Raw genomic sequence first — 72,089 nt, 5'->3', positions numbered from 1 at the left:
ATGGGAAACACGAGAATCACAAACTTTTGTAAGCATAAATAAATGAAGCCGGATTAACCCTAAGACTTATTCCTTTTCATCTCCTTGATATGGGAAAATATTGTAAAAACCATTATTAATTTCCTCTGAAGATCCTTCATATTATCTTTTTTTAGATGGCGTGACTGTTAATTCTGCGGTCCAAGACCATGATATCTCTTCAGCTGATTGTCTATTAACCTGTCTTGGTCATTGGATAAATTATGAAGATATATACATATATAGCTCACTAGATATATATATATATATATATATCATAGATGGGTTTGGATAGCTAATTAATTTCAGACCTTTTTATCTTCAATCAAGAGCAAGAACAAATTTGTGTCTCCTTTCGCAACACGTATATGTACATAAGAAGAGGTTTTGGGTGCACATGACATAGACATATATATACTGATGGATGTGTATGTATATATATATATATCTATATGCGTACCTTGATGACAAAGGAGCATAAAACAGTGTCCTCCATGCTACTGATATTGAGGTGAAGAATCTCGAAGGAAAGCTTCTCGAGTACAGTGATTATCTTCACAACTTGGCCAGGGATCCTCCTCGATATAACTTTCAGCACCACGTTTGGACCTGAGATCTTTGCTTCCACATCTGCAAGAGGAGAGTTGCAGGACGCTCCTATTTCCTTAAAACTTTCATGTCCAAAACACCTTTGATCAAGCTGAGGATGATGAACTACTGGTGCCCTAGGGCTCACGCTTTTCATCCTTTGTTTCTTGGACTCCAAAGCTTGTAAAACGTGGTGCAATTCCTTAATAAATTCTATTACTCCCCCAATTATCGATGCTTGGTCTCCCTAATTAAATAATCATCAAATTATCGAACCGATTACGACATATTTACATAGAACAAATAAAGCAATAAAGAGTAGCATATTCATATGTATATGCATATGTCTTTTTGTGCGTGTATATTAGAAGGTAGAGATATTATTCAATTTTCCATCAAATTCCAACGAAAGAACATTTGGGTGAAAATTACAAATCAATCCAGAGGGAAACTGAATCAGGGAAGACTGATTAATCCAGCAGGAAAAATCAAATTAAGCTGCCAAAAAACTAATCTACAGCAATAGCAAGTTAGGGTCAATATAGGAAGTTCGGAAGATAAAAACATATTACACCAGCCAGAAACCCAAGAAAAGCATAGGTATGAAGCAAAACACATGGCTATATGTATATACATATATATATACCCTTTTGATGTAGAAACATGGGGTTAAAGAGCGTAAGACTCTGAGATGCTCATTCATTTGCCTTCTTCTATTTCTCTCCACGGCTATGTGAGACATGTTTGGCAGTCTGTAACACCTTCTTTAGCTGGGTTCTTTTCTCCTTTCCTGGAATTACTTATAAAATAACACCGACTATATATATATAGATAGATGGATAGATATATCGTGCAGTATTTATAAAGGCCACAAGAAGAGGAGAGAAGAGAGAAAGGATTAAGAGAAGAGCACTGTACTTGGGGTTGGCAATAAATGCGATGTGTTGCAGTCCCGTGAGGTTGCTTACGATTTTCACTGACTCTATATGTATATGTATATTTACGTCTCACGTTTATTACCTTGGGACAATTACATGCTCCGCGTGACTTAAAAGAAAAAAAAAAGAGAGACAGGAGTAATTTTGGCTTTCATGGTTTCTTTTATCTTTTGCACGCATACATATTTTCTCCATATATACTCTCATTCCGTAGAAATGTCATGAGGAATATTCCCATGTGAATGCATGCACATCACCATGGTTTTCAGTGCATAGATCAGTTGATATTATGTATCAATAATCACTTATAATAGCATGGCACTTAACGGATAAGAAGTGTTCTACGTGTGTGTGTGTGTGTGCGTGTACAGCTTTTTCCTTTAATCTATTAATAACTAATTAATGATATAAAATAAACCAAGTTTCTACAACTTCATTGTAATTAGTTTTTTATACTATTATGATCAATTTAATGTGGTTAAAAAAAATCAATTAAAATTTAGCTAAATGTAGTTGGTACTTTTACCCGAATCTATAAAGCTATAAATTCGAATTCCGAATTAGTACATTCCTTTAAAAAATTAAGTGGTTTTCATCATGAGGGAGCTAGGGTGACTATGTTTGCTCACAACACCAGAGGTTCGAGGTTGAAACATTTTTCAAAGGGCATGTCCTCGAGAAGTCTCTCTTCCCACACTATTTACAAGGCTTGAATACTAAACCATCTTCACCTAACAAACATCTCCCTTTGCAAAATTATTTCTCAATCAAGGAGATGTAGTAAGTTGTTTGTGAGTGTGATGGTAATAAGGCACTAGATTTGAATGGTTTTAACATTAAGTTTATATTTATGAGAAAATAGATTCGTTTTGAATTCATGGTATTTTTGAGTGTTTGAAAACATAGATAAATTTATGAAGTCGATATATTCTGTCTTTTATTTTCTGTATCTTTAAATGTAGCAAATAATTTTTTCATCCCTAATTGTAGAAACAGTCAAATATAAAAAAAAAAAAAAAATTAGATCCATAAAGTTAGTAGGATGCATTTATAAAATTCTAGTTGAGGTTTTGACAATGAGACTTATGGGGACAACCATTGATATATTGTATATTGAACAAATAATAGTTGATTAAGATTCTAAAAAGAGGAAATAAAAACCTAGTTTTCAAGGAGAATTTGAAAAAACATACAATTTCTTTCATCCAGTCGCATATTATAGACATCATGCTGCAGAAAATAAAATTCAAAATTGTAATACCTTAACTTCGACAATACAAACTTTTATTTAATTGACATTTGAAAAAAATTAAAACTAAATTATTATTATTATTATTATTACAACCATTGTTTGATCCAAACTCATTTTCCTTCCAAGTTTTTTGAAAGTTAAAACCTTAAATTCAACAAACAATATGTTAGCTTTTTTTCGCAAATAATCATTGCCAGTGCTTTGAATTCATTAAGAGCGGGGTTATTCTTGTTGCTTATTACATGACATTTTCTCATTTTTTCTAAAAATAAAATTTAATATCTATATATGTATACGTATATACACACATCGTAAAATACAAGTTCTTTTTTAGTTGACTACAAGAAATCTTAACCAGTTATATAATTTAATTCTAATTATATATCCCAATTTAAATATATATATATATATATAATAAAACAATAGAATTAAATAATAATATCTATAGTAGTTATTTATTTAAATTTTTTTAAACATAAATTTTTACTTGACTATAAATATATACATGTTTTTAGTTTATCACAAAATTTAAAATTATGTATTATATAATATAAACTCTAGATTATCTATTTTTTCTCACTCCTTATTTATCATGCCTATTTTCTACCAAAAAAATAAGATATAATAATTCTTTTATATTTTTATTAGAAATTTCTTTACTTTCATAAAACTTTTGTTCGCATAAAATGATATTGATATTATTTTCTATATTAATCATATATATAAAATTATATTATGCGTGCAGCATAGACTTGAAAATCTAGTTAAAATTTTGAAACTATTTTATTATTTTTTCTACACAAATTTTCCATTATTCTTTTTAAATTATTATCAAAAAAAGAGAAAACAGAAAAACAGAATTTCAATGGCTCAAATACTCTTCATCTTTCCTACAAACCCATTATCTTTTCTTTAAGCTCGTTCTTCTCTTTCCTCACAACCCCCTGCAAAGGAGAATCGGCCTGTTCAGTATATTATAACAGTCTCGACCAACAAACAATAAGACCATATATGATGACAAAGACATTCCCTACCCATTTATCAGTTTTATACATATGTATATATTATAAATGTTATACACACTGGACAAAAAAATAACAAGAGAGAAAAACGCATGTCTACTAATTTGCATACGAAAAACTACTGAAAACAAGTAAGAAGTAATTTATCCTATATGATATATATCATAAGAGTCTAAGACAACATTAAGAGGAAGATTCAAAAAGAATTCAACTTGGCATATGATTAATTCTCCCCTACGTTATTCTAACCTGACCTTCTTAACCAATCACTAAATCTTACTACTCTATCCTCCCTGTTTCCTGCATTGTGACAGTAAGTTATAAAGGATAGGCTTCACTTATGGCTGACAGTTTTCGGATGCAAATTAGAGAAGCTTTTGGGAGTTTATATGTGGGCTAGAAGAACATGTCCCATGCAATTATGCATTACGCATAGAAACTGAAATGTTGTCCGAGTAGCTTTGAAATTCCATAGGGGCGGCCACAATACCGACATATAAGCAATATATATATATATGGTGGCCATTCCTCAAATTATTCAGTTTTGCAGCATGCGCCTATTGTTGTCAACAGCTTAAAGATCGAAACCATCACATGTTTGTGCAGAATTAGGACTTCAGCAGTTAAAGTGTCAAAATTGCAGCACCCAAATGCACATGATACACAAAAAGTTTGAGACATAACAGTAAAGACTTACCTTTAAGAGATCTTTCAAACTCCTGCAATTGCAGAGTGAAGCCAAAATTAGGAGCTGCCACTGGTCGTTTCCTCTTCACATGTTCTAGTGCTTGTGATAAGCTCATACCATACTCCTTCATCAAATATGCAACAACTATGGTCACACTGCAAAGCATTGATGAGAAATTATTTTACTTCAAACTTTCCACCACTTTATCAAACAAAAGAGGTCACAGATCACTTCCCAAAGCACACAAATGAGTTCTCTTTTATGCCAGAACTTTTATTTGTCGTGATATGAACCACTAGAATCTAAAAAATAATTCAGAGAGCAAGACATGTTATGTTGCTGAAATATAAAATTGGTAATTTATATAGACACTACTCCTTGTCCACTTAATTCTCTAAAAATTTCTTTTAGATAAAATTGGTAATTTATATAGACACTAATCCGAGTGTTCATCACAACAATGTTCTTACAGAACTCACATTCTACCATGATATAATTCTTCCTATGTTGTTTTGCAGACAGCTGCAAGACAATGGAACACATTGCTCTAATTTCATTGTACTAGCAATACAGTAAAAAATTCTGCCAACTTCATAATTTCAAGAACAGTAGTATTGCCCAACCATAAAGGAGAAGAAAAGGCAGAACTGGTACTGAAATCTCCATTCAGAATAGAATAAACTTCTCTTTCCATTCAAAAAAGGTACCCAATTTTAGGGAAATAAATGACTAATCAAAGATCTGTTGTATCATAAAGTTTAGAAATAGAATTGTAAAGATTGAACAAGACAATGGGGAAATCTCATGCCTTCAAGCATGGGTTTGAATTTCCCCAATTAAATTAGCCAAAATCCTTTTGCAGTATCTTCACCTAGAACCTACCATCTTTTGCAGTATCCTTTTGCAGTATCTCCAAAATCCATTTGGGGCAGAAGGGATTTGAAACATTGGACCAGAATAAGTTGAAATTTATAATTGAGAATATAAACCAATTAAAATCTTTCTAATATTCATCCATCTTTCAGTTACATATAAATATGCGAAACGAGTCCAACAGATCAAAGTAACTTCAGACATTGAATAATTTTCATATGATTCAATATGAACACATGGTCTCTAGGACGCAATTGGATTAGGAAACAAAAAACATCACCTTCTTGATCTTCCAACCATGCAATGAACAAGCACCCCACCACCCTCACTTTTGGCTTTATCCATGAAATTGAAGCACTCATCAAAGTACTGTCTCAAGTTTGTGTCTTCTTTGTCCATGACTACCTCAATTAGCATAAAAAACCAAAATATTATCACTTATACTTCAAAATAGTAAGATACTTACAAACATCAATGCTTGTGTACAATAGAATGCATGTTGGTTGAAAGAATAGGAAAATAAGAGGTAGGTGAAGAAATTATAATACTATAATTTCAGCAAGATCTAAAGAGTATTCAATTTAATAACAACGGATAAAACTGCATTGAACATTTAGCAGGATTTAACATGGATGGACGGCTTGAGCATAGAACAGAGACATGCATTTATGCAAGAATTGTTTTCGTTTTAAGCTGAAGATGTGGATGACCCAGTTAAAAAAGGACTTTATAGTGCACATCATCATAAAGATAAAAGTTATTGTTTCTCCAAACAGAAAATAAAAAATAAAAACAAAGCTGCTTAGACACATGAATATGCAAAGAACAGAAGGTAACAAGCCTGAATAACAGATAAAAATTTAACATAATGCTACTCACAATAAGAGAAAAACCTGTAGGGATATGTAGGTTCAGATGAAAACACATCCTACCTGGAATAATTTTGTATAAGAACTCATTTGGAAAAGCAGGTTGCAACGCATTAGCAACAGTTAAGATATGATTGATTTTTGAACTTTTAAGTGCAACCTTGTTTCTTGCTGCTCCAATAGAACCAAGAAAAAGACCCTAAGAATTGGAAAGGAGAACAAGCAAAAACCTTAGCAGGAAAAAATCAAGCACTTAACAAAGGCATAAACACAAACTTACCTTGTTCAACTAGAACCAAAATCTGATTACCTCTTCAATTTGGCAAGGAATATTGTCGTCTCGAAGGCTTCGCGTAACATTTATAACTCGCAAAAGTGCAGCCACTTTGTTCTTATAGGAATCCTCAAACTGTGCCATTGACAGATGGGAGAAATTCGGCCACTATCCTATTCTGTTTCCTCTTAAAACCAGGTAAAATATTGCAACAAAATGCCTGTTTCTCCTACAAGACGCAATTTCATTTTTAAACATCAAATGAAAGATCAGGCTCAGAAAATGCACCAATACCAACTACAACGTATCTGAATTAAGATTTCAACAACTTACCCAAAATCATATTGCACTCATATCATATCAAACAACTTACACAAATCATTTAGCTAACGAGTTTCAAAGAATTAGCTGACTTATGAGGGAGATTGATTGAAATGACTCAATAGCACCATCTAACAACAAGAATTGAAGTGCTACAATAAGGTCAATTGAGTATTAATTCAAACACGTTTGAGCCGATAGCATAGGATTTATCTCCAATAAAATCATCAAAGACAGGATTCTCTGTTCCCATAGTGCTTTAATGATCATTTATAAACAAACTTGAAAGTTAGAAATGAACACTGTCATCACACGTGAAAGATTAATCCATCCAAGGATCTTTTTCTTCTATTCTTCTTAGATCTTCTCAACAAGTGATCTCCAGGAAATATGAAACAAAATCATGGAAGCAAATACATGATTAGCATATGATCAAAACCCAAATCGACTCTACGAAGCAACGATCTGGTAATTCAGAAATAGCGGATTAACGCCACCAGAAGAGAACTTCTTGGATATTCGCAAGAATCCTATTAATTCTGCTAATTTCAAACGTGAATATGACAAAAGAAAAACTATAAAGGAGAAAGAAACAAAGATAAAAAGAAGAAGAAGAATAAAAGCTCACCCAGTCGACAACGAAGCGTAGAATTTGAAAGTTCGGACGCGAGAAAATACCAAGAAAATGAAACTGGCTTTTGGATCAGATGATGATTGAAATTTTTGAGTGCCGAAAGTTATTTGTCGCGGGAATAAGAGCCCTCCCCGGTTCGACCGGTCCACTATGGCTGGACCTTTCTTGGGGGAAAAAATCTAAAAAGGTCAAAGATTAAGCGGTAGAATATTTTTTCTTTTATGACTGAAAAATTGTAGGTTGAATTTTTATCTTATTGTGATTATCCTAATTAAGAAATTGTATTTATCACCGTAAATGTCCAAAACTTAAATGAAATAAAATATTGAGTTAATGAAACAATAGCAGAAGCAACTGAAAATTTAGAATTTACATTCTTTACACAGTAAATTAGGATGTCTAATAAGATTACATGAATATTCCTTTAAAAAAATTAAAATCATAGAAATAGAAATATAACTAAAATCATATATGATTAACTTCCGCATGGCAACTCTGATGGGATGCGGGAGGTAAATTTTAGTCGCTAACCTTCTTGGTATTCAAGATCCGAATATTAGTTTTTCTGATCTGAAATTGTTAAATAAAGTAAATAAACTATACTACTCTAATAAGAATATCAACACTTAACAACTGATACGGAAAATAAAAAGTTGATAAAAAAATCATAAAACAACCAATAAAATCATTTTATTTTTTAAGTAAATTCATTTAATTAAAAAAATACATAAATTTTATATTCACCTTTTAAGTTCTCAAACTCGACTTGTGAAGACAATAGTTTAGATAACAATTCATTATATATTTCAAGGAATAATAATCGTCAACTTTACCTTTTTACTTATCTATCAATACTTTTGGGGATCCATATGGATTCTCCCTACACATGAACCCAATATCCAACTTATTTATTAATCATTCGTTCTCATACCTCTTCCGGTAATAGGCGCCAAATATACCAGCGCCTCAATACTCCATTCAGTATGAGGGTGAATAAATATTTTCCAACTCCTTTCGGTATGGGACTTTCTATTCCCGTTCGACTAAGATAATATTCACGGAAGGATTTGTCCTATATATCGGGTCCATACACCATTTTTCATGATACCAAGTAACCTTTTTTGCATACATGTTTACATCATCCACCATCCACCAATCACACACAACTAACTCATTCCATATTCACAGAGCAATAGAACGATAATTACACAAACAATATAAATAAATATATTAATAGCTAAGGGAGATATGATTAAAGCATTTATTGCAAACCAATCAATAGATAGAGATAAAAACGATTGAGTAAACTAATGAACAAGAAAGTAATTAAAAATAATAAATTAAAATGCACGAGTAACGGTAAGTAAGCAAAGTAGTATAGCCATAAATAAGCAACATAGATAAGTTAGGACAATTATACACTAATAAATTATCGGCTCTACTGGTGACCTGCATTTAATTAATCAAAAATTTCTAATATTTACAAATTATATTGTTATTATTTATTAAACTTTAATTAACCGTAACGAGAGAAAATGGTGAAAGATTCTTACTCTGGGTCGGTGTTCGAAATATCGCTTTTTTCTACTGCACTTCCCAACAGTTCTCAGATTTCTTGCGTTTTTTTTTACAAAAACCAAAAATACACATCACGTATTCTGAAATACCCTAAAAATGCGAAAATAAGGGTTTTAAAATATTTTCAGTCGGTTTAGGGTTCTAGCATGGCGCCAACTCCGCCGTCCACGATGGTGCCTCCTCTTAATCTGATCGATTTCGGCTAACTTTGTGCGAAAACCTACAAAATTCAAGGTTAGGGAGCCTATGTTGACTGGAAAATGGGAAAACCAAAGCTTATCGGTCGGGGGGCAGTTGGGGGAAGGGAGGAAAACGGGAGTTTTCCGATACAGTGGCTCCGTCGTTCCTCTCTCGCAGCCAGGAATTTTCTTCGATTGTCCTACACCATAAATGTGTTAGGAATTCAAGGGTTGAAAGATTGAAGGGAACGAAAAAAATAGGATTGGGCTCATCGGAGCAGTTTTTAGGTCGCAGTCGCAATGGCTCGGTCGAGCTCCGTTCTCGATTTTTGACTTTTCTTTTGGCTTTTTGGCACCGATATGGGTGTAGGAAGGCTTAAAATAATTTTGAAACGAAATAGGAAAAAAAAATTACCTACTCGGTGCGGCAACGACAATAGTTGGTTTTCCTTCTGGCTGCCCTTCTTCTTCTTCTCCGGTGAGATCAAGTGCTGCTAGGGTTAAGGTTTTCTGGGAAGTGATGTTTAAATACCTTCCCTGCCTCGATCTACGCTATTCGTTCAGGGACACGTGACTCACTCCCAACTATTGGATCGCTCTTATTTGGAGAATTAATCTGAGTCGTATGATTGGATTAAATCTGGTTATTCGATCGCGCCTCAAGAGAAAACGAATCTGGAGCGTCCGTGCGTGCGGAAAGAGATCTGGGCTATTAGATCGGTTGGCACGTAGATCGCTTGTGTGGCTTCCTGTGTGGACACGTGTCTGCCACGCAGCACGGTTCATATGACCAAATTTATGTTATTTTTACTTTTACTCAAGTTTTCTAGATTTTTTTTTCAAATAGATTCTCTTTTATTTCTACTTTAATTTTTGAGAATATTTTCAAATACATCTAAAATACAATTTTATTTAAATTTTTAATTAAAAATTAAAATAATAATTTTTTTAAATTATTATTACTAAAATTGGATTATCTTGGGTCTTATTTCCAGGCTTGAGTGTTATAATCACGAAATATTTTTATTGATTAGATACATTATGTAATGTGGAACCTAAAATCAACTAGCATGATTATGAACTCACCCAATTTTATTTAAAAGTATCAAATGAATTGATCTTATAGAAATCCTCCATATTTAATCCGTTATATAGAATGATAGAAGCTAAAGTCACCAAAAATAAAAAAAAAATAGAATGAAAAAAAAGCTATAAGGTCGTACCTTTATACATATATCAACTACTTACTCGACAAAATAGTAGAAGAACCTCTTTTGAAAAAGAAAAACACTCTTAATATTATTAAGGTAATTTCTAAAAGCCTTACAATGAAGACTTTGTAGCCTATTTACAGGTTAATTTATGTAAATAAAAAAATGAAAAATTTTAATTTAATTTTCAATTACATAGGAAATAGATCAAAAATTAAAGACTAATTCCTAATTAAGATAGATTTAGTCTTTTTTTTTAATTAAAAAAGATTGTGATCAAATTAAGGAGAGATATATAGAAATAAATTAAAAACTAAAGGCTAATTTTCTAATTAAAATAAATTTAGTCTTCTCTTTTAATTAAAAGAAAATGTAATCAAATAAATAGGGAGACATATGAAAATTTATGCTAGTATTAAGGTCTCCTTTTTGGCCGATTCCCTCCTTATTTTAGTTATTTTTATAATTTCTACTAATTTTCATTTTTGTGTCAATGAGTAACGTGACATTCTTACTGGGTTAGTGTAGTTTACTCATTTATTAACCATTTCAGATCAAGATCCAAAACTCGATCCACAAGAGGGTTGGGAGTAGGATGCCCAGTTATTTATTTTTCGTTTATTCCTTTGATTTTTCATTATTTCTTTTACAAGGGTCATTCCCGTAACCCTATTAAAAAATCTGAATTATTATGTAAGGAATGTAACCCTAACTATTTATTTTGCTTCTACATTCAATTCATAATTTATTTCCTTTCTAGTTCACGGGCCGTTATATTGATCATCTTGCTCTCCTTTCCCGCAAGCTTGTTTGTGGGTCATGATGCTCGCATCATAATGACTTGTTGGGATTGAGTCTAATTTTGTTGTTGTAGTTCCAATTAATACATTAATAAGTTAAGCTTGTAGTCTCGTTAAATTAAGCATTATTTATTAACTATTAATAGCTCATAATATATTTACAAAGTAACAAATCTTATATTTTTAATAAGGTTTACACTTATAATATTCAAATAAAATATTCAAGAATCTTTATCATTAAATCATTGTGCGAGTGGTGTGGTAAAATATTTTTTAATTCAATTAAAAGTTTCGTCATACCGAATTGATTTGGATTTCTTTCAATTGTTCAAACCCATAAATAATGTTCCTTTTAACTATCTATTTCTTCCTCATCTTTTAACTACCTAGCAATAAACCAACTAAAATGGTGTGCAAGAGAGTGACTTAGTAAAAATAACAAAATAATCATGGAGGTCTTATGCATAAGACGACACTTTAATACCCAATCTTTACTCAAAGTAGCCACTAAAGTGGCTATTTATAGATTATAAGTAAAAGCTTATAATAAACTCCCATGCCAGTCGTGAACAAATTTTCTACCACTAATTAAACTAAGTTATTCTTTATTGACTTATTTCTATTAAGTTTAACCGACTATGTAATAAAAAAAGTAGTATGTATTAAAATGTGAAGGTCATGACTAATATTTATTACTGTCATAAAACTTCGAATTAATAATTTATCTCAAATTATTGAAATTTTTTTATCACCAATTAATATATTAAGCGGTCCATTCATTATATGTTATGTTCCAAACATATTTGAAAAATATGTATATTGAGAGTAAGCTTAATTAGATTAGAGGTATGTAAACCTCATTCTAGATTCGTGTATTTGATTCAAGCTAGTCGAACCATCTATGTCCTAGAGCCTGTGGACCAAAGAGTTTAGTCTATTCCAGTCTAATGTTAGTATAGATAGAAATAAATTTAGAAAAATTAATACATATATATATATATATATAATATAGATGAAATACAAGGAAAGAAAGTCAAAAACCAATCAAAACCCTTAGTCGAAATCTCTTTTTTGGTTTTTCCTCCTCCTCGCTTAACCATTCTACACCTCTCCTACCCTCAAAGCTTCAACTCTTTTACATTCCTCAATTTTCCTTAAAATCTGCACTTCACCATCAACTCACTACACCAACACCAATAGCTGGTAGTTTTCTTTTGTCATTATTATCACTCATCATTACCACGTCATCACCATGTTGTCTTACTTCTTTCTCTAGTAATTAGTCCTTTATCACGTCAGCATCAACACTCTAGATTCAGAGTATGTGTCTTACTATGTAATATGTGTGTGGATATATTCAAAAGTTATGTATTTCTGTTTATTTTCTTAAATTTTTAAATCAAAGCATAGAAAGAAGGAAAAATAAGTTTGGACTATTGGTTTAGTTTAGAATTTCGAATTAGACCAATTCTCATATGGTCGAGCATGCAGCCTAAACCATACGAGAACTTCCATAACGATCAAATTCTAAATTATTGTACAACTCTAAATCTGATTAATTTAATAAGAATTTACGAGTTAATTAAGATCACATTTTTGTAAAGAATATTCACGAAATCATTATAATAACTCAATTTAGGATCTACTCTACATGATTTTTATGTAAAATTTATTAATTAAGATGAGTTTTGAGGAAGTTAGTTAACTGAACCTATTATCTGATGAACAAGTACACTATAACTGGTTAATAGTATGGATCAAACCATTCATCAATTAGGCATAACATGTAATGGAAGAAACAATTGTTCCTTAATTAGAAATCCATTGAATCATTAACGTTTAAAGCCGTGTATATATGAATTATATATAATTCAATATGTAACTTTCTTTCTCATATATATATATATATTTATTTATTTATTTATTAGAAAAATAATTATATGTTTTCTTCTTCTCATTTTTAATGTCTTTTTTTTTTTTTTGTCTTTCACATCTTAACTCTTTTCTATTTTGTTTGGGGTACCACTACCTGTAAGGGAATATAACTAAACTAGAATCGTGAACCTGGACTTCTTTCTCCCTCCAGGTTCATTTTGCTTCATTAATTTTTGCAAGTTAATTTATTAAACAATTATATATATATATATAAGGCACGCAAAATATTTTTAAAGATAATAGTTTAAAGTTTCTTCCTTAAAAATAATGTAATTTCCTTTTTTTTCCCCCCCCGATAAAAAGCATTAGTTATTTTTAAGATTCTCCAACAAAAAATTTATTTTTTGTATTTTCCAAATCAAAATTATTTAACTTCAGTTATTTGGAGGAAAATATATTTTGAATTATTGAAAATTGTTAAAAATTATAATTTATTTTATTTTTTAAAAAATTTAATTAAAATTTATATTTTAAATTATAATAAACTATTTTTTAAAAAAATTAAATTCAGTATAAATCTATTTTTAAGTTATTAATTTTAAAATTAGTGAAGTGAATAAAAATTAAAAAAAATTCTAACAAAAATTTTATTATTAAATAAATATTTTAAATTTTCTTAAAATATCCAATGGCTAGCTTACCTGCCAAATAAGTCGTTTCTAAATTTGTACGTATCCGTACCCAATTCTTATAAATAAAATTCTATATTTACATATACACATATAGATACAGAGAAAGGTGGTGGAATATATTTTAAAGGCATTTATCTTTTTTTTTTTTTTTTTTTTATAAAAATAAAAACAACATGTGGCCACTATCCCTTACCAAGATAAACATTACTTTCTTCTCACTGCTAAGTCATTGCCACTCGCAAAGTGCCAGAAATCTCCTCACCCCTCTTATCCATTCACACATGTTTAATTACCTGAGCCAACCATCCGCGTCGACTCACCGCATCTCCCGTTTTTCAACTCTCTCCTCTTCCCCTCTCTCTCTCTCTCTCATCTTCATGGCTTCTCCTCCGATTTTCTTTCTCCTTTTCTCTTTTTTTCTCTCTGCTGCATATGGTTTTCTTTCTCGTACTTCTGATTTACAAAACTCCATCTTTTTACCTGTAACCAAAGATTCCTTGACTCACCAGTATGTAACCAAGGTCCACCATGGAACTCGACTTGTCCCAACCAGACTCGTCGTCGATCTCGGCGGTCCGTTTCTCTGGATTGATCGTTCTTCTCCTTTTATTTCCAAATCATCCTCTATTCGCCTCATCCCCAGTTGCTCCACAGAGTGTTTTAAAGCAAAAGCAGCTTCTTCTGATCTGCGAACTCAGAGTTGCTTCTCCGGGAAAGACGACACTCCCTGTGATCTCCTCCCGCGGAACGGCGTCGTCGGAGCGGAGACGAAAGGGGAGATGGTGGAGGATGTGATAGTCTTTGGATCTTCCGATGGGTCTCGGGTAGGTCAAATCTCGACGCTTGAGAATTTTCTGTTCAGTTCGGCTCCGAGATTTTTGTTGCAGGGGCTTGCCAGTGGGGCTTCGGGAATGTTGGGTCTGGGAAGAACGCAGATCTCGTTGCCGGCGCAGATGGCAGACGTTATTGGCCATAGCCGGAGATTTACTCTGTGTTTGTCGGATTCAGACGGCGTCGTTTTGTTCGGCGACGGATCTAATGAATCCATTTTCGGAAGTGAGATTTCCAGGTCGTTGACTTACACTCCCTTCGTCACTAACACCATGGGGGCTTCTGGTTCTGGGACTGGTCAATCTCCGGATTATCTCATCGGAGTAAAATCAATCAAGATCGACGGAAAGAGATTATCGCTCGACAAGTTAACAGTCGACGAACGAGGTGCAAAACTGAGCACGATAGTCCCCTACACCACCATGGAAAGCTCAATCTACGCGACCTTCATCAAGTCCTACATGGAAGCCGCTGTTTCTTCAAACATGCGGAAGGTGGACTCCGTTGCGCCATTCGAGCTCTGCTTCAGCTCAGAAGGGGTTAGCAGAACAGAGCTGGGGCCAGCAGTGCCGAGCATCGATTTCGTGTTGCAGAGCGAGATGGTTAAGTGGAGAGTTCACGGGAGGAACTCAATGGTTCAGATGGGTGATGGCGTGATTTGTTTGGGGATTCTGGATAGTGGGTTGAACCCAGAAAACCCGATCGTCATCGGAGGTTTTCAGATGGAGGAAAACGTTTTAGAATTCGATCTGGGAACCTCCATGCTCGGATTCAGATCTTTGAAACGAAGGAGTTGCTCTGAGTTTGTACCAAATTCCATGGTTGAGTTCTCACGTTAATCTATTAATTAGTTTAAATTTGTTTTTAATTTTGTGTAAAGATTGTAAGAAGTAGTGGGTTAGGGAATTTTGTGATGTTGAAGAAGATGAGATGAGTTTCAATGTTCTGTATTTTTTACTGGTTTTGTGTCCAGAAAAGAAGGGAAGTCATAGTTTCTGAAATTGGGATTTTTATGATATCAATTCTGTGTAGGTGCCAGAATTAATTAAATATACTAATTAATAATAATACCATTATTATTTCATCAATACCATATTTTGTAATTAATAATGAAAAATTAAAATCATGGGGATGAATCTCTATCTCTCTCAATGGGGTCACGGTCGTGATATAGAATAGAAATTGTAATTTTTCGAAAGGGAGTCTTTAAATGGAAAAAAATAAAAAATAAAAAAAAAAGGAGGAGGAAAAGACTCCTTAGGCCATTATTAAAAGTTTTGAGTATTATGCGACAAGCCATTTAAGAGAATCTGAATGTTCATGACATGAAATTTTATTGAGTCATGTCAACCACTTTTTATTCTCTTATTTAAATATCTTAGTTTTTATTTTAAAAACTTTTGTGGTATCTAATTTTTATTTTTATTTTTTTATTTAGGAGAAGATAATCGTTTTTTGAATCAATTTATTTAAGAACAAATACGAAAGTCAACTTTTAACTAATTTTGCCTAATTTTATAAAAATTGGTTCTAATACTTGTGTTTTCTCTATTAATTTTTTACATTTCTCTCTCTCCCCAATAATATTATTATATATTCTTATAAATAATTTTAATAAATTCAAATATCAAAATACACTCTGAAACTATATAATAGTATTTAAACTTTCCCGTAAATATTTTGTTGTTCAAATTTCTTTTTTCAAATTTTTAAATAATAAACAAAATTTTCTTTCTTCTTTAATTTTCTCTTATGTCGTTCGGATGTGCTAAAATAGAAAGACGCGTATCAAGTCACGTGTTAATCAATTTTAAAATTACTAATATGAATATCACATGAACAAACACGTAATGCCACATTAACATTTATTTTTACTCTTTTTACCTCCCCACATCAGGCCTTTTTACTCCTTTTATAACCTCATTGTGGTCTTTTGTTTTTAGCCACCTTCACAAGTTCAATGTCCTATTCTTCCTCACAATCACACAAAGAGTCACCATCTTGAATTGCGTAAATCACACAAGCTTCTATTTCTACAGTCACATACACAGGCTGGCTTTGTGTGTCCTTTGTCTTTGTCTTCTCACACATGAGCCATCTTATGTAATTACACAAAGCTTTCCTCTTTCGTAAATGCTTCTTTCATAAACTATAATTAAGTTTAATTCATAAACTACAATTAAGTTTAAAAAATAAATTATTTAAAAAAGCTTAGATGTAATATATATGAACTACATAAAAAACTCAAATGACATATATTCATAACTTCAACTTCTTAATAAAACAAAAAGTCTCCTCAATTTGTAAATTATTATTTTTAAAAAGACTTAATTTACTCATATTTAGTTTACGTGCAAAGAATCCTTATCCAGATTGAGTTGATTTTTTTTATATGATGAAACAATTCAAAAGCAATTAATGCATTATCAGTAATTTAACATATAGGAACAAAAGTAAATTGTGATTGATAAATAATTTAACACAATTTGTTATACACTTAGTGACTAGTTTCATGGTAATATTACATAAGGTAATATGACAAAAATCTAAAAGAGTTTTTGGTTGATCAAATTTGGAACAAGTGCAATAAAGTTATGATTTATGGAAGGTGGATAGCCCATTATATAAAATAACAAGAATATAAGAACAACATGCCAAATTTTTTTGCAGAAGATTGGGAACATATCATCAAGGCCAGTGCTTTGATAGAATGTATTTGCATAAATATTGTATAGTCGTCATCTACTGTGTATGTTTGTAACAGGTTTGCATTTATATATATAATAATTTTTGTTTCCACTATATTCAATACATCCCAACTACATATGCGACCATCTTGAGAAAAAACTCATTAGAAATGTGTTACAAAATTTTTTCAATCATTTAATGATTTATAATCCATTATCTCCATTATTCTTCAATTTATTAATGAGGTTATTGTGTTGTTGTTTAATAGTTATAGGGTGAGAGAATTTCAAACTCTTATCATGTAAAGGGCCAAACATTCATATTAAATAATAATATTAAAATTTATAAGATATTAGCAGAAGCAATTCAGAATTTAGAGTTTACATTTTTTACACAATTTAATCAAAATGCCCAATAGGAGTACATAAATGTCTTTTGAAGAAAATTAAGATAAAAGAAAGAAAAGTATAAACTAGAAATCTATGTGATTGATCTCCGCTGCGTAATTGGTAGAAAACGGGAGGCAACATTTAATTGCTAACTTTCTTGCTACTTAGGATCCGGATCTTGGTTGTCCCGATCTGAAATGGTTAATAAAAGGAAAGGATGAACTACACTATTATACTAAGAATGTCAACACTTTACTACCGATACAGAAAACTAAAAATTGGTAAATCTATTTTTTTCCTTTTAAGTAAATTCATTTAACTTGAAAACATTAATTTCATATTAAGTTCTCAAATACCGCTTATAAAAGAAAGAACCAAGATAGCAATACATTAGACATTATAAGAGACCAACAATAATCAAACTTTACTTTTTTTACTTATTTACCAGTGTCGCTGGGGTCCATAGGGGTTTCCACTACACGTGGACCCAATATCCATTTTATTAATCAATCGATCATCTCCACACCCCGTCTGGTAATGGGCACCAAATGTACCTTCGCCTTAATACCTCATCCGGTATGAGCGTGAACAAAACACTTCTCAACCCCTTTCGGTAAGGGACTTCTCAGTCCCGTTCGACTAAGGGTAATGTCCACGGTAAGATTTTTCTTATATATCGGATCCGTACACCATTTTCCATGACACTTAGTAAGTCTTTTAGTTTGATGACATTAACTAACACATACATATCCACATCATCATTTAGCCTCCAATTATATACAATAATCTCATTTCATAATAGAACGATAATTAAAGAGGCAATATAATTTAATAGTCGATACTTAAAGAAGGCAAAAATAAAACATTCATTCAAACCAGTTAACTGATAGGGATAAAACGGTTGAGTAAACTAATAAACGAGAAAGCAATTAAAACTAATGAATTAAAATACATTTAGTCGCGGTAAGCAAATAATACAGTATAGCAATAAATAAGTAGCACACATAAGCTAGAGCAATTATATACTAACTAGTTATTCGCTCAATTGATGACCTGTATTTAATTAATCAGGAGTTGCTAATATTTAAAATTTTTTAATTTATTATTTAGCAGACTTTAATTAACCGTAACGGAAGAAATGATGAGAGATTCCTACCCTGGGTCAGTGTTCAGAACACTGCCTTTTTCACGCACTTCCTAGCGGTTCCTCATTTTTTGATTTCTTGAGTTTTTCTGTGAAAACAAAAACACACGTAAAATATCCTAGAAATACTCAAAAAATGACTAAAAGGGTTTAAAATTTTCCCAGGACCGATTTAGGGTTCCATTGCGATGGCGCCGGCTCTACTGCTTACAACGTTTCCTTCTCTCGGTCAGGGCAGTTTCAACTAGTTCTGTGCGAACATTTATAAAATTTGGGGTTAGATGACCTCTGTTAGTAGAGAAAAGAGAAAAAACAAAACTTACCAACGATTTGGGGTTTCGGCATGGCGGCTTTGCCTTTTCTCCCTCGCAATCACGAATTTTCTTGGGTTGCCCTACACCGAAAACATGTTAGGAAACTAATGGTTGAAAAATATAAGGAAACGAAAAGGGGATTTAATCTCACTAGAGGGGTTTTGGGTTTCGGGTACAGCTGTTTGGCCGAGCTCCGCCCTTTGTTTTTGGTTTCTCTTTTAGTTTTTCGGTGTTGATAAAGGTTTGGGGTGGCTTAAAATTGAAAAACGAAGCAAATGGAAAGAAAAAACTCACCTTTCCCAGTCAATTTGGTCTCTGGTGTAGCAAAGACGATGGCCGGCTTCCTCTCATCCGACGACTGATTCGTTTTTCGGCCGCTCTTCTTATTCTTCTTCTCTGATGGTCTCGGCGGCTAAGGTTTTAGGGAGTCGGGTAATGACGTTTAAATACCTCCTCGACTTCGATCTGGGTTATCTGTATAGGGATACGTGGAGCATCAAGGATCGTTCTATTGAGCCTGAAGAAAAAATTAATCTGGACCGTCCGATCATTAGCACACGGGCCGTTTAATTAAGCCTATTTGGAGAATCGATCTTGACTATCCATGCGGGGGAGAGGGGCCCTAAGCCATTCGATCGGCCTGGTATGTGGATCACCCGCGTAGAACCATGCTAGCATGTTCGACATGTGGCGCACGATGATTCGTCGTGCTGCCGACTTGGCCATCCCACATGGTCGCATTTCCTTTTTTTATGATTTGACCTCTGTTTTTCGATTTTTCTTTCAAATATATCATTCATCATTTTCAGTTTGGCCATGACTTTTGGAAATTGTTTTCAAATACATCCAAAATACATATTTATTAAAAAAAAATCAAAAGAACAATTAAAATTAAAATTTTCAATATTTTTATTGATATGAATTTAGCCATCCCGAGCCTAAATTCCGGACTGAGGTGTTACAACTATTCCCCTCAAGAAAATTTAGTCCCTCAAATTGCTACCCTCTCACTAGTCAAACAATTGAAGATAATGGGTCCTGAAGTTTGATTCCAACTCTTAATTTTTATTTTCGATTCTTCTTTCAAATATGTCATTTCTTATTTTCAGTTTGACCATAATTTTTACATATAAAATGCATATTTCTTCAAAAAATCAAAAGAAAAATTAAAATTAAAATTTTTAATATTTTATTGATATGAATTTAGTCATCCCGAATTTAAATTATGGGTTCGGAATATTATTTGTCACACCATTTTAACCAATCAATTAAAAACCATTAGCCCACAACATCTCGTCTTTCTTAAAATATTCATCTTGTTTTAGCTCCTTGTTTTCATAACTTTTTATTGCTTTCAACATTAAGACAACTCATTAGTCTCCCTTTGTAGATTTGTATGTTGTCTAGTACTACCAATCATATTGTGAAGTTTTCTTTATATTAAAATAGTTGAAAAAATACTTAATTTTAAAATCTACTACATACAAAATTTACTGCGGGAAAAAAGTCTACTCTCATCAACGTGAACAATCTTAAGATTGTTTAGATAGATAATGTCAAAAGCTTTGACCATTGACTTCATCAATCCTCTTTCAGTCAAAGTTTTGGTCCTTTTTTTTAAAAAACCATGTACTCGATTATACGATTTACTCAAAGATTACATAAATTATATATACAAATTGGGGTTGACAATCTACATTTACGTAATCCTAAATAATATTCATTCTCATAAATTCTTCTAAGTCTTTGGTAAGTTTTTAGCTTAGATTTAAGAAACGTTTAGGATATGTAATTGTTTACAGCTTTGCTGGTATTGATGCTACCTTTTTATTATCATCAATATTTTGCAGAAGTACTCTTTTAATAATGCATAATAGATTAAAAATTTCTAAATATAGGATTTTAAATGTGAAAATATTTTTTATTTTCTAAAAATTTATTGTTTTAGAAAATTATACCTTTAAATTTATATAGTTGTGCACACACACACACACACATGTACTCATAAGTAAACTTAAGAATTACATGTTTAAAAATTATTAAAATATAGATAAAAGTATACTTTGGAAAATTAAAATAATATCTTGTAATTTAATAATTATTTTTTACTAAATATTTTTTCACAGTGAAAATTAAGAAATTAATAAATAATTTTATTCCCTAATCTGCTTCTTTCAATAATAAAAAATTAAGAAACCTTTGGCTTATTATTATTATTTTTAATTTAAAAATAATTAAATACTCGGGAGACTTAATTATAAAGTTTTAATAAACAAGTAAATTCTTTTTAGAATAATACACATTATATATTTTGTTAACTCTAATAACCTTCTCAATGTCCTTAGAAAAACAACATTATATTCTTAAATAAGTGTTAATTTTCTATAAAAAATATAATTACATATTTTATTGAGAACCAAAAAAATTACAAATAAAATTTACTGCATGTTAATTAAAAAAAATCCGTGTTTGTTTGTTTTTTTTATTTATTTTTTATTTATCAAACTAATAACTGATTGACTAATATATTTAACCTTAGAGAAAATCAAAACAATACATATAACTATAATATAAAAAATGTCTCTAAAATTAAATCTTTAATCTATAAGATATCAAGTACCCCCCCCCCCCCCCCCCCCCCCCCCCTCTCCAAGTCGGCATCGACGACTGTCTCAGCTTCATCTTTGTTTAATTCAATTAAACAGCTTTTCACCATACACTACCCAAAAAATACATAATATAAAGCCTATAAATACACTCCCTATGTAACTCATATACACTGCCATCAGCATCTCTTGCGTGTGTGTGTTTATATATTGCATTTCATAGATTGCAGAAACCATGGCCAAGTCAATGGCTTCCTCCTGCAGTTTCTTCTTTGCTACTTTTCTCTTCTTCACCTTCTTCAACTCCCGCTCCATTTCTGCAACTTCTTTCAGACCAAGAGCTCTAGTTCTTCCGGTCACCAAGGGCTCCTCCACTCTCCAACACCTCACCCAAATTAGACAACGAACCCCCTTCGTCCCCCTCAAACTAACTCTCGATCTCGGCGGAAAATTCCTCTGGGTCGATTGTCAACGACGATATGTTTCGTCTTCCTACAAGCCTGTTCGCTGCAACTCTGCGCAGTGCTCGCTTGCCAAGTTCACCATGTGTGGAGATTGCTTTTCTCCTCCCAGTCCGGGCTGCAACAACAATACGTGCAGTCTCCTGTTAGATAACTCGGTGACGAGAACCGGCACCAGCGGTGAGTTCGCTCAAGATGTAATCTCTGTCCAGTCAACCGACGGGAGAAACCCAGGCCGGCGGGTTTCCGTGCCGAGATCTCTCTTCGCCTGCGGAAGTACATTTTTGCTTGATGGACTTGCCAATGGTGTAAGCGGCATGGCTGGGTTTGGAAGAACAAAAATTTCACTTCCTTCATTGTTCTCTTCTTCTTTCAGTTTTCCCAGAAAATTTGCTATCTGTCTGGCTTCTAGTTCAAGATCTTCCGGTGTCGTCTTCTTCGGTGATGGGCCTTATGGTTTTCTCCCAAGCCCTAATCTAGATTTCTCAAAATCTCTGATCTTCATCCCACTAATCCTCAACCCTGTGAGTACCTCCTCCGCTTCTTTCGAAAAAGAGCCTTCAGCAGACTACTTCATCGGGGTAAAATCCATTCTCATCAACAATCAAAGAGTCCCTTTAAACACATCACTCTTGAAAATCAACAAAGAAGGCAATGGTGGAACTACGATCAGCACAGTCCATCCATACACAGTCATGGAAACATCAATCTATAAAGCTGTCACTAAAACCTTCACTAACCAGATGCCAAAGGTTCCACGGGTGGCAGCTGTGCCGCCTTTTGGGACCTGCTATAATTCGGCAAGCTTCGGCAGCACGCGGACTGGACTCGCAGTGCCGCAAATCGATCTGGTAATGCAAAACAAGGGAGTTTTCTGGAGGATTTTTGGTGCGAACTCCATGGTTAGTGTTAGTAGCGATGTGGTTTGCTTGGCGATTGTGGATGGCGGGTCAAGTCCGAGGACATCAATCGTGATTGGGGCGCATCAGATAGAAGATAATCTTTTGCAGTTTGATCTAGCAAGATCCAGGCTTGGGTTCAGCTCATCTCTGCTGTTCAGAGGAACAACGTGCTCGAACTTCAACTTTACTTCGAAGTTTTAGGTTGCATGGCTGCCATTTTCTTCTTGGTTTTTTTCTTCTTTTTTGTTTGTTTTATTTTTTGTTTTATTTTTGAGGAGTGGTGATCATGTGCTATTGGACAAGAACAAACAATGTATTATTTAACTTCCAACTTTACTTCGAAGTATTTGGCTGCATGGCTGCCATTTTCAAAATTTTTTTGTTTTTGTTTTGTTTTGAGGAGTGGAGGTCACGTGGTATTGGAGAAGAAGAACAAATGTATTATTAAATTCCAACTGGGCAAAAAGAAAATATATGTATTATCCACGTGAAGAAATGGGTGTGCTTAATTAATTTGCTCATATGGGTTCTCAAATGTTGTGATTTATCTATTTATTTATTTTTTAAATCATTGAAATGAAGCTTTTGATCTCATTGGTACATGGGATTGAGCAAAAAGAGAGAAAAAATATTTAAAAGAGGAAAAGAATTTAATTAATTATTCTTTAAGTTATGGGACATGCTTAGGAATTTAGGATAATTGTTCCCACAAGCTTCTCAATAATGTGTTCTTTTTATTAGACCTATTTGATTTGTTTTAATTTGTCACTTTGGATAGAATCATGAATACCTACTCAAGTTGTAGCTTCTCACAAGATCATCTCACTCCCCGTGGCTGCACAACCTATAACTTAAATCATGACTTCTATACGCTTAAATTTCTATTCATGTCACCTGTATATCGTATACTGATGATAATATAACATGCTAATGAAAACACATCAAAGCATATCCTATAAAGTTTAATCTACACTTTAACAAATATTTAATTTAGATACATGTGATGAATTTTTCTCTGAACAAGGGATTAAACTCTGATGTCCTTAATTTAGATCGGATTTTATCTTAAATTATTATCTGAGTTGTTAGAAGTTTTAAAAACTTGATGAAGGTGGCAAAAATTGAAACAATGAAAGGAGTGATCATTACTAGTGAGAAAAAAGAAAACATTACACAAGTAAATGTAGATTATGTGTATACTAATTTAATGTTGAAATCTATGAAGATAAACAAAAATGAGGGTGATGGTAGAGAATGTGTAATTTTTAATGAAATGAGTGTGTGCTACTCTAGCGAAATAGTATGAACCTTAAACAAAAAAACTATTAGGTTGATTTTTGGGCTCAACAACATGAGTGATTTTTAGTGAGACTAATATTGAAAAATAGGTAGAATAAAACTCAAATTTAAGCCCTTTCACGAAGCAAGTGGATCAGACTAGATTCTTTATCCTGTACGACCTAATCTAATTAAGTTGTTTTCGATTAAAAAAAAAAACTAAAAAAATTCATCGTCTTATTCTCAACCACATGGCTCAGTTACGCAAACTCTTTTTATAGAAGATAGAAGGATAATACACGAGGTTCTAGAGATAGAAAAACCTCAAAAATAAAAAAAGATATGAATGCATTAGGGACTACAAAGAACAATGATATGGAAACCAAAAAAATAGTAAAACACAATAGTGGGATGATAGAGCTGAACAATTTTACCCCCAGTTGTTCTAATAAAATTTAGATAAAAAACTTTAAAAAATTGTAAAATAAGAATGTAGCATTATTATTAATTAATCAATAATGAAGGTTGCTTTGCAACCTTGTGGACAATCATGAAAATCTTCAGTCACAATTATTGTGGTCCAAAGAGAATTATAATATTTAGAATACTTTAGAGGATATTTTTCCTCCTTATTGTTCTTGATGGAGATAAAACAAATGCCCTTACCCTATTACATTTAACTGATGAACTATGTTAACTAAGAAAAAAGAACAAGATATTTAGATTTGAACAAATGGCTTCACTAGCCCTCTTACCATATTGTGGTTAAGGAAATGTGGGAGGGAAAAATTTAAGATCTTGTAACTAAAATCTTATATGCAATAGATAGTGGTAAGTGGGAGTGGGAAGTGGTGCAAAAATACAAGATATATTTTATTAAAGTTCAATATGTCATTATTCATGTGTTCATCGTTTCATGTTTCCATATGAAGAATATTAGTGTGCTAATCGATTTATTTGATCATGAGGGTTCCCAACGTTGTCTTGATCCTTAAAACAATATTAATACTTTCATATCCTTAGAACGTGACAATAAAGGAGAAAAGAAGATTTTAAAAATATAAAAAGGTTCTCTAGTAATAAAATATTATTAAAATTAATATAAATTATAGCATATCCTTATAGAATAATTATTTTCTCAAAAGAATTTTTTAAAAGTACTTAGTGAATAATTTTTTATTTTGATTATTAAAATTAATGATGAAAACTAATATATTTTAATTATAGATCCGCATTAATAACAATACAGTCAATCTCTTAAAAATAATATATAAGTTACGTATAATTTGACTCAAATTCGCATCTTATAAAAAATATCAGAAATACTTGTAATCTAAACAAGTAGTGATGGTCGGTAGAGCGAAAACTAGTCTATAATCTTGATAAGTAATTAAATCTTAGAACAAAAATTAGTTTCCTTTTAAGTAAAAATTTATAAATTTTGATAAATATGTAGTACTTACAAATTAATAATAACACAATCAAATTTTTTAAGGAGCACCCGCACAAAATGCAGAATTTATTTGAATCTTATTGCTGGATGGAACGTTACCTATTTTGGGCTGGTCCAAATTTGTTCTAGGCGGCCCAATTTTATATGCCCCGGGTCATTTGACAGCTCTAGGCCTTGTACGGTCGGCTTTTTTGTTCCCCGTGCTCGGCCTTCTCCTTCCCTCCTCCGCAACTCTTTCTTCTCCGAGTCTCTGCTTCCTTTCGGTTTTCTCAGAAGCTCGATTTCTTCCTCATCTAACTCTTGCTCCTTGCGTCAAGATAGCGGCTCAATTTCAAACCGCTCCCGAATTTTCTTCTTTCACAACCAGAAATCTCGTTGCTTCTCACGCTAAGAAACCCTAGGTAATTTATTCCTCAACTCACTTTTTTAAGCTTTGGTTTTCTGGTATGCACTTGCAAACTCAATGATAAGCTTGGTCATAAATCCACTGTTATATAGGCTTTTGGTTGTTTTACATAATCTAGTCTCCGGGGTCATGAAGTTTGATGTTGAAGAAAATGCTCGTCTCTGTGAACTATTTCATTGTTTGACCTGCATTTTTCCTTTCCTTATCTTTTTTTTTTCTTTTTTGTCGTTATTAATTTGCTATTGCACGTGTTATTGAATTTGAAGTTATATATATACTGAGTTCATTGAATTCCGTAGGGAATTTATTTAGGGGAAGAAACATGGCATCCAGAGTTGCTACACCACCATACCCTAGTGCAGCTAGAATTGCTGATTCTCCATGTTACCAGCAATACACCGCCTCTCTCAAATGTAAGCTTCCTTTATTTGAGTGGTTAATTCTTTGTTGATTCGTTGTGGTGAATTAACACACTTATAGTTTCATCTTTTGCTTTATTTTATTGTTGCTTCGTCCGTCTTATCACATGCTTTGTCGTCAGATTTCATCACTTTGTACCGATGAGGTTCTTTTTTCTCCTTTGTTACTTAATGTTCAAGTTGTATGGTTTGAGTAGATATTGATGGGGTAATTTTGCTATTATCAAATATAGTTAAATGGAGTCAGATTCAATTGATGCATTTGCTATTAGAGCCAAAATTACATATATTCCATAACCTTTTCTCTGGTGCAACTAGATCTTGTAATAATCTGCCTTCAACAAGAAATGTGCTTTTGATTGATGATTATTAACTGTTAACATTGAGTTTGAACTTTGGAAAATATGAGTGTAAATTTGAAGGGTTGTATGCTCTAATCAGCACTTTGCATCTGACCATAGATAAAAGGGAAAGAAAATGTTGCAAAGTTGGCAAAAGCTTAATGATATAAGAAATGCACAATCACCTGAAGTGAACTTGCAAAATATGATCTTTACTATGTTGTGATGCACTTAAGTTGTATTGTTTCATATATGATGTTTTCAAATTTCCAACTATATCTTTATATTTTTCCTTAGACTGGGCAGAGCTGTAATGGATATGTTGTCATACGTTGAACGTATTCTGTTTGTATTTTATATAATTATAAAATTTTTCCTTCCTTCCCAATGTTAGTTTTTTCTGGCCTCCATAGTGCATCACCTGTGATGCTTTTTGTTAGAATTGAGCTGAACTTTTTTTTTACAGAATATAGAGACTGGCATAAGTTGACTACTAGGCTTCCTAATGGAGGCTGGAACATCCTAATTTTCCCTGGACTGAACATTTAACTTAGGTGTTTCCTTGAGCTAACTTGAGTGAAAGAGCAGCTGATATACTAATTTGATATATATAAACTTAAATGTCTTGTAAGGAGACTGAAATTTGTTCTTGCTATTTTTTTATCTGTGTTTATTGGTTACTAGTGAGATTTTGCTATTATTACTGTTTTTTCTTTTTGAGATAATCATTTGATTTTTCTTTATTGTTCTGGGCTCTTTTAATTTGGTTATCCCATTTGATTCCCAATTTATTGTAAAAAATGGACAATCTTTTGAATCTCGTGCTGTGGCTTAGGCAGTGTTGCCATTGTTATGAGTTATACGACTCATGAAGTGGTGGAAAAATAAATCTTTTCATGGCCCAAAAAAATTTGCTAAAAATTTGAATATGTCAAACAGCATATGCTCATAGTCTGCCAGTGTAGAAATGTCTTACATCATTTAATCTGATATGGTGGGCTTTTATCTTGAAACTTGACACCTTTCAGGTCTTGAAGAATTTGGATCAGACAAAAGCAAATGTCAAGAGCATTTTGATATTTACAAGGACTGCAAGAAAAAAGAGGTATTTGGAATTTCTTTGAAATTTTTGAAGCTAGCTAGTCTTATCCATTTAAATATCTTGTTGAGACATGTGTTTCCTGCTTGTATCATGCTTTAATGAAACAACCTCTGATACTGAGTTCCATAATCTTTTCTCCTTTTGGCTATTATTTATTATTTCTTTTGGTGTTTGCCTAGAGGGAAGCTCGATTGGAACGTAACAAGACTCGATCTTTCTTTTCGTGAAATATAGAGTTCTTTCCTGGGTGTCTCCTGCTTCTCACTGAACCACATGGGTGGTAGGATGCTGATTCCTCTTCTCCTATGGGATTATAATTATAGAGATTCAACAATTGTAAACTAGGCACTGTGGTTTCACAGTGATGAAATAAAAAAAAATATATCTTACAGGGTCTGCATGATGATCTTACATTTTTTTATATTTGTGCTGTGTAAATCTTCTTTTTCCCGGTAATTGGAGTGAGAAAAAGTTATCCAAGAACTAGTTGAGTCACTCAAGTCCTAGCAAAGCAAAATCATGTTTTGAATAACTAAAATATGTTAATACATTAGATTTGGACAACAGTCAGTGTCCTCAAATGGAGGTTGGTGCGCTGTTGAGGTTCCAAAACGATTCTGGTGACGAGAGCCAGGTTAATAATTACATTGTGAAGTCTTACAACTGTGGTTGGTTGACTAAAATACAGTTCTATTGACAATTATTACATTGTGAAGATATATTCCTGTATGTAATTGGCTAAAATACAATTCCATATAAATTATCGTTGTAGTAAATTCTGTGATTCATGATTCGAGGATCATTAATTGTAATTAAAATTTTTCTCGAATATTTTTTTTTTTATTTTGTGTCATTTATACCCTCATATAATGTAATATTAAATTTACTCTCTTATAGATTACCTTTAAAAAAAAAAAAGAATTATTTTCCTTGAGCATTTTCATGTATGGCAATGGTTTTCTTTTCTCCATTTTTTAGAATCTTTTTAACTCCATATCCTTTGTCCTCCATTATTTTGTCATTAACAACTTAATTCTAACTTAACTTCATGTTTTCTTTCAGTTTGTTTCAACATTTCCTTATAAACCACCTAACAGAATGCAGCATGGAAGCTGTAGCAGACCTTTTCAACCTCATAAACTCGCTTTCACGATCATTTTGAGTTTTATGAGAGTGTGATTTCTATTACCATTTTCATACAAAAATATATCCTAATTCTGTGTGTTAAGAGTAAACCATATCTTAGTTCTGTATATTAAGAGTAGTAATAGAAGACAAACTAATCAAATGCTACTGTTCATGGTTAAAAGAAGTGTAGATTTTATCTTGGTTAGCCTGACCATCGCTTCCTTCATGTCAATTCTTTTCTCTGGCAATTGTTGACTACACTCGAAGCCCAACTCCATGATTGAACAAAGAACACTCTGCATTGCGGGCATATCATCTGTCCCGTTAAACAACAATCAACAATTTTGAGTATCTTATCTGGATATGATGAAGCCTTCACCCATTTTCTCAAACTCATTTCTTCATCAAATATCGAGTCTGTTGGCCTTTTCCTTGTCATGGTCTCTAGCAACATGATTCTGTAGTTGTAAACATCTCCTTTGTTGGATACTCTGCCTTCACTTCCGTACTTTGTTAACCATTATATGGATTCATGTAATCATAGAAGAATAAAATCAACCATAAGCTTAGAAATGTTCACGGAAATTATACACGTCTTGAAAAATTCTCGTGTCTTGATGCTGGAACGCCAAGTTCATATCAGTTTTTTATGGATTGATGTAATCATTAGAAGAAAAGATTTAGGATAGTGTTACACTGTAACTTTGAGCATATGTTTTAAGCCATTAGATTATAATTTTTTAGAAATTGCTATTGTTTAGATATTAACATCTAATGAGTAGAAACTTTCAACATACAATTACTATTATAAGATTGAGTTTATTGTAATATTCTCTATAAATTTATGCACGTTTGTGAGAAAATTGAAAAGTAATAACATAGTCACCTGATGCAATATAGCCAAGGAATATTGTTGTAAAACATAATAGCAGCAGCAAAAAATTGGAAGAACTCAAACTTAAAAAGATGGGTAAAAATTCCAACTTGATTTCATTTCATTAATTGCAGAATTTGTAGGCAAGAAAAATAACTAACTTCCCACTAAACATAATAAATAAAACTGATAAGAAATTGCCGCTAATATCTAAGCCATAAACAATCACTAACTTACTAACTTTTTCACTAAATATAGTGAATAAAACTGATAAGAAACTAAATGAAACTGAAAAGAAACTAACAGAGACAATAAATCAATGTACTGGAATTAAAGTGTCATATGTCTAACACTCGTCCTTGGCATTTTGATGACAAATTCTAATTTTTTGCCTCAGAGTTTGAAACCTTTCTTTAGGCAGTGGCTTGGTAAAAATGTATGCAAGTTGTTCTTCAGATAAACAGTTAACAAGCATCACTTCATTAGATTGTTGGACTTCTCTAATAAAATATAATTTAATCTTGATATTCTTGATTCGTTCATGAAAGACTGGATTCTTTGAAATTAAGATTGCATAAATGTTATCACACACAATCTTGGTTGCTTTAGCTTACTCATGTCCCAAATCCTTAAGCATCTTCCTCAACCAAATAGCCTAGTTGACAGCAGAGGCAACAGTGATATATTCAGCTTCTGCAGTAGACTGAGCTGTTATCTCTTGCTTCTTTAAGCTCCAAGTAAAAAAACTAGAACTTAGAGAAAATAAATACCCTGAAGTGCTTCTTGAATCATCAACACAGCCTCCCCAATCACAGTCAGTGTAGCCAATCAACTTCAAAGTCTCTCCTTGGGATTTTTGGGAAAAAAGTACCAAGAGTAATGGTACCTTTGATGTACCTAAGTACACGTTTTGCAGCTGTGAAGTGAGTCTTCTTTGGAGAATATATAAATCTTAAAAGAACACTTATAACAAACAGTATATCAAGTCTGCTTACTGTGAGGTAGTGAAGGCTGCTAATTAAGCTTCTATATAAGCTTTCATCCACATTCTCAGAGTCATCATCCTTACTTAGCTTGATACTGGTTGTCATAGGTGTCCCCACTGGTTTATAATCCTATATTTTAAACCTGTTTAGAATATTAGATGCATATTTCTATTGACAGATGAAAATGCCATGGCTAGATTGCAACACTTCCATTCCAAGAAATAATTTCATAGTTCCAAGATCAGTCATCTCAAACACTTTTTACATTTTGTTTTTGAACTCTTGGATCAGTCCAAGTTGACTTCCTGTGATTAGCATTTTATCAACATAAATAGAGATAATTAAGAGATGATTACCCCAGGATTTTACATATAAGGTTGCTTCATTTTGACTTCTATTGAACCCAAGCTGATTAAGATGATTATTCATTCTGTCATACCAACCTCAAGGGGCTTGTTTTAAACCATACTAAGGCCTTCTTAAGTAGGTACACATGATCCTCTTTCCCTTGAACAACATATCCATCTGGTTGCTCTATAAAAATCTCTTCATCAAGAAAGCTATTCAAGAAAGCTGACTTGACATCGAGTTGTTGAATTTGCCAAGAGTTATAAGTAGCAAGAGCAAAAAATGAGAAGTCTGATTGTATCGTACCTTGCTAATGGAGCAAAAGTCTCCTGGTAGTCCACTCCATATTGCTGAGCATAACCCTTCACGACCAGTCTGACTTTGTGTTTACAGATTGAACTATTTGAATTGAGTTTTATTTTAAAAACCTATTTAACAGCAATCACCTTGTGATCTTAGGCCGTTCAACCAGCTGCCATGTTTTATTTTTGTTGCTCATCTCCATTTCTGCATCCATTGCTCTCCTCCATGCTAGAAAATCTTGAGCTTCAGCATAGCTGGTAGGTTCAATGATTGCAATATTATACCTTTGGTAAATATCATCCAAGGTCCTTGTACCCCTAAGTGGAAGATCATCCACCAATTCATCAGCTTTAAGTTGGTTCTGGATATCAAATGAAGAATGAAAATACACATTTTTTTGATTTTCCCAATCCCATGTTGCTGCTTCATCAATCTTCACATCTCTGCTTAGGATAACTTTTTCTGTTTGTAAGCAGAGAATCATGTATCCTTCGGTTATTGTCCTATAGCCTACAAGAATGCCCTTTTGAATTTTGTTGTCAAGTTTGCTTCTTTTTGGCTTAGATATTTGAAAATTACATATGCTGCCAAATATTCGAAGATGATCCACGGCAGGCTTGCCACATTCCAAGCTTCATATGGTGTCTTGTTCTCCAATGCCTTGGTAGGTAATCTGTTCAGCAAATACACAGAGGTATGAAATGCCTCTGCCCATAGTTTGTTTGACATCTTCTTCTCAAGTAAAAGATATCTAACCATTTTCATTATTGTTCAATTCTTTCTCTCACACACACTATTTTATTGTGGTGTGTATGGTGTGGTAAACTGATAAACTATGCTTGCACTATTACAATATTCAACAAAATGATTTGAAGTATACTTAGTACCATTGTCAGATCTCAGACATTTAATCAACAAATTACTCTGATTTTCTACAAAAGCCTTAAATTTTTAAAAGATATCAAACACTTCATTCTTGAGTTTAATGAAATAAACCCAACATATCCTAATATAATCATCAATGAAAATGATGAAATATTTATTACCAAAAAACAAGGCTATTTTTATAGGATCGCACACATAAGTGTGGATGAGCTGAAGCTTTTTGCTAGCTCTTCGTGTTTGTCCTTTAGGAAATGGTAGTTTAGTCTGCTTGCCAAGTTGACATATTTCACACAATTGAATTTCACCAATGACTGTAGGCATGTTTTTAATGATCTCCTTTTGCTTCATATTTGAGAGATTTCTCTAATTAAAGTGCCCAAATATTTTATGCCAAAGATTTGAAATAATCTGAATGGTGTTGGAATAGGCATGTTCAGAAACCTTTTCCCACTCAATAGCAAAACTTCTGCTCTTCATCTTTACACAAAATAATTATTCTCCAGAAAGATAAAAAACAGTGCATTTATAATCCTTAAATTCAAGAGAATAATTTTTGTTAAGCATCTGTCCAACACTCAGTAGATTTTAACTGATTTCAGGTATAAACAAAACATTAGGAATAGTTTTAATACTTAAATTTGTTTAACATTAACTGAGCCTTTGCCTTTGACTTCTAAAAAATCTCTATTGCCCACTTTTACTCTAGACTTGTAAATCTCATCAAGATTTATGAACATTTCAGAATCATTGCACAAATGATGTGTGCGCCCATTATCAATGAACCATGCATCAGATGAATCATTTATTGAGAAACAAGAAACTATAAAAAGTTGCTCCTCCTGTCCATTGGTTGGATCTACTAAGTGAGCTTACTGTGGTTTTGAGTTTTTATTTTTAAATTTACAGACCTCTGTAACGTTTCCTAACTACTTGCAATTTCCACAAGTTGCATTAGGCCTCGACAAGTAGTATTTCTCAGAATGTGTAATTTTCTTGCAGTGTATGCAAAAAGGAAAATTTTTATGTTTTGTACCTTTACTTCTGCCACCACCTTCATTTTGCATTTGTTCTTCTGATTAAATTGCTTCGTACCCTTACCAACTTATTGCTTTTGCACATGGAAAGTCCCTTCAGTTAATCTGTTATGCCTAATAGTCCTTCTCTGCTCTTGTGCTTAAAGAGCACTCATTAGTTCACCTAATGAAATCTTATTTAAATCCTTAGATTCTTCAAGAGATGAATCTTTGATTCAAATCTTTCGGGGAGAGTTACAAGCACTTTTTTCATAATTCTTTTGTCTGTAAAATCTTCACCAAGTAATATGATGTTGTTAACAATCAAAGAGATTTGATCAATATACTTACTAATTGTTTCATCTTTCTGCATATTCAGATATTCAAATTCTCTTTTCAGGTTCAACACTTGCATTTGGCGTGTTCTATCACTGCCTTAGTATTCTTCTTTCAACCTGTTCCAAGCCTCTTACGCATTATCACATGCCATAATTCTTTAAAAAACACAATCTACCATACAATTTTGAATAAGTGACTTGGTCTCAAACTTCTTTGCCTTTTTCTCGCTGTTGTGTTTGATCTGAGCTAAAGTGGGATTTACTGGTAGAAGAGGTATAGGCTTGTCCTCAGTCATAGTTTCCCAGAGGTCATAGGCTTCAAGAAAAGCTTGCATCTTCACTGACAAAATGTGGTCGTTTTTACTAGTGAAAATGATGGGAGAATTTAAAGGTAGGCTGTTGGATGTCATTTTTTGGGGTTAAAAAAAGGTTTTGTTTTGGTCCTATAAGATCAACAACGACTCTGATACCACTGTTGTAAAATAGAATAGCAACAGCAAAAAATTGGAAGAACTCAAACTTAAAAAGATGAGTAAAAATTCCAACTTGATTTCATTTCATTAATTGCAGAATTTATAGGTAAAAAAAATAACTAACTTTCCTAATAACTTTCCACTAAACATGATGGATAAAACTGATGAGAAATTGCTGCTAATATCTAAGCCATATGCAGCCACTAACTTACTAACTTCCCCACTAAAAATAGTGGATAAAACTAATGAGAAACTAAATAAAACATAAAAGAAACTAATAGAGACAGTAAATCAATGTGTTGGAATTAAAGTGCCATATGTCTAACAAGTACCAAGGGTTCTGGTATGTGATGCTTCCTTGTCTTCAAATAAAATCTTTGCAATCCCAAAATCTGCTAAATGCCCGACCATATCTTCATCAAGAAGGATATTGCTAGGCTTCACATCGTAGTGAACAATAGGCTCTTTTAGGGCATTGTGGAGATATTCTAATGCCAATGCAACACCCACCATGATACTTATTCTTTCCACTAGACCTAACTACTTCTTCTGAGAGTATAACCAATTTTATAGGCTACCATTAGACATGTATTCCAAAACCAGTGCTCTTATATCATGGTTGCAGCACATGGTTATGACCTTCACAAGATTTCTTTGTCTGATAGATCGTAATGTTTTGTATTCTAAATCAAACCTTTTCAAGGTAGTCTCATGTTGTAGGTTTAGAAGTTTAATGACAATAATTATCTGGTTAGACAATACTCCTTTATACACAGACCCTAAACTTCATTGTCCAAGCAAAGTTGACTCAAAAAAGTTATTTGTAGCTCGGTAAAGTTCTTGATAAGATATCAATGGCTGGTCAATAATTCCTCGTTTGTTGAGGTTGGCACGATGATCTGACTTTTTTGTATATATTTTCTTATGAAAAAAATGAGAATGACAAGGATAAGAATGATGGATTCAATAGTTGGAAGAATATACTTGAGGATGACATTTTTGCCCCTAGATATTTCTGAAGATGTACAAGGTGGATGTCCTAAATTTGGATTTGCAAAACACCATGTTGTTAAGGCACATTTTCACCTAATTAACTGAAGCACATGCAGGATCCGAAGTCTTCGACTCAGGCTCAGACGAACCGAGAGTCCTGTCTATCCTTAGTCACAGCGAAAGACTTCTACTTTTGAGCTAGACCTCTGCCCATAAAAAGAGCACTTTTTGATCTAAAAAGAAAATGCTCACTATAGGATGGACTTCTTGCTCAGTTTCGTGGTCAGAAGATCAACATTTAAAGTAGCATTTTTTTTTTCAGGAAGATATGCCCTTCTTGGTTCATTCCTGAGTTTTCTTTCGCCATTTTCCCGCTTAGCAGGCTCATAATTTCCAGGTTCCAAATAAAAGATTTTGTAATTAAATTTGCAAAGACTCTACCACTCGGAATCTCCCTAGAAATTTGATTGAAAGATAAATTTAGGTGCTTGAGAGAATGAAGTGTTTCTAGAGACTTGGGTATAGTGCTTGATAGATTATTGTATGATAGATCCAAGGAATCCAGTCCTTTATACTTACTCAATGTATCTAGGATATGTATATGAATTAAGTTTCTTGATAAACTAAGAAAAACAAGGCTTTCGAAATCCCCATTAATGCTATCTACTTTTTGACTAAGCCATGTCAATTCTGCCTCCATAGCCTCTATAGAGTCTTATGTCGGTGCGGCTTTGATGCTCACTTGACATTTTAAGAAGCTTTTTTGCAAAAGGGTTAGTAAAAAAAAAATTATCACTAGTTTTCTCCTATTTCACTCACTTGGTTGTTATATTCTGATAATCTCATCGACTCTTGCTTTTTACCACTCTGTCTTCCACCCTCAAGTTGAGTGTCGGATAGACATTCTTGAATCAAAATATTTTTAAGTATTGTTTAAGACATTATAAGGAGTCCTATGGAACAAACACCATACAAATACTATGAGCAAGACTTTTTACACACAGATGAAAAGAGAGTATGTTATGTTACGATACTAAGCACTAATATATGAATTAGATGCTTAGATATATTATGGAACTAGAGTTTAAAGCAATAAAGGAAATTAAGAGTACAAGAAAAGATAGTTATAGAAGATGTAGGAATTTGGTATTACCCTTAAGGGAAATCTGAAAGATGTTCCTACTAAACTATAGCCGTTATATGCTGTGCTCTATAATAAAGATGGAGGCTTGGCGCTTGATAATATGTGTAAGTATGAATGCACGTTGCTTGTAAAAGAATGATTATATATATATATTGCCTTTAAAGAGTGCAGTTCTTACACCGTAGTAAGAAAAATAGTTGAGCACCAAAAGGTAAGTATTTTCCTAATTAGTAGGTTACTTAATTAGAAATTTTTTCCTTGGTTTCCTTTCTTTATTTTCTCTTTTTTTTTTTGAAGATTTACGAAACATAAATTATAAGGAAAGTAAATAACTAGTTGAAAAATTAATGCTCAACAGGGACTACAAGTGAAGAAAACTATAAGTTGTTGCTTCTTAGTTGGACGTGTGAAAACTATAAGTTGTTGCTTCTTAGTTGGATCGATGTGTGAGACTTACTCTCTCTTTCTTTTATATATTTTTTTGGGATAGATGAACATAAAAAAATGGTTAAAAAAATAAAAATGCAAAAGTAAAATTGTAATACCCAAATTTATTTCAATATAATTTGAATTAAATTGTAGATGTAATTTTGTAGTTTTTTTTTTAAATTTTAATTTAATGAAAAAATAGAGTAAAATTGATGGATGATTAAATTGAAAATAATTTTGGGGAAAATGGGTGAAAAATTGGGTTCTGAGGGTATTTTTGAAAGAAAAATCAGAAACCGGGAGTTGAATATAATTTAAAGAAAATTTGCCATGTCAGACGCCCGGTCAATAGCCCCGACCAACCAGGACGCGCCAAGTGGTAGAGACGCTGACGTGGGAGGCCATGTGGGCGATCCGCGTGCCCACAATCGAACGACTGAGGTCTATTCCTTCGCGCACAGACGACCTGGATACGCTCCCTCCCAAACGCGATCGAATGGTCATATTCAAACGCGATCGGACGACTCAGAGTGAATCGCGATGGACGGTTCAGATTGAATCGCGATGAACGGTCCAGATTCACTCCCTATTTAATCGCAATCGGACGGTTCAGATCAAACGTGATGGACAGCTCAGATCAAAAGCAGATGGATATAAATAACCTCCATCCACACTAAACCCTAACCCTAGCCACCAGAACCCCTCGCTGGAGAAGACAACCCAGCCGCCGGGGACCCGACCACTGCCACCCGCTGTCGCACCAGAACCCTTTCCGACCGCCAAAAAAGGTAAAAACTTCTAATTTTACACGAAATTCAATTTTAAGCTCAACCATGGCCAAATCAGAGTGAAAAAACTGACCAATTAACCGAAAAATACTGGCGAAGCACGGCGGCACCGCCGCAGAGAATTTCACAAAATGCCTCGAATGAGGCCCTTTTCGATTCCCATTCGGCGTAATTTTTCCGTCTTTGTTATCAGCGTTCTTTTTTCTACAGGTTGACCGGAGTAAAACACCCAACTGCAACATGAGCTGGAGGAGCCGCCGCACCGGAGTGCCCTGCCGTCGGTGAGTTTCGATTTTCTGTGTTGTTTCGGCCAACCGAGGCCCTTAAGTGTGTTTTCTCGCAGGAATTGATGCAAAATTGGTTGAATTCAGTTGAAAATGGCCGAAAACAGCCAACCCGAGGCGGATCACTGCTGCGGACGGCGGTGCCGTTGCTAGAGCACGGTGGAGCCACCGTGTCAAATTTCTGAAATTGGCTGAGTGGGCCCTAGGACTGATTTTGGGTTTATTTGGAACATTTGTAGATACTATTAGCGCATTTCAGTTCCTGGAGAAAAATTCAAGGAACCTAGGAACCGTCCGTAGTGCAGTAAACAATTTAGCTTTTTGGACGTCAAATCGAGTAAGGATCCCGCATCCTATTCTCTATCATAGAAGTGAAGTTGAAATAAATAATAATGTGGTATTTTGTGCGATTTTAGTAAACACGCATAATTAATTACGAATTGTTAATGGAGTCGAAACCAGAAATTATCTATTGTCGTTTGTTGATTGATTTTACAGTTTATATGCATGATGGTAGCTGATTTATTTTATGGCCTTGAACGCATGTATGGTTTAATTGATGTGTTTACTGTTGAATCGAAAAAAAGGAAATGTTAAATGGTAAAAAAATTATGTGATTTAAATGAATAGATGAAACGACAGGCTTACTGGACATCCTGAGAGATGGTGGACAGACTGGGTACATAGGAAGCCCTACCGTGAACGTTGTCTCATACCGAATGGGGTATGTAGACTTGATAATTTGGCGCCCATACTAGATGGGGTATAGGGACGACCCGCTTCACCCTCATACTGGACGGGGTATTGAGGTTAAATAATTTAGCGCTCATATCGGATGGGGTATGGAGACGGCCATGTAATTGAGATTGTTAAAGAAAAAGGTTCACGTGTAGCGGGAACATCCCTATGGACCCCTATGGACACTAGTAGACTGGTGAAAAGAAAAACAGTTATGATTTGGTCTATTGTTAATGGATATAGATTTATAATATGTTCTATGTTGCTGATTGTTAATGAAATTATGATCTGTATGATATTATTAATTTTATAGGTTGTTTTCATAAATTCCACTATGATAAGTGAACGAGAAATGATTTTATGATTGATAAATGAATTTACTAAATTTAATGCTCCATTAGTAGTTTTCGATTTTATACCAACCTTTACTTTTGTGCCGATGATATAGTGTGATATCTTTACTGGACTAGTGTAGCTCATCCTTTATTTAACCATTTTAGATCAAGAGAACCAAGTTACAGAGCCCAATCCGCAAGAAGATTACGAGTAGATACTAGATACTTTCTATTTTTCATTTGTTTTCTTATTTCTCATGTTTCTTTCAAAGCATTAATTTCGTAATGTTGTTCATTACTTTTAAGTTATTGTGTAAAGAATGTCAACCTTAACCTTTTATTTAGCTTCCGCCCTTAAGTTATTATATATTTCTTTTTGGATTTTCAGGGTCGTTACAAAAATATAGTAGGTTTAGATGGAGTCAAAACTCTGATACCAAATAATATAGAACTTAATATCAACCAATGTAATCAGGAACTTATACAATTTTATTCAAGATGCCAAAAAAAATCGATTCTATAAAAACTCTTCCCACTTAACCATATCTCAATAGTGATAAGAATTAAGATCATTAGGAAACGAAGGATTAAAAAAAGAATAGAAGAATACCACAAGGAATTACCTTAATAAGTTGATCAACTCCTTACTCAACAAGAAAGATGAAAATACATATCTTGAATAAGACTCACAATATTATTGATTTCAATATTTAATTGTTACAATAAAAACTTGATGATCTATTTATATGGTAGACCATGTGAATAAAAATGTAATAAAAATCTCATAATCTAAAACTATAATTATATAAGAAATTAATTAATATTAATGTCTAAATTCCTAAATATGTGCAAATTATATAGAAAATTAATTAAAATTAAAGTTTAAATTCCTAATTAAGATAAATATGGTCTTATCCCTTTATTAGAAGAGATTATGAGTGGTTTAGAAGGAAGTTTTATGGTAATTTAGGGCAAGCCATGCCTTGATAGCTGCCCACAATTTCTTATTTTTCCTTTTTTTGGCCGATTGCTTCCTTTTCTTGCTCCTTTCCATCATGTGCTTGAAGTAAGTTGATGAGACCATTATGTCCTTGGGTTAATTGGTTGGGTAACTTCTTTCCCTGAGCTTCTTTAATGATCCAAGTCCATCTTCCTCATTAATCCAAGTTTATATGAAGAGTTGGAGAGTTTATTATAATCCTTGAGTCTGGCTCCTTGTGATAGGCCCACTTGGGATGATGATGTCTCTTCCAAGTGACCAATGTGATTTATGCTCACATCACTAGGGCATAACTTATTTCTTATACTTAGTGAGCGCGTAAAAAACTCATTATATTAAATATTATCATTTTTTAGATCAAGAGGATCTAATTTTAGATCAGGAGTATCCAACATTTGAATCGGATCAAGGAAGGACCGTGTAAGCATCCGTGATGGAATTTGATATTCTGTAATCGAACGAGTATATATTTTATTTTGACTCTATCTCACGAATATCCTGTATTGTAAATAATGTTACAATATGATTAATGGATAATGTATTTTATGAAATGAATAAATGTTTTGTTTATTATTTTTCATTACATAGCTGGTAATTAATGACTCTAATCCCTCTAAAAGAGAGCAGAGACATACAATTAAATACTTCAAAAACTTAATCGTAAAGTTTTAAAAAACAAGTAATTTTTTAGATAATACATATGATCTTTTTTTTAGAACCACAAAAAATTAAAAAAAATATTTACTGAATGCTATTTATTTTTTTCATAACAAATTATTGACATATAAGCCAAATAATTAAAACAAGTTCATGTTTATCATTTTTTTGTCATACTAATTAATTGACTAAATTAATGTTTAACCTAAAAGAAAATCAAACCAATACATATACCAAATATATAAAATAATTTCTCTAAAAACAAATATTTAATCTATAAGATATTGAGTACCTCCATCTCCAAGCCACCATCAATGACTGTCTCATCTTCGTCTTTGTTTAATTCAATTAAACAGCTGTTCACCATATACTTCCCAAAAAATACATAATATAAGGCCTATAAATACACTCCCTATATAACTCCTATACACGGTACAACCGACATCTCTTGCATGTGTTTACATATTGCAGAAACCATGAGCACGTTGTCGGCTCCCTCCTGCAATTTCTTCTTTTTTTTTTCTTATCTTCTTCACTTTCTTCATTTCCCCCTCCATTTTTGCAACTTCTTTCATACTAAAAGCTCTAATTCTTCCAGTGACCAAGGATTCCTCCACTCTCCAACACCTCACCCAAATTAGCCAACGAACCCCCCTTGTCCACGTCAAACTAATTCTCGATCTTAGCGGAAGATTCCTCTGGGTCAATTGTGAAGAACGTTATGTTTCATCTTCCTATAAGCCTGTTCTCTGCAACTCTGCGCAGTGCTCACTTGCCAAGTTTACCATGTGTGGAGATTGCTTTCTTCCTCCCGGTCCAAGTTGCAACAACAACACATGCAGTCTCTTGTTAGATAACTTGGTGGCGAGAAGTGGCACTAGTGGTGAATTCACGCAAGATGTACTCTCTATCCAATCAATAGATGGGAAAAACCTGGGCCCACGGGTTTCACTCCCGAGATTTCCCTTTGTTTGCGGAACTACAATTTTGCTTGATGGACTTGCCAGTGGTGCAACAGGGATGGCTAGTTTGGGAAGAACAAAGATTTCACTTCGTCGTTCTCTTCTTCTTTCAATTTTCCTAGAAAATTTGCTCTTTGTTTGCCTTCTAGTTCAAGATCTTCAAATCTCATCCTCTTCGGTGATGGGCTTGTTAAAAATTAATTTGTAAATTAGAATATAATTAATTAATTTGTTAGTAGTTGAACTTCATAAATTAGAGTCTCTATATCTGTTAGTTTGGTAGAAGTTGTGAGTCATAAATTAGATTTATTACGTTTGTTGGTGGTTATAGTTAATTCTAATAGTTGTACTGCATATAAATAGTCATGTACTTGAAATTTTTTTGTAAAAACCATATTAGAAAATTTTGAGTCTTCTCATTAGTCTCTCTAATCTCTTCCTCCTATCTCTAATAAAGTGGTATCAAAGTTTAGTTTTTTGTTAAAATTCTAGAGATGGCTAGCAATAATTTATTTTCTTTCCAATTTTCTCGTCTTACAAAAGAAAACTATGAGAGTTGGTGTCTTCGTATGAAAGCCATACTCGGCTCAGAAGATGTGTGAAATATTATAGAAAGAGGTTTTACTCTACCCGAAGATGAAGAATCCTTAACTCAAAATGAGAATGATGTTTTTGTAAGAACAAAGAAGAAGGATCAACAAACTCTTGCACTCATCCATCAAGGTTTGGATGAAATTATGTTTCTAAAGGTGACCGATGTTACCAACACAAAACAAGCTTGGGAGATTTTGAAGAATTCCCTTTAAGGAGTTGATAAGGTGAAGAAGGTACGACTCCAAACTTTACGAGGCGAGTTTGAAGCTTTGCAAATGAAGGATGTTGAATCCATTTCAGATTTTTGCTCAAGGGTAAAGTTTATAGTAAGTTAAATGAGGAGATTTGGTAAGATGATGAAAGATGTTCGTGTGGTGCAGAAAATTCTTCGATCGTTGCCACCAAAATTCGACTATTGTTTTCGCCATTGAAGAATAAAAGGATCTAGACATTTTGACATTTGAACAACTAGAGGGATCTCTACAAGCACATGAAGAAAAAATAAAGAGAAGATAATAAGAGCATTTAGAACAAGTTCTCAAATCAAAGGCATCTTTGAATGATGGTGGAAAACAAAGAGGACGAGGAAGAGGTAGAGGTCGTAGTAGTGGTTGTGGTCAAACATTTAAAAGAAATGAAACTCAAGATGATATTGATAATAAAGATAAAAGTCAACCATCAAATAAAGGCCGTGGAAGAGAAAGAGAAAAAGGAAGAGGTAACTATAGAAATTATAACAAATCAAATGTTGAATGTTACAATTGTCATAACACTTTAACGAGAGGGAGGAACAAGCCAACTTTGTCAATGATACACAAGATGAGGAAGAAACAACTTTGTTGCTAGCATGTACAGAAGGAGATAGTGATACACATAATTCATGGTATTTGGATAATGGAGCAAGCAATCACATGTGCAATAATAAAAAAAAATTTATGAGCTTGATGAGAAGATTAATGGTAATGTTTCTTTTGGAGATTCTTTAAAAGTTTAAATTCAAGAGAAATGTACAATTCTAATCTCTTCAAAAAATGGTGGGCATGTACTTATTACTAATGTTTACTATGTGCCAAAGTTAAGAAGTAATATTTTGAGTTTGTGCCAATTTCTTGAAAATTGATATGAAATTCACATGAAAGATTATTGTCTTTGGCTTAGAGATCAAAGTGTTAATTTGATTGCTAAAGTGCATATGTCAAAGAATAGAATGTTTATCTTAAATCTCAAAACTATTGAAGTAAGATGTTTGAAGGCTAGTATGAAAGATGAAGCATGGTGTTGACATATGAGATTTTCCCATTGGCGCACTAAAGGCGATGGGAGAAGAAAAAATGGTGAAAGGGATGCCATTAATCAACCATCCTAATCAATTATGTGAAACATGTCTACTTGGAAAGTATTCAAAAAGGACTTTCCCAAAAGAAGCTACTACAAGAGCAATCAAGCTACTTCAACTTGTGCATGCCGATGTGTGCGGGCCAATCAATCCACTCTTATTTGATAAAAACAAATACTTTCTACTATTTATTGATGATTTTAGTAGGAAGACTTGGGTATATTTTTTAAAGCAAAAATCAGATGCTTTTGTTGCTTTTAAAAGTTTCAAAGCTCTTGTAGAAAAAAATTGTGGTTGTAAAATAAAGTCTTTGAGAACAGATAGATGAGGTGAATTTACTTCCAAAGAATTCCATGATTTCTGTGAATCTAATAGAATTCGTCACCCTTTAACGGTTCCAAGATCACCACAACAAAATAGAGTTCTGGAAAGAAAGAATAGAACTATTCTTAATATGGCTATAAACATGTTGAAAGCAAAAAACATGCCCAAGGAATTTTGGGCCGAAGTAATTTCTTATGCAACGTATTTATCTAATAGATCTCCAACATCAACTTTGAAAGACATGACTCCCCAAGAAGCGTGGAGCGGAATGAAACTTAATGTCAACCATTTGCGAGTTTTTAAAAATATTGCATATGGTCATGTTCCACAACAAGAGAGATCTAAGCTCGATGATCGAAGTGTCAAACATATTTTCATTGGGTATGATGTAAACTCAAAAGGCTATAAATTGTATAATCCAAGCAATGGCAAGATCATGGTAAACAAAGATGTTAAATTTAATGAAAAAACGACTTGGAATTGGGAGAAGATGGAAAGAAATGCTTATGATTTCTTTCCATACTTTGAAGAGAACCAAGAGACCATGGTACCTTTACAAGAGGCAACTTCACCTCATTCTCCAACTCATGTTGCATCACCCATTTCTCAAGAAAGTTCAAGTGAAAGGCCACGAAAGTTAAAGAGCATTCAAGATCTTTATGATGAAACTGAGGAGATCACTAATTTTGATATAAATGATTTATTTTGTCTTTTTCTTGACAATGAACTAATGAATTTTGATGAAGTCATCAAAGATGCAAGATGGAGACAAGCGATGGAGGAAGAGATTAAATCCATAGAAAATAACAACACATAAGAACTATTCACTCTTCCTAAGGGAAATAAAGTTATTGGTGTCAAATGGGTCTATAAAGCTAAAAAAGATTTTTAAGGAAATGTGAAAACGTATAAGGTAAAACTTGTGGCTAAAGGATACAAGTAAAAACATGGGATTGATTATGATGAGGTTTTTGCACCCATTGCTCGCATAGAGACTATTCGTTTGCTCTTAGCTATCTCAGCTCAAATGAAGTGAAAAATTTTTCAACTTGATGTAAAATCGACATTTCTCAATAGTTATCTTAATGAAGAGGTTTATATAGAACAACCATTGGGTTTCGTGGTTGACAGACATGAAGATAAAGTGTTAAAATTGAAAAAAGCTTTGTATGGGATAAAACAAGTGTCAAGAGCATGGAATATCCATATAAACAAGTATTTCAAAGATAATGGATTTATTCGTTGCCTTTATGAATATGCTCTTTATGTGAAGTATCATCCTAATGATGATATTCTATTTGTGTGTCTATATGTAGATGATCTCATCTTCACAAGTAACAATCCAAGTTTGTTTGAAGAATTCAAAAAAAACATGTTACTTGAATTTGAAATGACTGATATTGGGCTCATGTCTTATTATTTGGCTATTGAGGTGAAGCAAATGGAAGATGGTATTTTTATTTCTCAAGAAGGCTATGCAAGAAAAGTCTTAAAGAAATGCAAAATGCTTAATTGCAATCCTGTAAACATGCTTATAGAATGTGGAGTCAAGTTATCAAAGTTTGATAATGGGAAATAAGTAGATCCCACTCTTTTTAAAAGTCTTATGAGAAGTTTGAGATACTTAATATTTATAAGGCTTGATATTCTTTTTGCAGTTGCACTAATAAGTCGTTTTATGAAAGCTCCTACCACCTCTCACATGAATGTTGCTAAAAGAGTTTTACGTTACCTTAAAGGTACTATTGATTTTGGGTTATTTTATTCATCTTCTAACGATTTTAATCTTGTAGGATTTTGTGATAGTGATTTCGCTGGAGATATTGATGATAGAAAAAGTATAACTGGTTTTGTATTTTTTATGGGTGATTGTGCAATTACATGGAGTTCTATGAAGCAAGCCATTGTTACACTATCAACTTGTGAGTCTGAATATGTGGCAGCAATCTCTTGTGCTTGTCATGCCATATGGCTTAGAAGATTATTAATAGAACTTCATTTAATACAGAACGAAGTTACTAAAACTTTTATTGACAATAAGTCTGCATAAACACTAGCCAATAACCTGGTATTCCATGAACGAAGCAAATACATAAACACAAGATATTATTTTATTAGAGACTGCATTGCTAAAAAAGAAGTGAAACTCAAGCATGTAAATACTGAAGATCAAGTGACAGATATTTTCAACAAACCGCTCAAGTTTGAAGTCTTTCAAAAGCTATGCACTAATCTTGCATTGAAAAAGAGATTTACAAATTAAGGGGAAGTATTAAAAATTAATTTACAAATTAGAATATAATTAATTAGTTTGTTAGTAGTTGAACTTCATAAATTAGAGTCTCTATATATCTTTTAGTTTGGTAGAAGTTGTGAGTCATAAATTAGATTTATTATGTTTATTAGTGGTTATAATTAATTCTAATAGTTGTAATAGTGCTTATAAATAAACATGTACCTGAAGTTTTTTTGTAAGAACCACAATAGAAAATTTTGAGTCTTCTTATTACTCTCTCTAACCTCTTCCTCCTATCTCTAACAGGGCCTTATGGTTTTCTTCTAAACCCTGATATAGATTTCTCAAAATCTCTGATCTTCACCGCACTAATACTCAACCCAGTGAGTTTCGCTGCCACTTCTTTGCAAAAAGAGCCTTCAGCAGAGTAATTCATCATAGTAAAATCCATTTCTCATCAATAATCAAAAAATCCCTTTTAACACATCACTCTTGGAAATCGACAAAGAGGGCAGAGGTGGAACCAAGATCAGCACAGTCAATCCATACACAGTCATGACAATATCAATCTATAAAGCTGTCACTAAAACCTTCATTAATCAGATAGCAAAGGTTCCACGGGTGGTAGTTGTGGTGCCTTTTGAAACCTGCTATAATTCAGCAAGCTTTCACAAGCTTAGGCAGCACACGGACTGGGCTCACTGTGCCACAAATTGATCTGGTGATACAAAACAAGGGAGTGTCCTGGAGGATTTCTGGTGCGAACTCCATGGTTAATGTTAGTAGCTGTGTGGTTTGCTTGGCGATTCTGGATGGCGAGTCAAGTCCGATGACATCAATCGTGATTGGGGCGCATCAGATTGAAAAAAATCTTTTGCAGTTTGATCTAGCGAGATCCAATCTTAGGTTCAGCTCATCTCTGCTGTTTAGTCAAACAATGTGCTCTAACTTCACCTTTACTTCAAGTTTTAGGTTGCATGGCTGCCATTTTCACACAAGGTTACTTATGGGTTTTTGTTTTTGTTTTTTTTTTTAGGAGCGGTGATCTCGTGGTATTGGGCAAGAACAACAAATGTGTTATTAAACTCCAATTGGGCAAAAAGAAAATATATGTACTGTCCATATGAAGAATTGGGTGTGCCTAATTATTTTGTGATTTATTTATTTTGATCTCATTGGCATATGGGATTGAGCAAAAAAAGGCAGAAAAAAGATTTAAAAAATAAAAAAAATTAAGCATGTGCTAAACATAATTAATTATTCTTTAGACTTAGTTTGATTTGTTTTAATTTGTAAATTTAGAGGGAATCATGAATACCTTCTCAAATTTTATCTTGTCACAAGATCATCTCACTCCACATAGCTGCACAACCTATAACTTAAATCATGACACCTATATATTAAATTTTCAATTGTATCACCGATTTATTCATATACTGTGATAATATAATATGCTAATTGAAACACATGAAACGTATATCCTATAACTTAAACTTCAACAAATATTCAATTTAGAGTTTCTGTCTGTAATTATTTTTTCTCTCAACAAGGATTGATCAATGGTATCTTGATTATGATAGAATTTATAGTTCTTATCTTACTTTGGTAATAATGTATTGTTTGTTTCATGGTACTTTTTAGTTATGCGTGCAAGGTAAGCTTTAGTCTTTTATTGGGTTCTAATAGAGGGTTTGTGATATCTATGGCGTCTTCATCCTCTCATAAGCAATCAAGCTTGATGCTCACTAGTGCAAAGAATGAGATTTTAGATTTAACTGCTAACCTTAGTGGCCTAGCAAATGGTAATGAGGGTTTTTACTAATTATAATGATACACATCGAAGGAATTGTTAATCAGACCACTTATATTAACATGATGCATAAGCCGAGAGGAACATGGCTGCATAGGTTTGGACGAAAAATCTTCTTCTTTTCTAGTTTAGCATTGAGAGGGATAAACATAAGGTTTAAAATAGAGCCCCTCAACATTACGAACGCTTTAATTGTCTGCTTGATTGTGTTGGAGAAAGGAGGAAGAGGCTAGAGAGACTAATGAGAAGACTCAAGTTTTTTTATTGTGATTATTGATAAAAAGATTCAAGTATATGACTATTTATAGACACCATTATAACTAGTAAAATTAATTATAACCATCAACAAACATAATAAATCTAATTTATAATGCACCACTACTAATAAACTAAAAGATATATAGAGACTCTAATTTATAAAGTTCAACTACTAGCAAACTAATTAATTATATTCTAATTTGCAAATCTCTTTTTCAATCCAAGATTAGCGCGTAACTTTCAAAAGACTTCAAAATTGAGCAGTTTAGTGAAAATATCCGCCACTTGATCTTCAGTCTTTATGTGCTTGAGCTCCACTTCTTTTTTAGCAATGTAATCTCTAATAAAATGATATCTTGTGTCTGTGTTTATTTTATTAATGAAATACTAGGTTCTTGGCTAATGCTTATGCAGACTTATTCTCAATAAAAGTTTTAGTAGCTTTATCCTGTGTCAAATGAAATTCTTTCAACAATCTTTTAAGCCATATGGTATAACAAACATAAGAGGTTGCTGCCATATATTCAGACTCACAAGTTGATAGTGTAATAATGGCTTGCTTCTTATAGCTCCATGTAATTGCACAATTACCCATAAAAAGAATATAAAACCAATTGTGTTTTTTTTATCATCAATATCTTCAGTGAAATCACTATCACAAAATCTCAAAAGTTGAAATCATTATAAGATGAATAAAATAATCCAAAATCAATATTACCTTTAAGGTAACGTAGAACTCTTTTGACAACATTCATGTGGGAGGTGGTAGGAGCTTTCATAGAACGACTTATTAGTCCAATTGCAAAAAGAATATCAAGTCTTGTAAATGTCAAGTATCTTAAACTTTTCATAAGACTTTTAAAGAGAGTGGAATTTACTTTTTCTCCATTATCAAACTTTGATAATTTGACTCCATATTCCATAAGTGTGTTCACAGGATTGCAATTAAGCATTTTGAATTTCTTTAAGACTTTTCTTGCATAACCTTATTGAGAAATAAAAATATTGTCTTCTATTTGCTTCACCTCAAGACCCAAATAGTAAGACATGAGCCCCATGTTAGTCATTTCAAATTCAAGTAACATGTTTTTCTTGAATTCTTCAAAAAAACTTAGATTGTTGCTTGTGAAGATGAGATCATCTACATATAGAATATAATATCATCATTAGAATGATACTTCACATAAAGAGCATATTCATAAAGGCAATGAACAAATCCATTGTCTTCAAAATACTTGTTTATACAGCTATTTTATGCTCTTGGCATTTGCTTTAGCATATATAAAGCTTTTTTCAATTTCAACATTTTATCTTCATGCCTTTCAACCACGAGACCCAATGGTTGCTTTACATAAATTTTTTCATTAAGATAGTCATTGAGAAATGTTGATTTTATATCAAGTTGAAAAAATTTTCACTTTATTTGAGCTGAAATAACTAAGAGCAAGTGAATAGTCTCCATGCAAGCAACTGGTGCAAAAACCTCATCATAATCAAACCCATGCTTCTGCTTGTATTCTTTAGCTACAAGTCTTGCCTTGTACCTTTTCACATTTTCTTTGGAATCCTTTTTTACTTTATAGACCCATTCGACACTAATAGCTTTATGTCCCTTAGGAAGAGTGGATAACTCTTATGTGTTATTTTTTTCTATGGATTTGATCTCTTTCTCCATGGCTTGTCTCCATCTTGCATCTTTGATGGCTACATTAAAATTCATTGATTCACTGTCAAGAAAAAGACAAAACAAATCGTTTACATCAAAGTTAGTTATCTCCTCAGTTTTATCATAGAGATTTTAAATGTTTTTCATCTTTCGTGACCTTTCACTTGAACTTTCTTGAAAAGTGGGTGATGCAACATGAGTTGGAGAATGAGGTGGAGTTGCCTCCTGCAAAGGTACCATGGTTTCTTGGTCTTTCTCTTCAAAGTATGGAAAGAAATCATAAGCATTTTCTTCTTTCTTCTCCCAATTCCAAGTCACATTTTCATTAAATTCAACATCTCTACTTACCATAATTTTGCTATTGCTTCGATTATACAATTTATAGTCTTTTGAGTTTGCATCATACCCAATGAAAGTATGATTGACGCTTCGATCATCGAGCTTGGATCTCTCTTGTTGTGGAACATGAGCATATGCAATACTTCTAAAAACTCACAAATGATTGACATTAGGTTTCATTCCACTCCATGATTCTTGGGGAGTTATGTCTTTCACACTTGATCTTGGAGATAAATTAGATAAATATACTGCACAAAAAATTGCTTCGGCTCAAAATTCCTTGGGCATATTTTTTGTTTTCAACATACTTCTAGCCATATTAAGAATAGTTATATTTTTTCTTTCCACAACCCCATTTTGTTATGGTGATCTTGGAACCATTAAAAGGCGATGAGTTCTATTAGATTCACAGAAATTGTGAAATTCTTTAAAGGTAAATTCACTTCCTCTATTTATTCTCAAAGACTTTATTTCACAACCACAATCTTTTTCTAAAGAGTCTTGAAATTTTTAAAAGTAGCAAAAGTATATGATTTTTACTTTAAAAAATATACACAAGTCTTCCTATAAAAATCATCAATAAATAGTAGAAAGTATTTATTTTTATCAAATGAGAGTGGACTGATTGGCCCACACACACCAGCATGCACAAGTTGAAGTAGCTTAATTGCTCATATAGTAACTTCTTTTGGGAAACTCCTTCTTGAATGCTTTCTAAGTAGATATAGTTCACATAATTTATTAGGATGGTTTATCAATGACATCTCTTTCACCATTCTTTCTTCTCCCATCGCCTTGAGCACGCCAAAGTTCAAATGGCCAAATCTCACATGCCAACACCATGCTTCATCTTCCACACTACCTTTCAAACATCTTGCTTCAATAGTTTTAAGATTCAAGACAAACATTCTATTCTTTGAATATGCACCTTAGCAATCAAATTGGCACTTTGATCTCTAAGCCAAAGACAATAATCTTTCATGTGAATTTCATATCCATTTTCAGGAAGTTGACCCAAACTAAAAATATTATTTCTTAACTTTGGCACATAGTAAACATTAGTAATAAGTAAATGCCCACTATTTTTTGAAGATATTAGAATTGTACATTTCTCTTGAATTTAAACTTTTGAAGAGTCTCCAAAAAAAACATTGTCATTAATCTTCTCATCAAGCTCCATAAATTTTTCTTTATTGTCGCACGTGTGATTGCTTGCTCCATTATCCAAGTACCATGAACTATGGGTATCCCTATCTCCCTCTTTACATGCTAGTAACAAAGTTGTTTCTTCATCATCTTATTTATCATTGACAAAATTGGCTTGTTCCTCCGTGTTGTTTGAAGTGTTACAATATTCCCAAGCATAATGTCCATATATGTGACAATTGTAACATTCAATATTTGATTTGTTAAAATTTCTATAGTTAACTCTTCTTTTTCCTCTTCCATGGCTTCTATTTGACGATTGACTTTTCTTTTCATTATCAGCATCATCTTGAGTGTCATTTCTTTTTAATGCTTGACCACGACCACGGCCACGTCCTCTACTGTTTCGTCGTCCTCTTTGCTTTTCACTATCATTCAAAGAGGCCTTTGATTTGAGAACTTATTCCAATGGCTCTTATTGTCTTCTCTTTATTTTTTCTTCATAAACTTGTAGAGATCTCTCTAATTTCTCAAATATCAAAGTATATAGATCATTTGATTATTCAATTGCACAAACTACATAGTCGAATTTTGGTAGCAATAATCAAAGAATTTTCTGCACTAGACAAACATCTTCCATCATCTCACCATATCTCCTCATTTGGCTTACTATAGACCTTATTCTTGAGAAAAAATTTTAAATAGATTCAACATCCTTCATTTGCAAAACTTTAAACTCACCTCGTAAAGTTTGGAGTCGTATCCTCTTCACCTTGTCAACTCTTTGGGGGGAATTCTTTAAAATCTCTCAAGCTTGCTTTATGTTGGTAGCATCGGCCATCTTTAGAAACATAGATTCATCTAAACCTTGATGGATGAGTGCAAGGGCTTGTTGATCATTTTTCTTTATTTTTACAAAAGTATCTTTCTCATTTTAAGTTAAGGATCTTTCATCTTCGAGTGGAGTAAAGTCTCTTTCTACAATATCTCACACATCTTGTGAGTTAAGTATGACTTTCACATTAAGACAACAACTCTCATTATTTTTTTTTTGTAAGACGAGAAAATTGGAAAGAAAATATATTATTGTTAGTCATATCTCTAGAATTTTAATAAGAAACCAAGCTTTGATACCACTTTGTTGGAGAAATGAGGAAGAGGCTAGAGAGATTAATGAGAAGACTCAAGTTTTCCTATTGTAGTTATTGCTAAAAACTTCAAGTACATGACTATTTATAAGCCCTATTACAACTACTAAAATTAATTATAACCACTAACAAATATAATAAATCTAATTTATGAGACACAACTACTAATAAACTAAATGATATATAAAAACTCTAATTTATGAAGTTCAACTACTAACAAACTAATTAATTATATTCTAATTTATAAATTAATTCTTAACAGATTGGTGTGAATGGTGATGAACATCCAAGTGACGTTAGCTATTATAGCCTAGAGTTATAACGAAGGGTTTATGATATTCCACAAAGAACGATAACAAATATTGATGCACGAAAATGTGGAGAAAACATGGGTATTGCTTTGGCGGTGGATGCAACTTCTTTTCACGGCTCATCAAATTACCTAAGAATGTGCATTTTTGTTGATGGGGACAATAATCTTTGTCAATAGAAGTCACTAATGGGTTGAATTTAAATATGAGAGGTTGTCATTGTTCTGTTATATCTATGGACATTTAGGGAATACAATGAAAACTTATGATTGACATGCTAACAACAGTAAGGGAGAAAGAAACACAAAACCAGCACACTTGGAAGATTTGCGTGTTCCACTTGGGAGAATATTGATGAAGTCTTTGTATAGGCTTTCTAAGTTGTTATAAGTTTTAAACTCGATGAAAGTGGCAGTGGCTAAAACGATGAAGTGGGTGATCGTCACTTTGAGGATAAAAGAAACGTTATAAAAATTAATATAGGATATGTCTTTACTAATTTAGCATTAAAACCTATGAAGATGAACGAAAATAAGGGCGATGATAAAGAAGGGGTAATTTTTAATGGGAGGAGTATAAGTTACTTCAATGAAATAGATATGGACCTAACCAGAAAAACTATCAGGTTGATTTATAGGCTACACTATGTTACTTCATTATTGTAAACTATATGGAAATTAAGCAGAAAAGCTATCATTTTCCTTTAATCTCGATGACCCCTTCCCCTAGCTCTTTAATGGGCTCAATGACAAGGGTGACTTAGGAGTGGGCTCAATATGTTTTTTATATGGCTAGGGAGAAAAGGATAGAAAACACCTTTGTAAGGAGTGTGGATACACAAATGTTTCATAGGGATTGAATCTTGTACGAGCTACATATTCTCATTTCTATCATTTTAATTATCAACTAATTATAGGCATATCGTCACATAAATTGGAATGATGTGTTCGTTTATGCGACTTATAGAGTATATGGTGGGCACATAATGAATTGGTGTATAAGGATTAAGGAGTATGGATAGACCCACCTGATTTTGTCCATAGGATTCATTGTCTTTTCTTGCAAGAGTTGTTGAATATTATTATTAATTTATTTATGTTTATCCTATTCAGTTGTTATAATCTTTAGCACATGTAGTAATTTGTTGCCTAAAAAGTGCAAACTTTTTTATATTTGTTAAGATATTTGAATAATAATAGAAGTTAGTAGGCTGTTATCCTATTTTAATGGTTTTTACCATTAGAAAAACTTTATTTAAAGAGCTCAGTTACTGAATGCAAGGTGTGAGATTCTAGCCTATTAAATAAAGTCTAAGATTCATTCACTCTGCTTTAGCTCATAATAGCCTCTGTATTTTACTTCAGTTTTATCAGTGGTATCAAAGCCACTGGTTGGTTTTAAGCATAAATAATTGAGACATAAAGAAAGAGAGTGACGTGAGATAAGAGTGATACAACAGTATCTTTATTTTTATAGTAGTAAATCAATGGCAATCGAGACTTATGTTCAACCAGCAATTCTTTGCTTCGATGGTCACTATGATTATTGGAGCATGCTAATGAAAAATTTCCTCATATCCAAAAAGTACTGGTAACTCATCTCTATAGGAATTTCTGAACCAGTAGCTAGCACAACAATAACTTATGCATAAAGAACTAAATTAGAAGTGCAACTGCTAAAATATCTCTAAGGGAAAAACTATCTTTTCTAAGCAATTGATTCGCTTAATCTTGGAAATTATTTGTTTAAAAGAAACCTCTAAGTAGATTTGGGATTAAAAAAAATATCAAGGATCAATAAGAGTAAAGAGATAGTAGCTTCAAGCACTTCGTTTAGAGTTTGAAACTCTACGAATGAAATCCGGAGAGTCAATTTCAGACTATTTTTCATGGGCAATGACAATAGTCAACAAAATGCAAATTCATGGTGACAAGACAGAATAAGTTACAATTATTGAAAAGATTCTTCGAACTATGACACCAAAATTTAATTTTGTGGTTTATGCCATAAAAGAATCTCATGATATTGATATGCTTTCACTTGATGAGTTACAGAGCTCATTGTTGATACATGAACAAAAGATTAATCAATAAGAAAAGGAAGAGCTAGCATTGAAGGCCTCAATAAAAAATCATTCAACAGATAATCGAACTAGAGGTTGATGCAGCAGTAGAGGAAATACAGAGGCAGAGACAGAGGCAAAGGTAGATGCAGTAGTAATCAACAAGGACAACACCAAGAAATGCAATTTCAAAGCAAAGAAAGGGGATGAGGTGGCTACAAACTAAAATCATTAGACAAGTCCAAAATTGAATATTATAGATGTCACAAAAATGACCATTATAAGTCAGAATGCTGAACAGATTTGTCCAAAGTACATGGAGAAGAATTTAACATTGTAGAAAAGGATGAAGAAGAGATATCATTATTGATGGTTTGTCATACGAGAGAAGAAACTAACAAGAACTTACGGTATCTTGACACAGGTTACTATAATCATATGAGTGGAGATATGCCAGTTTTCTCCACTCTTGATGAATCTTTTCAGGATAATGTTAAGTTTGGGAACAACTCCAAAGTTGCAGTCATGGGAAAAGGGCAGGTACTAATTCAAACTAATGGAGATTTTACTCATACAATTTCAAATGTCTTTTTTGTTCTTGATTTGAAGACCAACCTTCTAAGCATCAGTCAATTACAAGAGAATGGTTATAAAATTTCTATAAAAAGTGGAGTTTACAGAATTCAAGATGCCAAATTGGGCTTCAGTCTTTACGTACTTGAGCTCCACTTCCTTTTTAGCAATGCAATCTCTAATAAAATGATGTCTTGTGTCTATGTGTTCGCTTCGTTCATAGAATACCAGGTACTTGGCTAGTGCTTGTGCGGATTTATTGTCAATAAAAGTTTTAGTAGTTGTGTTCTGTGTTAAATGAAGTTCTTTCAATAATCTTTTAAGCCATGTGGCATGATGACAAACATAAGAGGTTGCTGCCACATACTCAGATTCACAAGTTGATAGTGTAACAATGGCTTATTTCTTAGAACTCCATGTAATTACACAATTATCCATAAAGAATACAAAACCAGTTATGTTTTTCACCAATATCTCCAAAGAAATCACTATCACAAAATTTCACAAACTTGAAATCATTAGAAGATGAATAAAAATCACCCAAAATCAATAGTACATTTAAGGTAACGTAGAAATCTTTTAGAAACATTTATATGGGAGGTGGTAGGAGCTTCCATAAAATGACTTACTAGTCCAACTGCAAAAACAATATAAGGTCTTGTAAATATCAAGTATCTCAAACTTCCCATAAGATTTTTAAAGAGAATAAGATATACTTTTTCTTCATTATCAAACTTTGATAACTTGACTCCACATTCCATAGGCGTGTTCATAGGATTGCAATTAAGCATTTTGAATTTCTCTAAAACTTTTCTTGCGTAACCTTCTTGAGAAATAAAAATACTGTCTTCTACTTACTTCACCTCAAGGCCCAAATAATAAGACATAAAATCCATATTAATCATTTCAAATTCAAGTAATATGTTTTTCTTAAATTCTTCAAATAAACTTGGATTGTTGCTTGTGAAGATGAGATCATCTACATATGGACACACAAATAGAATATTACCATTAGAATGATACTTCACATAAAGAGTATATTCATGAAGGCAACGAAGAAATTCATTATCTTCAAAATACTTGTTTATACGGCTATTCCATATTCTTGGCGCTTGCTTTAACCCATACAAAACTTTCTTCAATTTCAACACTTTATCTTCATGCCCTTCAACCACGAAACCCGATGGTTGTTCTATGTAAACCTCTTCATTAAGATAGCCATTGAGAAATGCCGAGTTTATATCACATTGAAAAATTTTCCACTTCATTTGAGTTGATATAGCTAAAAGCAAACGAATAGTCTCCATGCGAGCAACTAGTGCAAAAACCTCATCATAATCAATCCCATGTTTTTACTTGTATCCTTTAATCACAAGTCTTGCCTTGTACCTTTTCACATTTCCTTGAGAATCTATTTTAGCTTTATAGACCCATTTGACACCAATAGCTTTGTAATCCTTAAGAAGAGTGGATAGCTCCCACGTGTTATTATTTTCTATAGATTTGATCTCTTCCTCCATGGTTTATCTCCATCTTGCATCTTTGATGGCTTCATCAAAATTCATTGGTTCACTGTCAAGAAAAAAACAAAACGAATCATTTATATCAAAATTAGTGATCTCCTCAGTTTCATCATAAAGATCTTGAATGCTCTTAAATTTTTGTAGCATTTCACTTGACTTTCTTAAGAAGTGAGCGATGCAACATGAGTTAAAAAATGAGGTGAAGTTGCCTCTTGCAAAGGTTCCATGGTCTTTTGGTCTTCCTCTTCAAAGTATGGAAAGAAATCATAAGCATTTTCTTCTTTCTTCTCCCAATTCCAAGTTGCTTTTTTCATTAAATTCAACATCTCTACTTACCATGATCTTGCCATTGCTTGGATTATACAATTTATAGCCTTTTAAGTTTACATCATACACAATAAAAATATTCTTGACACTTCAATCATCAAGCTTAGATCTCTCTTGTTGTGGAACATGAGCATATACAATATTTCCAAAAACTCGCAAATAGTTGACATTAGGTTTCATTTCGCTCCATGCTCCTTGGGAAGCCATATCTTTCAAGCTTGATGTTGAAGACCTATTAGATAAATATACTATACAAGAAATTATTTTAGCCCAAAATTCCTTGGGCATGTTTTGTTGCTTTCAACATGCTTATAGCCATATTAAGAATATTTCTATTCTTTTTTTCTGCAACTCCATTTTGTTGTGATGATCTTGGAACTGTTAAAGGGCAACAAATGCTATTAGATTCACAAAAAAACATGAAATTCTTTGGAAGTAAATTCACCTCCTCTATCTGTTCTCAAAGACTTTATATGACAACTAGAATATTTTTTTATAAGAGTTTTGAAATTTTTAAAAACAGCAAAAGCTTCTGATTTTTGCTTTAAAAAATATACCCAAGTCTTCTTACTAAAATCATCAATAAATAGTAAAAAGTATTTGTTTTTACCAAATGAGAGTGGATTGATGGCCCACACACATCGGCATGCACAAGTTGAAGTAGCTTGGTTGCTCTTGTAGTAATTTTTTTTGGGAAACTCCTTCTTGAATGCTTTCCAAGTAGACATGCTTCACATAATTGATTAGGATGGTTGATTAATGACATTCCTTTCACCATTTTTTTTCTCTAATTGCCTTGAGTGTGCCAAAGTTCAAATTGCCAAATCTTTTATGCCAACACCATGCTTTATCTTCCACACTAGCCTTTAAACATCTTGCTTCGATAGTTTTGAGATTCAAGATAAACATTCTATTATTTAACATATGCACCTTATTAATCAAATTAGCACTTTGATCTCTAAGCCAAAGACAATAATCTTTCATGTGACTTTCATATTCATTTTCAAGAAGTTGGCCTAAACTCAAAATATTACTTCTTAACTTTGGCACATAGTAAATATTAGTACTAAGTACAAGGCCACTAATTTTTGAAGAGATTAGAATTGTACATTTCCTTTGAATTTAAACTTTGGAAGAGTCTCCAAAAGAAATATTGTCATTAATCTTCTCATCAAGCTCTACAAATTTTTCTTTATTATCGCACATGTGATTGCTTGCTCCATTGTCCAAGTACCATGAATTATGGGTATCGTTATCTCCCTCTTTACATGTTAACAACAAAGTTGTTTCTTCCTCATCTTGTTTATCATTGATAAAGTTGGCTTGCTCCTCTTTTCGTTTAAAGTGTTATGACATTCCCAAGCATAATGTCTATATTTGTGATAATTATAACATTCAATATTTGATTTGTTAGAATTTATATAGTTATATATTCCTCTTCCTTTTCTACTTACACGGTTTCTATTTGACAGTTGACTTTTTTTTTAATTATCGGCATCATCTTGAGTTTCATTTATTTTAAATGTTTGATCACGACCACGACCATGTCCTCTACCTCTTCCTTGTCCTCTTTGCTTTCCACAATCATTCAAAGATGCCTTTGATTTGAGAACTTGTTTTAAAGGCTCTTCTTGTCTTCTCTTTATTTTTTTTTCATGAGCTTATAGAGATTCCTCTAATTGTTCAAATGTCATAGTGTCTAAATCTTTTGATTCTTCAATGGCACAAACCACATAGTCGAATTTTGGTGGTAATGATTGAAGATTTTTCTGCATCACACGAACATATTCCATCATCTCACCATATCTCCTCATTTGGCTTACTATAGACTTTACCCTTGAGCAAAAATCTAAAATGGATTCAACATCCTTCATTTGCAAAGCTTTAAACTCACCTCGTAAAGTTTAAAGTCGTACCTTATTCACCTTGTCAACTCCTTAGAGGGAATTCTTCAAAATCTCCCAAGATTGCTTTGCATTGGTAGCATCGGCCACCTTTAAAAACATAGATTCATCAAAACCTTGATGGATGAGTGCAAGGGCTTATTGATCCTTCTTCTTTGTTCTTGTAAAAACATCCTTCTCATTTTGAGTTAAGGATACTTCATCTTCAGGTGGAGTAAAGCCTCTTTCTACAATATCTCACATATCTTGTGAGCCAAGTATGGCTTTCATATGAAGACACCAACTCTCGTGTTTTCTTTTGTAAGACGAGAAAATTAGAAAGAAAATAGATTATTACTAGCCATTTCTCTAGAATTTTAACAAGAAACCAAACTCTGATACTACTTTGTTGGAGATAGGAGAAAGAGACTAGAGACTAATGAGAAGACTCAAGATTTTCTATTGTGGGTTTTATAAAAAACTTCAAGTATTGGATATTTATAGGCACTATTATAACTATTAAAATTAATTGTAACCACCAACAAAGATAATAAATCTAATTTATGATTCACATCTACTACCAAACCAAAAAATATGCAGAGACTCTAATTTATGAAGTTCAACTACTAATAAACTAATTAATTATATTTTAATTTTCAAATTAATTCTTAACAACAACATAGTGCACGGTAGAGGAGTCTTCTTCATAAATAAACTTGGATTTGCATTGAAAGACTTAAAACCATAAAAATCAAGATATTGAGCAATCTTACCAAACCAAGCACGAGGTGCTTGTTTTAGACCATTTAATGCCTTCTTGAGTCGGCACACATGATTTAGAAACTACTTGGAGATAAAACCTTGTTGTTGTTCCATAAAAATATCACAATCTAACTCCTCCTAAAAAAATGTATTTTTCACGTCAAATTGCCATATTTTCCAGCCATGGCATGCAACCAAATAAACGAGTATTCGAATTGTCACTATTTTAGCCATTGGACTTAATATATCTTCATAATCTAAGCCATATTGTTAAGAAAAACCACAAGCAACCAGACGAGCTTTATACTTGTTAATACTGCCATCAGCTCTTTTTTTCAACTTGTAAACCCATTTACAGGTTTCTAATTCAGCATCTTTTGGCTTCAGAACCAGCTCCCACGTACAATTTTTGTTTAATGCTGATATTTATTCCTTCATTACTTCTTCTCATTTAAGAACACTTTTAGCTTCTGCATATGATCTTGGTTCTTCTTCACAAAAATCTGTCATAGCAAAGTAAGACAAAACATAACAATGATTTAACTGCACTTCATAATCAGCTAAATATTAAAGTTGTCTTCTTTGCCTAGATGACTTCTGAATTATACCCTCTCTCGTCTCTCCTTGTTGAGTGTCTTCCCTTGAAGTAGTAATATTATTTTCCCTTTCACTAGATGTCATATCACTAAAAAAAGGTGCAAGATCTATTATATTACTGTTAGCATTTGAATCAACATAATAAGATGACACTTCATCAAACACGACATCACGGGAAATAAAAAACTTCTTTGTTTGTGGATCCATGCATCTCTATCCTTTCCTGTGAGAATCATAACCAACAAAAATGCATTTTTTGTCTTTGGGTCAACTTTAGTTCGTTCATTTTTTCATATATGATCATAACAAATTGAACCTAAAACTCAAAAGTAACTTACATTGGGTTTGTGATGATATAAAGCTTCAAAATGTGATGATTTTGTGCTTGGCCATGGAGATAAACAGTTTATGACATGACTTGCGGTTTGAACAGCTGCTGCCCAAAGCTTTCTTAGAAGATTCTTTACATGTAGCTATGATAAACTCATGGTCATAAGGTGTGCTAACTTGCGTTAAGCAACCCCATTCTATTGTGGGGTTTGAGGACATGTTAATTGGTGTTGAATTCTATTTTTGTTACAATATTCAAGGAACGAATCAGTTATATACTCCCCACCATTATTTGTTGGCAAACGTTGGATAACTTCAATGGATAAGCAATGCTCCCATTTTGGTTGTTTAGATTCCAGTTTCATGTACAATGTTTGCTTCTGCTTATGAAAGATTGACACGACAATTCTATTTGATATGACTAGGTTTTCCACATCGATTACACACCACCTTCACACGATAATCGCACTTTAAGTGTCCCTGCTTTCTGCACTTGTAACAAACTTTTGAATTTCCTTTAGACTACCCATCAGTTTTGAACTGTTAATTATCACCTTTAAACTGAGTAGAAAAATTATTTTTTGCTTTTTCTTTTGTATATAGAACATCTTCCATATGAGAGAGATATCGCTTCTTGTTACTGATCATTTATTTCACTAAAGCTTCTTGATTTGAGAGGGGGTTCTCCAAATCAATAATAGAGGGCTGAGTTACCCACCCTTGTATTGAAGAAATAAATGACATAAATTCTTTCCGCAGTCCGTGAATAAGATAACGATGCAAACAAGCATCACTAATTGGCTCTTCCACGTCCAGCTCTGAAATTTTAGCACACAAGGTTTTAACTTTCAAAAAATATTCTAAAGTTAAAAGATTACCTTGAGTCATCCCAGCAAGTTCATTCTCTAAATATTGTAACCACATTGTGTTCTTTTAGGTGAACAGCCTCTCAAGTATCTTCCATACTTGCTTTGACGACTGCAAATCACGAACATGCTCAATGTACTCTTTGTTAATTGATGTTCGCAGGGCAAATAAAGCTTTACTGCACTTTATCTTCCACTTTCTACGCAATTCAACATTTTTTGGCGTATCCTCTAGAATTGTTGTAACACCCAAATTTAATTTTAATGTAATTTAAAATTAATTTATAATTATAATTTTTATAATTTTTTATTTTAGTTTAGTGTAAAAATAAAGAAAATTTGATGGATGATGAAATTGAAAATAATTTTAGAAAATAGGGGTGAAAATTTGGGTTCTGAGGTTATTTTTGAAAGAAAAATTAGAATTTAGAGAAGTTATGCCACGTGGGATGCTCGGTCAGTAGCCCCGACGAACCAGAACGCACTGTGTGGCAATGGACGTTGACGCGGTGCCATGGGGGCGATCCGCATGCCTGCGATTGAACGACCCAGATCCATTCCCACGCGCACGGATGACCTGGATGCGTTTCCTCCCCAAACGCGATCAGACGGTCAGATTTAAACGTGATTGGACGGTTCATATTAGATTGCGATGAACGGTCCTGATTCATTCTCTATTTAATCACGATCGGACGATCTAGATTAAACATAATGGACGACTCAGATTAAATGGGGACGGATATAAATAACTCTCTTCACACTAAACCCTAACCCTAACTGCCAGACACCCTCGTCGGAGAAAAAGACCCAGCCACCAGAAAGGAGCTGCTGCCACCCACTGCCGCACTGGAGCTACTTCCAACTGCCAAAAGAGGTAAAAATTTCTCCCTTTGCTCGGAATTCAATTTTAAACACCCACATGGCCAAATCAGAGCAAAAGGATTGGTTGATTGGTCAGAAATCGTGGGCAAAGCTCGGCAATGTTGCCACAGAAAATTTCACTAAACACCTCCGATGAGACCCTTCTTGGCGTAATTCTTCCACCATTTTGATCACCGTTTCCTTTTCTACAGGTTGACTGGAGCAAAGCACCTAACCGCAATGTGAGTCAGAGGAGCCGTCGCACCAAAGAGCCCCGCCGCCGGTGAGTTTCGGTTTTTTTGTATTTTTTGGGCCAACCGAGGTCCCTTAACGTGTTTTCTCGCAGGAGTTGATGCAAAATCGGCCAAAAACAGCTGACCTGAGGCTGATTTTAGATTTTTTGGGACATCTGTAGGTACTTATAGCGCGTTTTAATTTCTGAAGAAAAATTTAGGGAATCGAGGGACTACCGATAGGCGCAGTCAACAAGTTTCACTTTTCGAGCATCGAATTGTATAAGAATCTCTCACCTTATTTTCTGTTATAGAATTGAAGTCTAATAAATAATAAATACAGTATTTTATTATAATTTAAAAAATATTCATAATTAATTACGGATTACTAATGGAGTCAGAACCAAAAATTAACTATTATTGTTTTGTTGATTGTTTTTATAGTTTAAATGCATGATAGTACCTTATTGATTGATTTTATTACTTTGAATACATGTATTATTTGTTTTATGTGGTTACGGCTGAATTGAAAAAAATGGAGGTTAAAAGTAAACGAAAAATTGTGTAAATAAGTGAATGAGTGAAACGGCAGCCTTACTGGATATCCTAAGAGATGGTGGATGGACTGAGTATATAGAGAACCCTACCGTGAATGTTGTCTCATACCAGACGGGGTATCGAGACTTGGTAATTTGGCACTCATATCGGACGGGGTATGGGGAGGGCCCGCTTCACCTTCATACCGGACGGGATATTGAGGTTTAGTAATTTGGTACTCATACCGGACGGGGTATGGGGAGAGCCCATTAATTAAGAATGTTAAAGGAAATGGTTTACGCGTAGTGGGACATCCCTATAAACCCTCATGAATACCAGCAGATTAATAAAAAGGGACACATATTGTTTTAGTTATTTGAATGTGAATGTATAATATGTGTTATGTTGTCGATTACATATGAAATCATGATATGTATAATTTTATTGTTTTTATAAATTATTTTTGTAAATCTCGCCACGGTAAGTGAATGGCAAATTGTTTTATTGTTAATAAATGAATTTGTTTAATTGAGAGCACCATTAGTTGTTTTGATTTTCTATCAACTTTTATTTCTGTGTCGGTGAGTAACGTGATATTTTTACTGCAATAATATAGTTCATTCCTTATTTTACTATTTCAGATTAAGAGAATTAGGATCCAGAGCCCGATCCACAAGAGGGTTGCGAATAAGATGCTAGTTTTATTTAATTTTCGTTTATTTTCTTTTTTTTTTTGTATTTCTTCCAAAAGAGTAATTTTTCTAACACTATTTGGTACTTTAAGTTATTGTGTAAGGAATGTAAATCTTAACTATTTATTCCGCTTCCGCATTTAATTCATAATTTATTTCCTTTGAAATTTTTGGGGTCGTTACAATTGCTGCTTCATCACCAGAGATAAGATCCCACGAATCCTATCCTTGTAAATAAGCATCCATGCATAATTTTCAGTAACTATAATTATTTCCAACAAGCTTTTCTATAGAGGCTTGAGAGACATTGCTTCTGTTATTCATATTCATTGAGTAGTAATAAAACCAAACACTTGGCAGGCGACCTGGAAAAACCAAAACTCAACAACACTTGATAAGAATAAAACCAAGCTTTGATACAATGTAACAAAAACTCAGGAATTGAAAATATATCAGAAGGGAAAAATAGAGCAGAGAGTTTTATTATTCAATGAACAACTTGAACATCTCACTTTAAAATATTAACAGAGAAAGATTTAAATACTGAAAGTATTCCTAAAAAATCTCAATAGTTTGTTTTAGGAGCACCAATGTGCTATTGTCATTATCCCAACGAAATCAACATGGTACTGCATTATCTCAACAATCCCTTAAAGAAAGATAAATATAAACTAATTCGTAAATAAATGAAAAGCTAAAAAGATAAACTTTTGACTTTGCCAATAACTCTTCAGCAAGAATGATCTATAAGTTGCACTAATTTTTGACACTATATGTGATATGAAAGAATTTTTTATTTAATGGGCTTTACTGATACGATCCTCCCAACCATAAAGATGTGCAAATTATGTCATCTTAAAAATCATTTATTGACAGTATCGATGACTGATTGACAAATATTTTAATGGTCGATAAATGTATCAAAGAATTATCTAGAATATCATCATCATCATCAACCAAACGTGAATAGACTTGTATTGATTTCATTCAGTCTTTTAGCTACCACTTTATTCATATTTTTTAGAGAAAAAGATCATGAATCTAGTGAAATTAATTTTTTAGTCTGAATTGACATGAAAGTTACAATACATCTTTTAATAACTTGAATTTGCTTCCTTAATATAGTAAAACCACATTAATGGAAATCTATAAATGACTAAATATATGGTATCATGAGCAATTAAAGTTAATATTTAATCTATACCTTCTTAAAAGATACCTAATTAAAAATATTCTATTTATAAGTATACATAAATATGAAAATACAATGTATCAAATTTATTATGACCCTTCTCACCCTTATAAAAACCCACTCTCCTGGCTAGGGTTGTAACTACATATTGCTGTAGATCACGAGCATTCTTGTTCTAAGCAGCTTCTTTTGTCCAAACACAACATAGCAGAATGGAGACTCCTTTCAAGCTCACATTTTTCATGGCTCTTCTCCTCACATCATGTACGTCTCTTATATATATATATATATATATATATATATATACATGAATGATATATTCAGAGAAAATATGTTATTGTCATTAATATATTAAGGAAGACATGCATTTTTGTGGTATGTGTATGTAAGACTAGTGTTATACGTTATATAGAACAAGAAGCTATATGTATGTAAGACTAGTAATGAATGAAATGTATGCAGGTGTAGTGCTGTCAACTTTGGAGAAAACTGAAGCACAGGGTGCTGCAATGCCAATCTCATGCAATACAGATGCCGATTGCCAAAAGGTCTGCAAGACATTTTTCAAGTGTTCTGTCCATGTTTGAGAGTGTCAACATTGCTGCTAAAAAAAATCAATCCTTTCCATATTTGACACATTGGACACTTGCCAAAATTTGAAAAAATAATGCTATCGTTGTTTCTTTTCTTCCATTTATATAAAATAAAACGAGATCTTTAATCAGGAATATACATAATTAGTTTTATATATATATATATATATATATATGCCTTCTCTTGAATGAATGATTTTTGGTTATATATATGTATAAGAGAATAATAGTTTTAGGCAATTTAAAAAAAATATATTGATGTTTGAAAAGTATGTTTTTATTAATTGAACTTAATTACCAATTTATTTTCTAAATTTAAAATATTAATTATTTTTTTATTTTTGTCTTTTTCATAATTAATTGTGATTAAATAATTTTCCAAAAACATTTAATTGAGACTCACTATAGAGTTGAATATTTGATATAAATAACATCAGCTTCTATTCATACTTCATCTGAAACAAAAAATAAAATAAATTATTATATAATAATTATTACAGCAATGTGGATGAGCAGAATAAATTTTGCCCCTTCAATTAGTCAGCTCATAATTACTACCAACTATTAAGACATACGTGTTCTACTTAAAATGTTGAATTTATTATTTTTATTGGTATATTATAAATTAATTATTTTTTTATTTATAATTTTTAATTCAATTAAAATTTAAAATTTAATAACTGTGACAATTTAATGCATTCAGATCTTGCAATTAATCCATACGACTTATTCCAAGATCTAAAGTAAAAGTTGGCTGCTTCAAAAATTTCAAATGTATTATGAAGTAATTTACATTTTCCTATTTGTTTTTAATACAAAATAATTGTTCACTGGCTTCAAATTTTAGATACAATTCACAAATTTTTAGAATAATTATTTTTATTTATTTTACTTTTTCGTGTAGTTAGAATTATAATAATTTCAGTATTAATATCGAATTTACTCTGTAATGATTAATTTTTAAAATATTTTACTTAGAAAAAAATATATAATTTTATTATTACAATAAACACGAGTGAAATTCTAATTATAATTTCATAAAAAATTATATTTTGAAACATATAATTTTGCTATGTTCTGAATTAAATTATTAAAAAAATTAAGACTCAAGTTCAACAAAAGTTATCATTCCGTCATTACAATAATAATTTACCTTTACCTTAATAAGATATGGTTGTGATCTGCTGTCACGACTCTAGGAGGTTAGCTGACGACTTCTTACATATATTCATATATATATATATACATACACACACACACACACACACACACACACACATACATATATATACTATATCCGGCTGAAGAAGCTACGTGAACCCAGATATTTCTTATTCAAAGTTTTCTTGTCAATTTTGTGTTTACAATGTTCCAGAAAAAAAAATTTATCTACCTTTATCTTCTGTTTGGATTACAGTTCGTATATTCATCTTCTACCAACTTCACAGACCAATCTGCTTTGTTAGCCTTCAAGTCTGCAATCAGCAATGATCCGGAAAACTCTATTTCTGATACCAACTGGACTTCATCCAAACCTTTCTGTCACTGGAATGGCGTTTCTTGTGGCAAACGTGGCCTAAGAGTCAGAGCTCTGAACCTCTCTTTCATGGCTCTTGAGGGTTCCATTTCTCCTCACCTTGGTAACCTCTCTTTCTTGACCTCACTTGATCTTGGTAACAACAGCTTCCATGGCGGAATACCAGGTGAAATAGGTAGGTTACACCGCCTGAGAATTCTCATATTGCGTTTTAATAACTTGGAAGGCCATATCCCACCCAGCTTCTGCCATTGCCAAAAGCTCCAGTTCCTGTCCCTTGAAGGAAATAGATTGAGTGGTGGCATACCAGAAGAAATCGGTTGGTTGCCAAGACTTGGGGCCTTGTATCTGAACTCGAACAAATTCATCAGTGGCGGAATTCCTTCTTCGTTAGGCAACAGATCAACTCTGCAAATCTTGTCTTTGCGAGAGATGAAGCTCGAAGGTTCGATCCCTCCCTCTCTTCTTAACTTGTCTTCTCTTGTTAGTCTTGATCTGACAAGGAATGCTATCACTGGCAATCTTCCTGTTAATCTTTGCCATGGTTGGCCTAGAATTCAAGTCGTCCATCTTGCTTTCAACCAACTTGGAGGTCACCTCCCTTCAAATTTTTCTGGGTGTAAAGACCTGGTGTCTTTGTCTTTGGGGTACAACAGCTTTGAAGGGACAATTTCAAGTGAAATTGGGACCTTGCAAAAGCTCCAGTTGCTGAATCTTGGCGGCAACAATTTGACTGGTAAAATTCCCTCTTTTATAAGCAACATGTCAAGCTTACAGAGACTTTACATAGAAGAAAACCATATGAATGGTAATATTCCTGAGGACATAGGGACTCTTTCCAATATAAGAGAAATCAATTTTGAAATGAATAATCTCTCCGGAGAAATACCCAGAAATATTTTGAATATTTCCTCTCTAGAGATGCTCTCGTTAATGCAAAATTCTCTTTCTGGAAATCTTCAATCAGATGGGTTATCGCTCCCAAATCTTGAAATGCTATTTTTGGGTGACAATAAACTCAGGGGAAACATACCATCATCATTGTCAAATTCCTCCAACCTTGTCCATATCGATGTTGCTACGAACTTTCTAACAGGACCCATACCTTTGAATCTTGGCAACTTACAGCATCTTAGATATCTTGCTTTACATAGAAATCATCTTACAGGAGACCCTGGAAGCCCTGAACTTAGTTTCCTTACAGCTTTATCAAACTGCAGATCTCTGGAAACATTAATTTTGCATAGCAATCCCCTCAAGGGTAGAATCCCCGAATCTATAGGGAACTTTTCAAGTTCCCTTAGGATATTTTATGCACCGGACTGCCAATTACAGGGTCATATACCGAGTGCAATAGGGTCTTTAAAGAAATTGGCATTACTTGAACTGAGTGGCAATGATCTCACCGGAAATATTCCATTAACAATAGAGGGAGTAGAGATGCTTCAGGAGTTCCACGTCAACGACAATAAGCTTGGAGGATTGATCCCAGAAGAGATCTGCTATTTAAGGCAGCTGACTGAATTAACCTTTCAAAATAATAAAATCTCTGGATCCATCCCAGCTTGTTTCGAAGATTTCAGTCATCTTCAGATACTATCTCTAAGTTCAAACAGATTGAGATCATCAATACCACCAAACTTATGGACCCTGAAAAGTCTCAGGTCTTTGAACTTGTCATTCAATTCTCTCACCGGATATTTGCCTTTGAATGTGAAGTCCTCACTAGTCCTTGAAAGGATAGATTTTTCTTCAAACCACATAACAGGAACCATTCCAAGCATTATTGGGGATTTTGAAAGCCTTACTTTTCTTAGTTTATCAAGAAACTCAATTCATGGACATATACCAGATAAATTGAGTAAGTTGAAAGGACTGGATTCCTTGGATCTATCATACAATAATATATCAGGCAGTATACCCAAGTCTCTTGAGACACTTCATTCTCTCAAGCACCTAAATTTATCTTTCAATCAACTTTCCGGGGAGATTCCTAGCGGTGGAGCCTTTGCAAATTTAACTGCAAAATCTTTTATTGGGAACCTGGAAATCTGTTCTGGAAATCCAAATTTGGGACATCCACCTTGCATATCTCCAGAAAGATCCAGGGCCAAAAATGTCATTCTCAAGTATGTTGTTCCAGCCATTGCATCAATCATTCTTATCCTTGTCATTCTCATTTCTGTCATAAGAAAATATAGACAAAAAAGTCAGCTTATCGCACCAACTTCGGGAGACAAGGAATTACCTGGCTTGGCTGACCATCCATTGATATCTTATCAAGAACTTTGCCGAGCTACAGACAACTTTTCTGAGTCAAATTTTCTTGGACAAGGAAGTTCAGGGTCTGTGTACAAAGGAGTATTGGCTAACCAGACAATTATTGCCGTTAAACTTCTGAACCTACAACATGAGACTGCCTTGAAAAGTTTTGATTCGGAATGCAAAGCACTGCGATATATCAGACAAAGAAATCTTGTGAAGGTCATAACCACTTGTTCCAACCATGACATAAGAGCACTGGTGTTGGAGTACATGCCCAATGGTAGCCTGGAGAATTGGCTACACTCCAAGAAGAACCAGTTAGGTCTGCTGCAAAGAATAAGTATCATGGTGGATGTTGCATCGGCATTGGAATATCTCCACAATGGCCTAAAAAAGCCTGTTATTCACTGCGATGTGAAGCCTAGCAATATCCTTCTTGATGAAGAAATGGTCGGGCATTTGGCTGATTTTGGGATTGCAAAGATTTTATTGGAAGACAAGGAAGCAACACAGACCAGAACCCTTGGTACTCTTGGCTATATTGCACCAGGTGACTATATGTTATTATTTTTCAATTTTCTCATAATCAGGCATAAATTCATAGAGAATGTTACAAAAAACTCAATCTTACAACAGGAATTGTATGTTCAAAGTTTCTAATCATTAGAGGTTAAACTAAAGAATAACAATTTTTAAAAAACTATAATCTAATGGCTTAGACACCATATGCTCAAAGTTACAGTAACACTATCCTAAATCTTTTCATCTAATGTAATCATTAATCCATAAAAAACTGATATGAACTTGGTGTTCCAGTATCAAGACACCAGAAATTTTCCACACGTATAATTTTCATCAACATATCTAAGCTTATGATTGGTTTTATTCTTCTATAATTACAAGAATCCATATAATGGTTAACAGAGTACGGAAGTGAAGGCAGAGTATCCAGCAAAGGAGATGTTTACAGTTACGGAATCATGTTGCTAGAGACAATTACAAGAAGAAGACCAACAGACTCGATGTTTGATGAAGAAATGTGTTTGAGAAAATGGGTGAAGGCTTCATCATATCCAGATAAGATACTCAAAATTGTTGATCGTGGTTTAATGGGGATAGAGGATATGCCCGCAATGCGGAGTGTTCTTTGTTCAATCATGGAGTTGGGTTTCGAGTGTAGTGAACAATTGCCAGAGAAAAGAATTGACATGAAGGATGTGGTAGTCAGCCTAACCAAGATAAAATCTACACTTCTTTTAACCATAAACAGTAGCTTTGATTAGGTTTTTAAATGAAATTTTGATGGTTTAGGTTCATGGTAAGTTATGTTGATTCTGTTCTGTCTGTATAGTTGTATTATATTTAACTTCATAGTTACGATTTTAGAAAGAGTACATATTAGACAACTTGATAACTGTTCATTATATTTTGTGTCTGCCACTTGAACTCTTATATCCGTAACTTGGGATCCTGTTTTGGTTTTTCCATTGTAATACAATATATGTGAAACTTAAAAAGCCATTGGGTTGTGGTCGATTCAATTCTCATTTTATTCTCGTCTAATTTATAGTTTTCGTCTTTTATTATTCTTAATATACAGAGTAGGATATAGTTTACTTTTAACATACAGAATTAAGATATGGTTTGTATTAACATGGGAATATAATTCTCGCTCTTAAAAAAAGTCAAAATGATGGTGAAGGTGAGTGAGAACAAACAAAAAAAAAATTTCAACTTCAATATATCAAGAACTGTATACACTTTAGTCAATCAAACAATAGAATTCTCAGCTTCATTACATCAATCGCTTGTCACTAGAATGGTTTAGGAACTTCAACAGGGCACCAAACTCCATTTGAGGGCACTGATTATCGTTGAAATCTAATATAGTTACATATTTTAGTTATTCAAAACATGATTTTGCCTGGCTAGGACTTCGATGTTTCAAATAGTTCTTCGATAATTTTTCTCATTCCAATTACCAGGAAAAAAGAAGATTCGGAAAGCACTAATATGACAAATATAAGATCATTATGCGGATCCTGTAAGATATAATTTTTCTATTTCTTCATTGTCAAACCACAGTGCCTAGTTTGTAGAAATCTGTTGGGTCTATAATTCTAATCCCATAGGAGAAGAGGAATCAGCATCCTACCACCCATGTGGTTTGGCGAGAAGTAGGAGACACCCAAGAAAGAACTCCAATCCAATTCCATAAAAAGAAAGATTGACTCTTGTTACGTTCCAATCGAGCTTCCCTCTAG

General features: G+C 33.1%; 6 protein-coding genes, 1 long non-coding RNA gene and 1 pseudogene across 8 annotated transcripts in view; 5 read left to right on the top strand and 3 right to left on the bottom strand.

Moving 5' to 3' along the window:
* Nucleotides 1-1,450, bottom strand: part of MUTE (basic helix-loop-helix (bHLH) DNA-binding superfamily protein) — a 2,084-nt gene extending 634 nt beyond the window's left edge. Inside the window, exons 1-2 of the mRNA XM_022049159.2 lie at nt 1,253-1,450; nt 479-853 (exon numbers count right to left, since the gene is read on the bottom strand). Coding sequence (XP_021904851.2) covers nt 479-853; nt 1,253-1,348 — 471 coding nt within the window. The 5' untranslated portion in view covers nt 1,349-1,450. The remainder of the gene's footprint in view (nt 1-478; nt 854-1,252) is intronic.
* A 2,105-nt stretch (nt 1,451-3,555) lies between these two features.
* Nucleotides 3,556-7,619, bottom strand: MKP2 (MAPK phosphatase 2). 2 transcript variants are annotated; one of them, XM_022049364.2, is made up of 6 exons: nt 7,472-7,619; nt 6,559-6,751; nt 6,312-6,447; nt 5,660-5,780; nt 4,516-4,661; nt 3,556-3,740 (listed from the first exon to the last, which is right to left on the bottom strand). In XM_022049364.2, exons 2-6 carry the CDS (start codon nt 6,664-6,666, stop codon nt 3,709-3,711), a joined length of 543 nt encoding a protein of 180 aa, XP_021905056.1. In that variant the 5' UTR covers nt 6,667-6,751; nt 7,472-7,619; the 3' UTR covers nt 3,556-3,708. The 2 variants fall into 2 exon arrangements, with proteins under 2 accessions (XP_021905056.1, XP_021905057.1); XM_022049365.2 differs by lacking the exon at nt 7,472-7,619 and adding an exon at nt 6,856-7,419.
* Nucleotides 7,620-14,028: 6,409 nt separating this feature from the next.
* On the top strand, nt 14,029-15,731 carry LOC110819837 (Eukaryotic aspartyl protease family protein). Its single transcript, XM_022049158.2, has one exon. It carries the CDS (start codon nt 14,094-14,096, stop codon nt 15,480-15,482), a length of 1,389 nt encoding a protein of 462 aa, XP_021904850.2. The 5' UTR covers nt 14,029-14,093; the 3' UTR covers nt 15,483-15,731.
* Nucleotides 15,732-21,960: 6,229 nt separating this feature from the next.
* Nucleotides 21,961-23,631, top strand: LOC110819836 (putative aspartic proteinase GIP2). Its single transcript, XM_088214701.1, has one exon. It carries the CDS (start codon nt 22,020-22,022, stop codon nt 23,346-23,348), a length of 1,329 nt encoding a protein of 442 aa, XP_088070827.1. The 5' UTR covers nt 21,961-22,019; the 3' UTR covers nt 23,349-23,631.
* A 2,432-nt stretch (nt 23,632-26,063) lies between these two features.
* On the top strand, nt 26,064-28,809 carry LOC110819940 (Cox19 family protein (CHCH motif)). The gene is made up of 4 exons (XM_022049295.2): nt 26,064-26,279; nt 26,584-26,697; nt 28,073-28,149; nt 28,326-28,809. Exons 2-4 carry the CDS (start codon nt 26,607-26,609, stop codon nt 28,371-28,373), a joined length of 216 nt encoding a protein of 71 aa, XP_021904987.2. The 5' UTR covers nt 26,064-26,279; nt 26,584-26,606; the 3' UTR covers nt 28,374-28,809.
* Nucleotides 28,810-35,451: 6,642 nt separating this feature from the next.
* LOC148268556 (putative aspartic proteinase GIP2) lies at nt 35,452-48,136 on the top strand (annotated as a pseudogene).
* A 19,159-nt stretch (nt 48,137-67,295) lies between these two features.
* LOC110819835 (uncharacterized) lies at nt 67,296-71,372 on the top strand. Its single transcript, XM_088216420.1, has 2 exons — nt 67,296-70,375; nt 70,750-71,372. Exons 1-2 carry the CDS (start codon nt 67,390-67,392, stop codon nt 71,106-71,108), a joined length of 3,345 nt encoding a protein of 1,114 aa, XP_088072546.1. The 5' UTR covers nt 67,296-67,389; the 3' UTR covers nt 71,109-71,372.
* A 172-nt stretch (nt 71,373-71,544) lies between these two features.
* The window catches only part of LOC110819989 (uncharacterized), a 4,222-nt gene continuing 3,677 nt past the window's right edge, over nt 71,545-72,089 (bottom strand). The window contains exon 2 of the long non-coding RNA XR_015817996.1: nt 71,545-72,085. This is a non-coding gene — a long non-coding RNA (uncharacterized LOC110819989). The remainder of the gene's footprint in view (nt 72,086-72,089) is intronic.

This window comes from Carica papaya, chromosome 3 (genome assembly GCF_054855325.1).
Source record: "Carica papaya isolate Zhongbai chromosome 3, ASM5485532v1, whole genome shotgun sequence".
Lineage (NCBI taxonomy): Eukaryota > Viridiplantae > Streptophyta > Magnoliopsida > Brassicales > Caricaceae > Carica > Carica papaya.
This window is presented reverse-complemented; position numbering and strand designations above follow the sequence as displayed.

Excerpts from the sequence above, each read along its gene's own strand:
- MKP2 (XM_022049364.2), bottom strand. The coding sequence starts at position 6,666 with ATGGCACAGTTTGAGGATTCCTATAAGAACAAAGTGGCTGCACTTTTG. Across the intron at positions 6,448-6,558 it reads TTCCTTGCCAAATTGAAGAG|GGTCTTTTTCTTGGTTCTAT; the intron begins GTAATCAGATTT and ends TCCAATTCTTAG. Across the intron at positions 5,781-6,311 it reads CTTATACAAAATTATTCCAG|TCATGGACAAAGAAGACACA; the intron begins GTAGGATGTGTT and ends TAATTGAGGTAG.
- LOC110819837 (XM_022049158.2), top strand. The coding sequence starts at position 14,094 with ATGTTTAATTACCTGAGCCAACCATCCGCGTCGACTCACCGCATCTCC.
- LOC110819836 (XM_088214701.1), top strand. The coding sequence starts at position 22,020 with ATGGCCAAGTCAATGGCTTCCTCCTGCAGTTTCTTCTTTGCTACTTTT.
- LOC110819940 (XM_022049295.2), top strand. The coding sequence starts at position 26,607 with ATGGCATCCAGAGTTGCTACACCACCATACCCTAGTGCAGCTAGAATT. Across the intron at positions 26,698-28,072 it reads ATACACCGCCTCTCTCAAAT|GTCTTGAAGAATTTGGATCA; the intron begins GTAAGCTTCCTT and ends GACACCTTTCAG. Across the intron at positions 28,150-28,325 it reads AGGACTGCAAGAAAAAAGAG|AGGGAAGCTCGATTGGAACG; the intron begins GTATTTGGAATT and ends GTGTTTGCCTAG.
- LOC110819835 (XM_088216420.1), top strand. The coding sequence starts at position 67,390 with ATGTTCCAGAAAAAAAAATTTATCTACCTTTATCTTCTGTTTGGATTA. Across the intron at positions 70,376-70,749 it reads TCTTGGCTATATTGCACCAG|AGTACGGAAGTGAAGGCAGA; the intron begins GTGACTATATGT and ends AATGGTTAACAG.